This window comes from Copidosoma floridanum, unplaced genomic scaffold (assembly GCF_036245765.1).
Source record: "Copidosoma floridanum isolate Cflo_tuat_1 unplaced genomic scaffold, Cflo_Japanese_pri ptg000004l, whole genome shotgun sequence".
Classification (NCBI taxonomy): Eukaryota; Metazoa; Arthropoda; class Insecta; order Hymenoptera; family Encyrtidae; genus Copidosoma; species Copidosoma floridanum.
In genome coordinates this window covers 2,937,298-3,009,386 of record NW_028321881.1, presented here as the reverse complement: position 1 = coordinate 3,009,386, position 72,089 = coordinate 2,937,298, and the positions used below count along the sequence as shown (strand labels likewise).

Here is a 72,089-nt window from a genome sequence, read left to right as displayed (position 1 = left end):
CACATCCTACATTATTATGCAGCGCGCTCGCAGACACAAAAAAGATTTTGTATGCATATGCCTACCACGTGCACAAGCTGCACACGATTTTGCACATTCAAACAGCGCGTGCAAATCAGCGCTGCAGATGACTTATGCACATTGCATCGCACACAAACTCAAATGCGTTGCACGTCACCAGCTGACGCACGCAGCGCTACTGGCGCTGATGCACGTTGTGCATAATCTCAAACAGCGCGCGCCAATTCAAGCAGCACACGCGTAAGGAATGCAAGGAATCCACAGCTCCTGCTCACTCATTGGCTGCAGCAGGGACTAATACATCTGAAAATAGGGGTCACTCGCCACGGAAATAAATATGTATTTATAACAAATTATTAAATATGTACCACGTAGTAGCAAAAATTTACTTTTAGTGGGCAGTCAATTACAATAATAAATAATACTCTTAACCGTACAGGTGTCACCTAATATGTGTTATTGTTATTTTTTTTTTAGTTAAGAACTTGATTTTTTTGCTTACAATTCTTCTATCTAAGATTAAAATGACCCACAAATGAATTAGCGTATACAGAGTTATGATGTATAAGATTAACAAATATAAAGGAGCTGTTTCATGTACATACGTTTCATTGCTGCTTTAATGTCTCAAACAGGTGGATCACCGGTATTCTTATAAGATACGTGTAACATATTCTTAAAACCTTGGATTTCACAATGTAATGGACCAAGTCCACATTGTAATAATCCTTTGAGTGGTGAAAACTGTTCTTTACTATCATTGAATTTATGTGATGAGCAAAGACACATAGGACATCGAGTTGTTGCTCTATTTCCAACGATAAAATTGACACATTTACCATCAAATAAAGTTAAAAAAACCTTATCCCCGATAGTCACGGTTTTACCGGCAGATAAAATAAATGAATAGCGATTTAAAGCATATTTCTCTGACTTCATGTCTTTGTTCACTCTTCTTATTGTTTCTTCGTTTTCATTTGCAACAAGTACTCTTAGCGGTCGACAAAATCTTATCCTTTGTGGTGTAGTGTTTATCCAGGAATAAGTGTCTATGAACTACAAATAGTTATTCTTGATGATAATAAAATACTTAAGTAAAAAAAAAGGTGGGCCATGACTGCATGCATGCCAATTAACAGATGTGCTGAGCATTAGCAGGTGGAAAATACTATCACTCGTTCACTTTACTTAAATAAGTACACATTAGCATTGGTGTACCGAGAGACCCACGCTCACAATCTATGGCCATTAACATGCAATTAGTATAGGAGTACGTAACTAGTTCTATGAGTAAGTTCTACACTAACAATTAATAGCAGTATATATTATACACTAAGTGAACGGATAATACTCATAGACTACGAGCACAGTCTCTTCTGTGAATCAACGGTTCACTGGTACCTCGCCCCGTCTCCTAAGTCTATGTGGAATAAAACATCGAAATATTTTGAAGTATTTGTTACACTTGGTAAAGTACATGGTAGGATTATTATTATTTTTTTTTTTGTCAGAAGGCTTTGATTATTTTGCAAAAAATGGGGGTAGAAATAACAGACGATAAATAAAAAAAAAGGTTTAAAAAGTATTTTTTTTATTTCATTAACATTACCACTCACTACACTTTAAGTGACCAAGAGTAACAAATACTTTACCAAGTACTTTACCAAGTTTGACAAATATTAAAAAAAATTTTTTAGTTCCACTTCATGTGGACTTCATGGACGGGGAACACTTTATCTCAAAACTTGTCCACAATGTTATAGTGACTCAGTGGTTTAATACAGTAACCCCAAAATAAGTGTATGATTTCAAGAGGATTCTCCGCTCGTTACAAATGAAAAACTAATATTATTTATTCAAAAGAACTTATCGTATCACAAGATGACCCTCAGATAACTGATGAAATATAAAAATATAAGCCATACAATACAATGTTGTTTGTAAAATATGACAGCAACCGTCTTAAGCATAATTTTCAGTGATTGATTATACGTTTCACTTGATTTGTTTCATGTAAATTAAAAAAAAACAAATGCTTAGGCTGCTAAATAACAGAAAAAGACTTGTTTGTGGTACTCTACTAGTGATTATTAGAAAATATGTTAATGTATGTCTTGCTTAGCCACGGTAATTTATAGCAAGTTCAGGTAAAAATAATTTTTCCTATTTATCGACTACTCTTGACTTTATCACTCACTAAAACTACTGAATCAGCAAGTGTATTTTGTTTTTTCCAAAAGAAAAATTGACATCCATCGTTCACATTGATTAAGAAAAGGCATGATTGAAATAGAAAAATTAGGAATTTTCGGAGATACATGGGAGTTACGATAGCAGGGTTGTTATATATAGTAGGGAACTAGGTTATTGGGAACTGTTGTTAATTTTTGTTCCCTAATTAATAAAAGCTTATTTTCTACCTTGCCCACCATGCCATTTTTAATTTGGGACTGCATCAATCAATTTTTTGGAATGTACTATAATTGTTTCAAAATAAGATGATTGATGTTAATGCTATTATTGTATAAGAAAAAATCAAGTAGATATTTAGATACATTTTTGGAAAATTTTTTAACAACAATCAAGAACTCATACTTCGCAACTAGAACAGATGACTCCCCCCCCTTCAGTTAACACCTGCATTCCTAATTATTGTAACCAAATTTTAGCACAATTTTTTTTAAATTGAAAAAAACAAATTGATTTATCATCTTCCAAATAAATGCCCATTTTTTAAATAGCATTACAAAGATGCTAAATCAAATCAATGTAGTGGGTAAGTTAAGGTTATTTAAATATACTCGGACTGTTCTTATTGGCTTTGTGCCTTATTAAATAAATACAAGTGTTAATATACTTTATTATCCTGAATGAAAAGAAAAGCTTTTAATATAGCGAAGAAAACATAATTCGTAATGATAAAAAATTTGTCACCACTTAAAAAACACTTCAATTCAACAAAAAGTACGTTTACGGTCAACATTAAGAGCTTACTATTATTAGTCTCGTGTAAAGGATTATCCCATTTCTGATAAACATTATTATGCCCTAAAGAGCTGTCGAAACCCCCTGTTATGGTCAACTGAAGGTTATTCAAATCCACTTTATTTCATTCCACAGCTATTACTTCGCAACGTCTCTGATGTTTTATCAAGTAAAGTTTGCATCGACACTTTTGCTTCTATTTTAGATTAAGTGCAGATGATGGGCATGCATTCATTCATCGCTTCGTACATACATCGCTTGTATTGTTTTATATGATGGATAAATGTTGCAACCTTTTGATTTTCTGTCTTTCACTAAAGCCTTATATTTACGCTGGCTGTAATCCAACTCTAGGTAAAATTCTATCAGAGACTCTTTAGTGTGCTGTATTTTGTGCGTATCAGTATGTATTTTAGAGTTCTCTTTGAATTTTTTTATACTTATACTAAGTGCTTATTCTAAAAGACTAGAATTATTTTCAGATCATTTGATTAATTCATGAGCCCAGTTGTACAGACTTCTTTCACCCATACTTTGTACATTCGACTGCTTCCTTCCACTTTTTGTACTGATTGGTCTTTTCTGTTTTTGGACGACCTCTACTCGATTTCTAACAACCTTTTCTTATTTTTACCATATTGGGTTATTTTCTATCTAAGTATTACACAAAAGTGCATTTTTGAAGGTAATTTTATATTTATAGCAATTGTTTGATAAAAGTCAAGTTTAATGATCATACGTTTCTTTTGAAATGCAAACATATTAGGCCACGAAAATTGCCAGCCGAGCAGAATGGTGGAACCGAATTAGAGGAAATGTCGGTAATTCTTTGTAAAATTCAGACTAACTCAAAAAAAGAATGTTGTAAAAAATCAATCAATGCCAATAGATTGTAATAAAATTAAACAAAAAAAATTTTTCGCTAAGACTTAAAAAAAAATGGCAAAAATAGTAAAATATGGTTTTTAGCTTCGGAAAGAAACAATAAGCCTTTAAATGAAAAATAAAAAATATTGTGATATGCGTGGCATAAAGACAAACAAAATAAGCTTTCATCAATCCCAACTGGCCCAGTGGTTTCCTTGTAGAATGTAAAAAATCTCGTTTTTGGAGCCAATATTAAAAAAAAAACTTTCTTTCGCATGAACATAAAGAGTTAAAATTTGGCAGAGTTGTAGTTTTAGTAGTCTTCAACAACCACACCAAATTCTAACAAGATTGGATTGATAGTTTTTGCAAACCACAGCTAAATGCAAAAAAAAGAACTTTGGCAAAAGGGCCTATAAAAAGTTGTTTACAACATTAGATCATTTTTTTGCCGGATCATATTCTTAAATACCAACTCTACAATTTACCAAAGTATCAAATTTTTTTACAGTGTAGAAGTTTATATCGTTCCCAAGATATCGTTGATTTTAAGAGGACTTGCAGTTTACCCGTACTCGGTGGATTACACCGGAGTCGAGCTTGAGAAAGTGTATGTGGTTTATGCATTGGCGGCTACGGTGGCTCATTGCACCTCACGCACCGTACCGCCGCCCAGTATAGAAAAATGGACAAAAGTCCAGCCACAGCTTAATTTTCGTCCAATTTTAATAAAACAAAATTTTAAATACTTGGAAGAATGCCTATTATCATATGCGACTGCGATATTATTAAATTTTTTCACTCCCACATACCCCTACTACCCTTATAAACCATTCCTATCAACCCCCAAGTGGGCCGATCCACCTAATCTTAGGTAAAAAAGTTCAATCGACTACTTCTCTTCCAAAAAATTTATATCTTAACCACGAACATGCTAATACACCTCAACCTTGATGTACCATATACCAATTTACCCTCACAACCCTTATAAATCACCCCTAACAACCCCAAGCAGGTTAACCCACCTAACTCTGGGTAAACCGAGTTTAATCGAATGCTTCTTTTCATAAAAATGGATACCATTTACCACAGACAGGCTGATAAACCTCCACCTTAATGTATTTTATTCTTATTTACTTTATTAACCCTTGTTAATTATCCCTAACGAATTACAAGCAGGCCAATTTACCTAACTCAAGGTGAAGTGGATTAAATTGACTGAATGAGTTCCCTCTATTTTTATTTAGTATAAAATTTTTTGTTAAATAAAATCAGTTAATGAAACTTTTTTTAATGAGTTATTAATAGTCTATCCTGTTAAGAGATTGATACCTTGCTGTGTTAAATAAAAGACAAAGTTCTAGACACAGCTTAGTTTTTTATCGATTTTAATTTAGGGAATTGCAAAACACTCAAGAGAATATCTGTTATGACTTGTAAATGCCACATTTTTTTTTACTTCCAAACTTTAGTTAAAATTTCAAAACCCCTTAACCTATCAACCACTACCATCAACCGTTAACCCCTTCATCAAAATTATAATTTTTGAAGATTTCACACTTATCAATCCACTAACCTACAACCATACTAACTTCTTAACTCTCTAACCCTTCAACCCTTAAATCCATAAATTTAACAACCGCCAAATTATCTAACTTGCAAATCCTATATTTAACAATTCTCTTACAAAAAAAAATAAATACTTCAACTCAAAATTAATGACAATTAAAGTCTTCAATATTTTTACCCTGAATCGTCAAACTCTCAAAGTAACTCAACCCAAATTCTTACAATCTCAAGCACACTGTATTTATTTTTGGAACACAAAAGTATTCCAGACTAACAGTTTTGCTATACTGTTAAATATTTAAAAAATTTTTCACGTAAATTATCAAAATGATAAGCACAAAATAAGATACCAGTGCGGTGTAATTAAAAGTGGATGAATAGATAGTGTTTTTTGTTTAATCATTATTTACAAACAATTGGATATTTGATAATTATTCAAAAAAATCTTTACTTCCATGTAGCTTTGGTTTTTAATAATTGATAAACATTTTTTCTTAGTTCTTATAAAACATTAGAAAATATTACTAAGTATTACCAAGCGTTAGTTTATTTTCAAAAATGTCCTTAAATTTGAAATATTCTGAATTATGTGATATATTATGGAGCAGGGTAGATTACCATGTACCTTAAATAAATTCGCTTGATAGTATTTTAAAAAGTAAATAGTCATCGTCTGCCAATCATGGAAATAACGTGAGAAAACAATTAAATTAATCATTTATATTGGAATCTAAACAAAAATAGAATGCTGTTTTTCGGAAAAAGGATATGTTTAAGACAAATTATACAAAAGTCAGATGATGAATCTTCTTCTAACTCATTGACATCACTTGGCAATACTTTGTCTACATCAGAATGTTTGACAACGACTGGAAGACCGCGTTTATTTTTTGAAGAGGCATCTTCAAAAACACAGTATAGACGTGCCCTTGAGATTGCAAGCAAATACACCAAAGAACTATCTCTGGCCTTAAAAATCAAAGTGCGATCATGTATCACCAAAAAAAAACGTACCTGACGAAGAAACTAGTTTACCAGGTATTGAACTGATTCATAACTCATTATGTGTGTTCTCTGACTTAGATATGTCATACTGCAGATATGAAAAATTAAGAGCTTATAACCGATCGATTTTTGATAATAAATTATATCCGCGATATGGGATGATCACTGAAACGAAAGACGCCTGTTACCTGGAACATTTAAAAGAAATTAATTCTGGAGCATTAATTTAATCACTGTGTTACGTGGGTAAACCGAAAGGTAAGGAGGTGCTTCGCGAGAACGATCAAAACCTTGGAAACTTAAAGACTTTTATTTAAGATACTTATTTGTAAGGCAAAGACGCGTGTGTGTTTCCGATTAATTGCCCGATCTCTCCGAGTGTTCTCTTCGTTCTCCCCGGTATGTGCGAGTCTTTCCTTCGTTCTGCCTGTCTGCCAGAGTATTTCCTTCGTTCTCTCGGTCTGTGCGAGTCTTCTCTTCGTTCTCCCTGTCTGTCCGAGTATTCCCTTCGTTCTCCCGATTTTGAAGCTTGCCGGGCCTTATATTACCTCTTTCCCCTCCCTTCGGTACCCTCTTGATAAGGTAGCTTCGTGGTCACCAGGGGGAGTTAGTATGATATGCCTAGCATATCGTACGTAACAACTGTTTTGACAGATGCTCGGATCAGCAAACAACAAGACAGCGTTTTGTGAATAATTCTTTTGATGCCAACTTGAGTGATGCTGATAATAATGATTATTACCCCAAAATTTTTTCTGATACGTCTGTATTTATTGCAAATCTAGTACCGATTGAAGTAAAAACTGCTGATAATAAAATAGTGTGAATTTGTCAAAGAAAGCGATATCATTATAACCGAAACTCATAAGACGATTTTAAAGCCATTGGAAAAAAAAATTTGTATTAAAATGTATGAATATGAAATTCAATGTAGAGTTTGATTTTAGATGCACAATGATAGATGGTAAAGTGGAAAATGTTTTAACAAATCAAAAATCTGCCAATTGCTGTAATATTTGTAAAATTAAATCAAAATACATTAATGAAATTGATTACGTTTTAACATGCAAATGTCTCGATAAAAATTACAAATTTGGATTTCCAATATTACATAGTTAAATTAAATTTATGGAGTATTTGTTACACATTTCATATAATTTAGATTTAAGGTAGTGGACAGCATCTGGTTGAAACAAAAAAATTAAACCTAATCACAAAAAGATTATTCAACAAACTTTGAAGAAAAAACTTGGGAAAACAATTAATGTTGTTAAACAAGGTTATCGTAGAACAAAAACGGGAAATGTAACTCGTACTTTTTTTTCTGAATATAAAGCTGTATCCAAAATAATTTTTACTGATCTGGATGTTTTATTAAAATTATATGTAGTGTTACAAATAATGTCTTGTAAAAATAATGAATGCTTAGATATATTTAAGGATTACTGTTAAGAAACAGCCAGAAAATGTGCTCAATTGTATGGTTGATACAAAATGCCACCGAATGTACATAAGGTTCTTATTTATAGTTGTGATATTATAAGGACATTTCCAAAAACTATAGGATATTATTCTGAAGAAGTGCACTAAGCAAATAACAAAGTACTTCGTAAAGCTCGTTTTGCACATAGTAGAACGATGAATCGACTTGTAACAAACGTAGACATAGCGCATCATTTATTAGTCGAGTCAGACCCTTTACTTAGTTCTTTGAGAGTTGTACAAACAAAATACAACAAAGATTTTATTCCTGAAGCGAAAGTTTTTTTTATTATCTGATTGAAACATATACAACAACACTGAGAAAAATACAAAAAAAAAAAACTATAAGAAATAACAGAAAAAGAGAAAAAAAAAAAATCCTTTCCTAAGACTGCTACCTTGCCATGGTAAAGAGGCTTACATCATATTAATACCAATTGATGACCGAAAGCAGTCAATTCACTACATTAAATTTTAAAGACCACAGAGCATACTAATATTATCATCAAACTAGTTTATTATATTAAGAAATATTGTAATTTCCACTACGATATATATTGTATCCAATACCATGATTATATTGATAACAAAATATTTATTCAATAACTTATTTAATATGTCTTAATCTTAGATAATGCAAATTACATATTTCTTCTATTTTCTTACTACAAGAGGTCACGAGAAGCCGTTAGGTTTTTGCCCAAAGCCAAAACTAAAACCATCACCTTAAAGTACTCACTGAAAAACCCTTGAAACATTAGTCCACTGACAGAAAGAAAGTTGTTTGTTCGATTAATACAATGACTACAAATGACAAAAAATGTTTTAAGGCTATGAGTTTGGAAATATAATGGTTTTACATAAGCAGCTTTAAAGCAAGAACATTTAAGATGGAGTAGTATAAGTTTCGTTTATTCAAAATATTGTGCTTTATTTGTCTGTATTAAGGCTTTCTAAATGAGACTAATTTTATTTTTCACTTGATTGAAGAATTACTACTTTTTGATTTACACCTTAAAATTAAAAGGTCTTATGTCAAAAGACATAAATAATTCAAGTACATTATTACGAATCGCGGGTGAATTAGGTAAGCCTGCTTGGCAGTTGTTAGGAATTGCTTATAAGGGTTGCGAGGTGAAAATTAAGATATAGTAAATCAAGTTTAAGTTAAGTCAACCTGTCTGTGGTAAAGGTATCCATTTTTATGAAGAGAAACATTCGATTAAGCTTGCTTTACCAAGGGTTAGGTGTGTTAACCTACTTGGGGGTTGTTAGGGTAGGTTTATAAGGGTTGTAAGGGTGAATTGGGATATGGTACATCAAGGTTGAGGTGTATTATGTATTAGCCTGTTCATGGTTGAGATATTAATTTTTTGGAAGAGAAGTAGTCGATTGAACTTTTTTACTTAGTATAAGGCGGATGAGCCCGCTTGGGGGTTGACAGGGGTGGTTTATAAGGGTAGTAGGGGTATGTGGGAGTGAAAATTTAAGAATATCGCAGTTGCGTATGATAATTAGCATTTTTCCGAGTATTTAAAATTTTGTTTTGCTGAAATTGGATAAAAATTAAGCTGTGGCTGGACTTTTGTCCATTTTTCTATACTGTGCGTCGTGTACAGAAAATATCCATCAGGTTTATCATTTTTTAAGCAACTTCAACATAGAAAAAAAGTCTTATACTTTTGTAAATTTTAGAGTTAGTATTTAAGAATATGATCTGGCAAAAAATGCATCTAACGTTGTAAACAACTTTTTTCAGGCCCTTTTGCCAAAGTACCTTTTTGTGCATTTAGCTGCAGTTTGCAAGAACTATCTATCCAATCTTACTAAAATTAGATGTGGTTGTTGAAGACTACTAAAGCACAATTCTACTAAATTTAATCTCTTAATGTTGATGCGAAAGAAAGTTATTAATTTTTTTATATTGGATCGAAAACGAGGTTTTTTGCATTTTTCGGGGAGACCACTGTACCATCTAGAATCAACTGGAGTTTATTTTGTTTGTCTTTTTGCCTTGCATACTCCTATATTTTTTGTTTTTTATTTTAAGATTTATTATTCATTTCCAAAGCTTAAAACCGTGTTTTACCTTTCTTACTATTTTTTTTGCCTTAGCAGAAAATATTTTTTGTTTAATTTTATTACAACCGATTGACATTTTTACTTTTCTACAGTATATTTTTTCGAGCTTTTCTGAATTTCCTTCGCCGAAAACTTAATTCAATTCCACTAGAAGGCAGGGCTGGTAGGACGTGGTCAGCGATAGAAAGATAGATTCTCAACTAGTCTAAACAGGTTGTTATTCGTAATTGATAATGGAGCAAATCAGCAGTCAATTTTGTATAATTCATCATTACTACTATCAGTGACACACTGTTATATTTATGATAATTAGTTTACAACACGCTTAACAAAGCAAGTAGTTACGTAAACTAACCTAAGGTAATATCATATGTTTATACAGTGTAATAGTTAAATTTAATTACTATCTCATAGCAGGGCTTAATAAGCTCACAAGTAAGACAAACTGTAAGTTATTTACACGAAGTAAGCTGCCAAGTAATGACAGACCGATTTTCGAGTACATTAGTCTTCTGGCTCATCATGTGACATGCAGAGATACATATTGTGATATGTAATTATTATGAGGCATATACAAAACTATCACGTAAAGTAGCACACTGCTAAGTAAGGGTGACAGCTTTTTACGTTGAGAAGTAAGGGCACACTACGTTAGCAAGCTAATATTAAATGGTGTAAAGAAGCGTGACTTGGCCTCCGAGTATCACGTACTACTTTCAAGTGTTATAGAATCTCATCGTAATAATAATTTTATAATGGTTTGAAGTTTGTCTCAAACCTTTAATATAATTGTCTTTTATATGTACTACATATTCAAATTCAATGGTTCGATTTTTTATTCAAAGCTGGTACGCTCGCTTCCATCGGACGCAATGCTCATGAAACGAACGGTAACCCTTATAGTACATACATATGTCAACATAAAAGTCTTGAGCACGAACAACAGAATAAGAAATAAGCCATGAGGAATAAGATATAAGCATCTATTTCGTATATCTATATACATCGAGCACTAAGGAATAAGCTGGAATAAGTACAGAGTACGGAGTTCACTAGGGTTTATTCCAAGTTCCACTCCAGAGTACTGCGTATGACGGAGTTACTCCTGAGTTCTACTTCGGAGTACAGAGTAGCTGTAGTTAATTCTCAATTCTGCTCGGAATGACAGAGTACTCAATGGTTAATCTTCCACTTTGCTCTAAAGTACGGAGTAAAATAGAGTTAATTTTAAATCCCGCTCTGGAGTACGGAGTACACTTGAATTAATGCCGCCTTTCACTCTATAATTTAAAGTACACGTGGTTAATTTAGATTTTCACTCAAAAGTAGAGAGGGTACGGAGTCCAGTCATCGGCTTGGCGTTACTATTAAATACTTACGTAACCAAGTTGCTTCGAGGATTAAAAAATCGTTAGGATAAGCTTATCATGTATAAATGTATTTTTTTAAAGAGGGTAGCTAAGATATCAATGAAGAAATAAATACAAAACAAAAATACAACACTTGCAAGACTGTTAAAATGCAGGTAGCATACATATTTATTATTACTTTTTTTCTACACTATCCAGGAATGTAAGAGAAGATTCTTCAAAGTACGAGTTCTAAATTGCAACGGTATGAAGTAGTGTGATTGTACTACACAGTTAAGTCTTAGAAGTCTGTTGCAACGACTACTATCACTTTTCACTTCTAAATAAGAATTTTCAATTTTAAGTCATTAGAAATTTATATTCAATATAAGTCTTTGTCAGGGTTATTTCCATGTGATAATAGATTGTACGCTTACTAGTGATTTTTAACAGCAAAATTAGTGATAAGAAACGTTTAGCCTTCTCTTTCATCCTATTCAGCATGAGTAACTAAACGTCTCCACCATAGTGACAATCGCTTGCAGCTTGCCATAAGTTCTATTGTTTTGTAAGTATGGATGAGAGCCCCAACCACATGCTCATATCTGTGAGGTATGACAAATAAGTGTTACTTTTCCGAAGTAATAGGTGTACACATATCCATGTTTATCTACATACATAGATGAATACTAACGTACGATGCGTGTATGTACATATTCTTATAAAGATTTTAAATTTTGAATGTATAATTGATGAGAGTGGGTAGGACAAGGAGTGGATTTTTATTTCTTAGGAAAATAATAGTAAATCTTAATACACTTATTCTTATTTCTTAAAAAATATATGTTGAACCACAATTGACAAAGTATTTATTACATTGTTCTTAATATTTATGTATACAGCTCTTTATTATTATCACTTTCCCCTTCCCATTCTATATATAAGTAGAACTTTTTCATGCATTTGACATTGTGAAGAGCACACATAGTTTTGTTAGCTCCATTATGATGAGGGTAACTGGTAATCTGTTTCAGGAGCTCAAACAAAGGATAATCTGTCATATCAGTGACTTTAAATCCAAATCTTTCAAGCCCCTTTTGTTTAAGTTCTACATTCATAAACATTTTGGTAGCATCTTTAAGATTCTCTCGTAGAATATTTCTAATCTCAGTGTACTTTATACTGCCTGAATTCCAGGCTAGTTCATCATAGTTACGTTTAAGATACGAATTTTGATCTTTACATTTATGTGATAATTTACGCCAAGCAAAGGGTACTTTGAAAATATACAATTGTATTTCAGCATCATTCGGATAAAGCGGTAGAATAGCTAATTCTTTGAGCACGTAATTATTGCCAGGCTTTTCAAAGCCTTGCATGTCTACAATGTATTCCATTTTATCCTTTTTTCTATATAAGAACCCTAAATTATCGTTTGAATCGTTCATAATTTTCACGTTTAGGGAATAATAATTTATTAGTTGAGAACAAACTTTCTGTTAAATTTTTCAGCCAAGCTTTTTATTTCTGTCATCATCATTATCCTTGGTTGAAAGTTTTTGATATTTCATCAGTAGTGAATTTGCGAATTGTTGGCTTATGAGACATGTTGATCAATAAATATCTTTTTTAGCAAGTTGATTTTTTTATTTTAAAGAATTTTACAACATTTAACATCTTTTGATTTTTGCCTAGCTTCTTTTTCTTTCCATTCCTCCGCATGTCTCTTCTCAAATTTTTTCCACTCTTCTTGCCTTCACCTATTCTCTTATTTTTCTCTAGTTCAACTGCTCTGACCTTTTTCCATGGCGCTTAACAGATTAATAAAGTTTGTAGTGTCATGCATCGGGTTTTATAGCCTCAATAAGTTTTTTGCCATCCTCACTTACGGGACTGTACTAAACGATACGATCAAGTAAAATTAAGCAGTGTGCTGATGTATTATTAGGAAAATTGTCGTGAGATTTGAATTCTGATCGAACATCTACGGGAGCATGCTTTAACGACTCATTTTGTTTAGAACAGTCAAGAACAATCAAAGGTACAGCATGTTAAAATTGATATTTGCTTAACAAAGGTGCACGATCTTTACCATAATATAAATTCTGAAAGTTTGCATACATGTCATACAACAATGCAAAATGATTGTTTGTTATATTGATATTGAGATCCCCATAAGGATAATATTGTGAATTTAAATACAGTCTTACATTTCTCATATTACAATGATAAAACTGGCTAGCATTAATACCTCTCTGATTTTTACGATTTGTCTGAAAGGCTAGTATAACATAATATAACATAGAGTGGCTTTTCCAACTAATTGGACGTCTTGACCGTTGATATATGCTTTGATGTAGTAGGTGAAAATGGATATTCATAAAGTTCCCAAGTTCGATAGCTCATAGATACAAATTTATCTTTTTGCAAATAATTAAGTAGACGAATTTTATGTGCATCTAGCATTACAATGTAAGGCATGAGCCATTCTAGTTTTAATATTTAATATCTTGAAGTCTTCCCAAGTTGTGACTCTATTAGGTTTTGCAGCAGGAGTTTTACTTTGTAAGACTGCATTTAAATCACTTCTAGATCTTGTAAGTATAAGTTCATGCATTACACTAACAACTTTTTTACAATAGTCTTCAGCAAAACCAAAAATCATACTAAGAGGAATCAAAAGATCAAATTAGCCATCATTTTTTTTTAGATTAAGTTCTTTTGAAGTACCAAGCCAACCAGCATTTTCAGTTAATACGTCTTGATCAGGATTGAGCGTTAGCCAGTTTTTAATGAGAGTTGTCGAACCTACATTTTTACACTTATGTATCTCTGTAGAGTTTATCTCATATCTTATTTCTTCAAATAGATAAAGGATAGCATTGCTTACTAATTTAGTATTTGAAGCTGTCGTCGTACCATCTGCTTTGACTACCCTTCTATGAATATGTAAAGAACTGCGGGTTGGTAGCAGGCATAGGTCTTGATGTTGAATTGATATACAAATTTCATTACTATTATTATACGTTGATATAATGCATATGGTTGATGAGCATGAATTTTATAGTGTGCGATAGACTCATCAAATGCAACGGGGGACTGAATGCTTAAAATGTCATCCATCTTTCAAATTAAAATTTGAGCGTTAGTTCACACCTTTTATTTTTAAGCCAAGACTTTTAAGAAACTGTATGTTTTGATTGGTCAATTTTGTATGCTTCTGTTGTCCTTTCTGACGTCTCGACGATTTAAAAGCTTGCCGTTTACTGAGCGCAGAAGTACATGTCAAGCTGTTTATATACTTTTTATGATTATAAATGATACCCATTACGATGAAGGTTTAATGTGTTATCTTATCGTGATGACTTCTCCACGAAAATTATTTAAATTACCATCTTGATCAACTACGCGTGGTTGTAAGTGATCTATGACTCGTCCAATGACAGGTAAGAAGATTATATGTAATGGAACTTCAATAATTTTATACCCTGGTGGCACCGCAGGAAAAAATTCATGAATTGTATAAACTTTTTTTCCGTTTATATAAGTTCCACTAGTGATGCTGCACTCAACTCAAAATGTGTTAATCTTGAGAATAGATACAGGTAAGTCAGAGTCATGAGTTAAGTTATCTTGTAGTAATCGTTCAGTAAGTAGTCACCCTATAGAATCTTTTGGTCTGAAATCAATAGTATGAATACACCTAACAACATTATGAAGCGTATTATTATTTGGCTTGACACTGATACTTATATCTTTTGGTTGTAACACATTGACTCAAAATGACTGAATATCTTCAATTTCATATTTGCCAGTTGGAATAACTACCACTTGATCACCCACATAAAAATTATTGTTATTTACGTCAATATTAGAAATTGAATAGAAAGTTAGGAGTTCTACTAAACTAAGAACATATTCATGTTTTGGTGATAATTCAATAAGTGAAAAATATTGTGCCTCTAGGGTACAAAAAGTACCAGACAAACTAAGTGTTGATGTTTCTTCCATGACCGTCGATGTAAGACTGAGATTTTTTTTACTGATTTAAGTGCTTATGTATGTTTTGACAAAAACTTTAAGCACAAATGACCGTAGTTGTAAGAGTTTAATTTTTGATATCGTTTGTAATTATATTGAACTGTATTGATGCCCCAATACACCATTAAATTAATAGGTGGCTGCAAATCTCCAAAACTGTGATAATAAACAACGTTCTGGCCATATTTTCGATATGCCACCCAGGGAGTTCCAGGTCCATTCGTGTCGTCAAGATTCACAATAGCAGTTTCACGATACAATGGCCCATCACTGGATAAGTCATTTTACATGAATACTCCACGAATAAAAAAAATTTTTAAACTCTTGGAAAATTTTATTAAATCTACATAAGTTAAAGCTCTTGAAGAAAACTTTACTTTTTGAGAATTTTTTTTTTTTTTTTTCCAGACCTTTACCAAATGGTTTTAAATATTTTCCCAATCCAGTTTTATGAGGCTTCAAATAAAGAGAGACCTTTTCTTAACGCAAAAGCTTCCATAGTTTTATTATGTCTTTCATTTTCTTCTCGTTGTTTTTTGCAGACTTTGCCGCGTTGACGCTCTTCATAATTCCTGCAATACCATTTGCCAAAGCGCCAGTTGCAATCAAGCCAGCAAATAGAGGAATCAGAGGTAAAGCTCTACCAATTAAAGCAGTAACGCATAAAATACCATGAGTTTTAATACTTTTTCTACCACCACACATTTCAACTGCATTGCGAGCACCTTTTAAAGCACTACTGATTACTTTACGAGCATTTTTGCTCTTAGTATTCATTTGATGCGGGGCAGCCTTAATAACTGTGTTCATAGTAGTTTTTAGTTTCTTTTTTATACAGCATTTCTTTTTTGAACCTCTTTTCTTTTTCTTTTTCTGTTCGAAACCCATACCTAATTTACTCTTAAGCTTTATTGCACCTGTTACCAGAAAAGCAGCTGTTTTTTCACCAATACTCGAATCTGGAGCCTTAACTCTTTGCCAAGCTCGCTCAGCTAAAATTTTATCTGCTTTGTATCTAGTCTCAAGATTGTATCGATTATTCAAATAAGCTATATCATGCTCTTTGCACGCCATATCAAGAAGATTTACTCCATGATCACCTCTAGCATGGCGTTCAATAAGTTAAGTACCTGGACCACAGTACTGATAACCTGGTAAATAAATTTCTACAGGTAAGGAATTTATGATTTTATTTACAAGAACATATCCTCATTTACAATAAATGATCAGTTCACTTTTAAGGTTGGGTTGTGACTCAGTATTGCAAAAAAAATATGTATACTTATACTCATCAGATCAGTTGCAATGTAGCCATAGTATAACATAAGAATGCAAGAGTATAAAGGGCAGTATCATTTGATCTCACAGTTCAGTTGTAACAATTACGTTATACAGCACATGAAATTTAAAGAACAGTCTGTAACATTGCAAGTTCCAAATTTTGATGCTATTGCAAAACAAGAGAAGCGTGTAAATCGACATGGTGAGCTCCTTCCAGATAGTATTCGTGCTGTATTTTGTGGTCCATCTAACTGTGGCAAAACCAATAGCTTATTAGCATTAATAGTACATAATGAAAATATATACGTATATTCAAAGTTATTGAATCAACCTAAATACAAATTTTTACAAGAGCTATTAGAACCTTTACATGGTGTGAAGTACTTACCTTTCAGTGAACGCAAAGCAGTAGTCTCACCAGATGATGCCTTACCAAATTTTATTATGATTTTCGATGATATAGCTTGTGAAAAACAAAATAATGTGAAAGCCTTTTTCTTCACACGAAGACATAAAAATGTAGACTGTTACTATTTTTGTCAGTCATATGCTCAAGTACCAAAACATCTTGTGAGAGACAACGTAAATTTTTCAGCTTCATTTCGTCAGGATGAAGTTAATTTGAGATATGTGTATAATGATTATGTAAATTCAGATATGCCATGTACTAAATTTAAAGAGTTATTCTGTAGCTGTTAGAACGATGATCGGTATGGATTTGTTGTTATAAACAAGGATGTACAGATAAAAAATGGTCGACATAGAAAAAGTTTTGACAATTTTGCTTTAAATATAACAGATACATAGCAAAAATTTGTAGTCCAACGAAAGCCATTAAAGCATCAACATGTATGAAGGAGAAAAAGACTTAATCAATTAGTAAAGGCAAGAGAGGTCGTGAAAAATAAGTACAGACAGTTAAAATTTGGAAAAGATGAAGTTGAAAAAGTTCCAAGCGAAATCTCTAAACCAATAACAGATCATTTACAGAAAATTGTTACTACAACCAAGAAAAATGAAAGAAATTCATCTGTAACCTATAACTACTTAAATAACGATAAAAATAAAGATGTTACGAAAGCAAAAACTGAAGAACCACCCAACGATGATAATAGCACGGTGTTCGAGTCTGCTGCCAGTGAAAGTGATGATAATATGAATGAAGATACTGATGAAATAAATAAAACTATTCAGTATATGTCTAATAATGTTGAAATCAATGAAAACTTATCAAGGAACTAATATTTGCAAATGCTAGATAATGATCAAAAAAAGTTATTGGGTTTGATGTATGAGGTACGAAAAGAAAATAGAACATATGAACTTGGGAATGTACCAATATAATTTGATAATAATAAAATTACAATGAACAAACTCGAATTTCCAATGACTGACAGAGTAATGGAGCTACTCATAAAAAAACACCCGAATACAAATCTTACAATGGAAGTGGATACATCGCGTAAGAGGATGCATATCGCAAAAATATTATATGCTTTTAAGAATTTCGAGTGTTCATAGAAGAGAGTTTGATGAAAATTAATTTATAAGGCAACATAATAGTCATAAATTTAATTTAATTATTGCTCCAATGTTCGATGGCGTTCCAAGTAAAACTAGAGGATCATTATTAAGGGACAATCCCATCGAACTTGTGGATCGTTTACGATTTCTCACAGCTAAAAGATCGGCAGGAAATCCAAGTCATGACAATGAAATAATATCAATTATTGAAGAGCCACGTGAGGCAGGGTATATATATTAAGGTGAGCAGTCATTTTGTTTCAGTATCACAATGAGTGTTGATGTACTTGGTCGTAAACAAGGTAGGAGTGAAGGCGGTACCCAAGGTCCTCCTGGGGTCGGATAAAAACTTACTGCAGATGAACAGTATGACTTAGATAATAAAAGATTGTGCGATTATGCAGCACCGAAACAAGCTCAAGATACTGTAAATCGTGCTTACTTAACTGAAAAAATTATAAGTATTAAATAAAAATAGATAGCATTCGAATTTTTATAAACAATTTACAAAAAAAAATCCCATTTATTCTAGCTAATTCAACAAAAAAAAATTTAGACATTTAACACATGGAACGAGTTATCGAGAAACTTCACAAGGCAGCAAGACGTAACTATCCCTGTCGAAAATTTGACTTGTGTGGCTTGAATGAGACTTGGCAAGTGGATCTTGTCAAGATGCAGCCTTACGCTAGTAAAAACAAAGTTTATAGGTATATACTCACTGTAATAGTTGTTTTTTTAAAGTATGCATGGGCTGTACCAATATAAAGGAAAAAAACAGGGGAAATTGTGTCAACAGCGATGCAGTCTATATGAAAGGACGGAAGGGTGCCAGTAGACTTGCAAACTGACCACGGCAAGGAATTCTACAATTTAAAGTTTTAAAATCTAATGCAAAAATACAAAATAAACTTATACTCAACCTACAGGTTGCTGAAGGTTGCTCAAAGCATCTATATGCAAACGTACTTTAACGTTCAATCGTACTTTTAAAGACTTTATGTGGAAACAACTAAGCTTACAAGGCAATTACAAATGGTTTTATGTTTTACAAACGTTGATTGAATTATATAATAAGAGAAAACATCGAACAATTTATATGAAACCAAAAGATGTGTTACGTACGATATGCTAGGCATATCATACTAACTCCCCCTGGTGACCACGAAGCTACCTTATCAAGAGGGTACCGACGGGAGGGGAACGAGGTAATATAAGGCCCGGCAAGCTTCAAAATCGGGAGAACGAAGGGAGTACTCGGGCAGACAGGGAGAACGAAGAGAACACTCAGAGAGATCGGGCAATTAATCGGGAACACACACACGCGTCTTTGCCTTATAATTAAGTATCTTGAATAAAGATCTTTAAGGTTCCAAGGTTTTGATCGTTCTCGCGAAGCACCTCCTTACCTTTCGGTTTATCTACGTAACAGTTTTGGTGCTAAGTGTGGGGTTTGGTAAGAGTCAAAATTTTTTTTTGCACGCCGAGAAGCACACATAGTGCAGTGCCGCGAGAATACAACGATTAAAAATCGAGGAGCCGAGAAGCCGATCAAAAAGGAGAGGAGCAGTCATATTCTGCAAGCGACGGTGACATCAACCCGCAGGAAAACAGGACTAAGACACCAATTGCCGTTAATCACAGGATCAAGGATCAAGGAGACAAGCGGCGAGCGCTGAAAAGAGATGATTTTCAAAATCTTATTTTTACTGGTGTGCATATCAACGAGAACGTAAGTCCATTTATAATAAAATTAATTTTATACCTTACTCCCCGGGAAAAAGAGGGGAGGCCCTTATTAGGCGAAAATAAGGTCGTAGAAAATTTTTGTTTCTGGATTTATACTTATTATCACGTCCGCTCCCTGTGTTTGGCGTTTTTTTTTCTCACTCTTAGAACCCGAAGAGAAATCGTGCGAGACAACAGACTTAAACAAACAGCAGATTAGAAAAATTTGGGCATATCAAACATAAAACAAAGGGAATTTATAAGTAGGCTTCCACAGATATAGGAAATATCCGAAAATAATAATATAATAATAATAACCGGCACCCATATACACCACTAATTTCATTATTATAATTCTTATTAACAAAACAGACCGCAGATATTCCCAAAATAATATTTCTTCCTAGTTATCACTAAACAAAAAAAGGGCCAAAATTAAAGAGAGCTAGTAAAAGACGAACGCTGCTCTTTTATTTTCTTATCTCGCCTGTCACTACTCTTTTAACCCGACTATTGTTAAGCTGTGAGACAGGTAATTAAATGCAGTCCCGTTGCTAGGAGAATAAATAAACCTTATCAGAACCAAAAAAGAGGATACAACACATAGAAATACATATATAAAAGAGAAAAAAAAAAAAAAAGAAAAATAAAATAAAAGGAAAAAAAAATGATTCATCTACGCGACACTATCCATGAGTCAGAGACTGATAGCGAAGGCCCAAGTAATAATATGACGGCAGACTTGTACAGGCCAGAGCCCAATAGTAAACAAAAAAAGTAAAATATGACGGAACGAATGTTGGAATTGGAGCTGGAACAACCGAGCGAGGGCCACTAGTAAACCTAGCAAGTAAAGAGGATAACACAACAGAAATCACTAACGGGGCACAAGGGACCGCAGCAAACGTAAAACGCTGTATATATTGCGACAGCCGAACCAGGCATTCAGTCGAGGAATGCCGAAAATTACTAGCAGTAACCAATGACAGAAAAACTTCGCGAGACAACGGAAGAGAGTTAAAAGGAAATTGCAGTTATTGTCAGAGACCAGGACACTACGCGAGAGACTGTCGTTTACGCATGCAAGACATAGAGGAAGAGGAGAGACGGCGTAACGAGGGAAATAACCAACCCGTGAATAATACCCATACCAACAGAAATGCCTATGATTATAGGGGTAAAAATGATACCTTTAATAACAATAATTACAATAATTACAACAGGGGCTATAATAATGGCCCAGCGAAACAATATAACAGGAATAATAATTACAATTATAGGAATAATAACTACAATAATAGAAATAACAACTTCTATGACAGGAATTATAACAATAACAGGTATAATAACTACAACCTTACAGGGAGCATTTATTACACCAACCGCGGCTACAGTGACCAGTATAATAACAACAACCGGGAATCATTCAACCGTTATGGGAACGACTATAAAAATCAAGACAGTAGGGACGGCTATAATAGGGACCTAATAAGGCAAGAGCCGCCATGGGATAGGGGCCCACAGCATCGAGAAAACAACGCATACGGCCATGACAATAGGAGGGACGTACCGGCAGCTTTAAACTCGCAAGATGTTCGGCGTGCTCCCCAAACGTCGGGCATCAACTAGAGAAAGAGATAGAGAAAAGTGTGTCCAGTGAGTAAGAATGTGTGAGAGAGAGGCCGCAAAAGACGGAGAAAGAGATAGTAGATAAGAAGATGCACAACAACAGTCCGAGTACTTACACAGTGCAAGAAAAAATAGAAAGTAATACGGCACAGCAGGATACCACTCCGATAAAACGGAGCGAAAAACACACAAGAAAAGGCAGGAGAGCCCGCAAGAAAAGTAATCGGATAAAGGCACCGGACACACATGTAGATAATGATGAACCCAAGCTTTCAGAGTGCGACGAAGAAATAGAGCAGCTTCCCAAGATAACTATAAAACTCGCGAGAACAGGGCATAGGCCACCATCGGTCCAGTTACAGGGACCACAGTTAAAGAATGGAAAGGCGACTTTTTATGTGGATACAGGCGCAGAGATTTCGATTGTAAAGGTTAATTTTCTAAGCACAGACATGCTAATAGACAGTAGGTATCGAGTAGCTATTATCGGCGTGACTCACGGAGCACGCAAAACGTTGGGCACAGTACAGGCCCAGTTGCACGGATTAGAGTGCACATTACATGTAGTCCCCCATGACTTCCCAATTGACGCGGAAGGAATCATAGGGCGGGATATTTTTAAGCGATACCGGGGCCAGATAAGCGCCGCCGAGAACACGATTAAATTGGATAGCGTAGAGATACTACTGGTAAGGCCAGAGTGTTTTAAAATACCTGCGAGATCGAGGCAAGTAATTTATGCGAGAATAAAAAAAAGCAAAAATAATTCAGAAAATGGCTGGATACCCCTCCAAGAAATGGAGGAAGGAATATTGTTTGGGAACTTTATAGCCAGGAATGTTAATGTCAAAATAGTCGCAGAGTGCATTAATACAAGTAACGAAATAAAATACGTGCCTGTTCCGGAAGTAGAGCTACTAGAATATGAGGAAATTTACCGGAAGCGCGCAGAAGACGTCGAAGAGGACGACGTCGAAAGCTTGGGGGAAGCAATGATAAGATTATTTAATAAAGAAAAAAGAGATGACGAGGAAAGAATTGAAATTTTAACAAAAAATGAAGGGGAGCTAGAGAAACAAAAACGGGTAGACAAAATAATGCAACTCGTAGACACAGCTGGTTGCAACAAGGAAGAAATAGAACATGTGAGAAAACTGATCGAGTCAAACCCTTATGTATTTAGCCTCGACGGTGAGCCTCTCAAGGCAACACGCCTGATAAAACACCAAATTATAACGACGTCGGATAAACCCATCGTAGCGAAAAGATTCAGATATCCACCAGCAATAAGGGATCAAATGAAGGTCGAAATTAAAAAAATGCTTGAACAAGGGATAATTGAACCCTATACCTCCCCGTATAACTCAAATACATGGATAGTGGCAAAACAACCAGGGCCAAATGATGAAAAAAGAGGAAGAGTAGTCACAGACTTTCGACTACTAAACGAAGTCACAGTAGGGTCATGTTACCGGCTACCGTTTCAGAGTGACATTTTAGAGAATCTAGCATCAGCACGTTACATCACGGTAGTGGACCTCAAATCAGGATTTTTTCACGTAAAAATACACGAAGATTATGCACATAAAACCGCATTTTCGGGCCCAAACGGGCACTACCAATACAAAAGGATGCCTACGGGGTGCAAGGACTCACCAAACACATTTCTACGGGCTATCGCACTAGCACTAGCAGGATTACAAGGCCATAAAATAGAAGTTTATCTCGACGACATAATGGTATTTGCCCCTGACCTTGAGGAACACGGGAAACGATTTACGAAATTTCTAAAACGGCTCGCAGCCGCCAACCTCACGATAGAGCCCAAGAAATGTCAATTCTCAAAAAGAGAGGCGAAAGTGCTCGGTCATATTGTAGGCAATGAACAGATAATTACTGACCCAAAGAAACTTGAGGCAGCTAGAAATTACCCTAAACCAACAAATGCAAGAAAGATAAAACAATTTCTAGGATTCGTAGGCTATTACAGACGATTCATCAAGAATTATGCACAAATTGCCCAACCCCTATCAAATCTCGTAAAAACGGGCACGAAACTCGAATGAGGCGATCAGCAGGAGCAGGCATTTAAAACTCTTGTGGATACATTGTGCAGCGGACCTGTACTCATCGCCCCGGATTTAGAAAAACCTTTTATCGTTACGACGGATGCATCGGATTACGCGATTGGAGCAATTTTGAGTCAACGAGAGATTGGAAAAGATAGACCGTGTGAGTACGCGTCTCGCTGTCTCAAAGGGAGCGAACTCCGCTACCCGACGTACGACAAAGAACTTTTGGCAATTGTATTCGCAAAAGAGCAATTTAGGCCGTACCTATATGGACGGAAATTTACGGTAGTTACAGACCACGAGCCGCTTAAACACTTTCATTCATCTAAAAAACCAGACATTCGTTTCAATAGGCTCAAAGCGGAATTAAGAGGGTATGAGTTCGAAGTCATATACCGCCCAGGCATAAACAACAGACCACCCGACGCATTATCACGAAACCCAATATTACAAGAAGGGGAAGTGAATCCCGAACGGCCACGCCAAGAGCTGTATCAGCTAGCAGACGAACAAGAGAATGAAGAACTGGCCGATAGCAGCGGACCACCGGCGCGCATATATAAAATACGGGCAACTCTTAAGAAAAGAATTCAAGGTAATCCGAAGAAAATAAAAATCCGCTGCACCGACTCAGAAAACTCGAACGTCGTAATACAGAAAAAGAAACAATATCAGGGTGAAAATATTGAAAAAAATTCAGATATGGGAACAGAAGGTCAAGAAAACGGCGATGCGGACTCCAAATCAGAGGAGCCTAGCAAAAGGTATTCGCCGCTGCTGCAAGCACTACGGAATCAAAACGAGTTGAAAATACGCGATGTTACAGAAAAAGGGGATTTTATTTTACAAGGGCCAGCAGACGGAAAATTGGGCTACATTAAGAAAGAACCGGGCTTTTGAAAAGGGATAACTGCTACAAGCACACCAGCAATCGAGAAAAACGAAATCGGACCAAAAGAACGGAAAACTCGTAAGCGTCAATTAGACACACTTACGAGGAAGCAAGCACCATTCTCTATCACAGAACACAACGAAAGTCCGTCAAGAGATATTATAATTGCAAACTGCGGGACACCAATAATAACAAATGATGATTCAGAAAACCATAGTCCAAAACTTGATGATTGGGGTCGGCAGCTAATACAAGCAAGCCTAGCAGCCGAAGCGGCGGAGAAAAAGAGAGACAAAGAAGAAGCAAGCGATATCCGAAAGCTGACGGAAATAGACGAAACAGCAGAAAAGACCGAGATCACGGAGAAAGGCGTTTTCAAAAGCAAGGCGGTCGAAGTGATGGAGAGAGCCGACCAAGCACGAAGCGAACCAAAGGAAAAAGAGAGCGAAGAGGAGCTAGCACGGGACGAGCATACGATGAATAGCCCGCTCACCAACGGCACCAACATATATAATAATACTGAACGTATAAACGGCGCAATCCGACACGACGCACACCTTTACGACCTAATAGACGGCCTTAGTGGCGGATTTCGGGCAAAAGTCCTAATTGACGTTAAAAAACGAGCGATTGAAGGTAAACAAGGATTAAGAATAGACCTATGGAAAGATGAAAATGACCAAGTAGAAAAATTAGAAAGTTCAATGGACAGTAAAAACCAAAAAGGAAATGAGAACACGAGAATTAGGAACGATTCGCCACCAACAAATGAGTTAATGGAAAATTATGCAACGTCGGTCGAAATGAGCAAAGGAGAAGATAGGGAGACTCGTGAATGTGGAGATTCTTGCGCAGAGCCGAATAAGAGGCTCACGTTAGTCGACGTACCCCGGGACGAAAGCTGTCTCTTTCATTGCCTCATACTTTTATATGGATTGGAAATGTCACAGGACAGACTGAGAAAAACGCTCCTTAGCTCGGAATAGATAAATAAATGTAAAGACCCAGAGGGCACAAAAAATATCTTAAAGGAGAGCCACGCGTTTGGGGACGGGAAATGCGCCTTTGTATTTTCTCAAATACATAAAGTAAACATATGCATCCACTTTCAATTATCAAGAGAAAAAACAATCTTTCAACATTTTATAGGGAAAAAAGGGGAAACATTTAAACACATACGCCTCAAGAATGATCATTATCAGGCTTTGATAGAATACGATGAAGGCAGCCATCCGACAACAGATCACGAAGAAAATAGTGAAATGGGCTCAGCTGGCGGGAAAGATTTAAACGATACTAGAGTCAGCACCAGTGAACAGGGCAATTGCGAAGAAGGACACGAAACAGGAGATAGTAATGTAAGACGTATGAGCAACGGGGAGAGCTCCAATGATGAGTCAAGAAAAGGAGAGAGACAGACGAGCAGTGAAAATTTCGCACAAAAAGAGGGAGAGAGCGCAACAGAGAAGGTGCACGAGGACAGGGATACACCACCACCCGACCCTCCACCACCACCTGATTCCGATAGCACATCTACAATTGCCTCGGAAAGCGAAGAAGAGAGCAGGGGACTCAACCAAGCTCTAGTCGAAGAAAGCGAAAGCGATCTAAAGGAGGGGAGTAATCTCAAGAACTTCAGCGCGCTAGATAAATATAGGGTATGCAGAACCCGACTACCGCGTGATAAGCCACCATAGGTCCCAGGCGATGGATCAGACCCCCCTCCATTTCAAAAAGTAAAGAAAGTAGAAGATCACCCCTTCAGATACCTAGACAACCTAACCTTCTGTACAGTAGTGGAAAACGTCCCGGATACAGAGACAATTGACGCGCTCTACGAGCGGGGATACATTGATCCAATAGTGATGAATCACGAAGTGAGGGGGGTCGGAAACGCCATGCTTTCGAGAAAAAGAAAAGTATCGGTCATACGCATATACGTGAAAAAACACTTCGATGACAGGGCATTACGGACAGACATCAAGATATGCTTAAAATCACTCCAGGGATTAGTGAAAAGCAATTGTTTAAAAAACATTGGAATAATAAGGGATCTCGCGATTCTAGACATAAACCAATGGATGTATTTGATCGAGCAGCTAGAAGAAATTTTTAAGGAAATGAATATTATAATTACTTTGTACACAAACACGCTTGTTGTGCCACCGGTAGATCAACGATTCAAAGTAATTAAAGAGTACCATGAGTCAACGGTGGGAGGACATAGAGGGATCAACAAAACTTATAATAGGATAGCAAAGGACTTTTACTGGAGAAACATGAGACCTGAAGTTAGGCAATTTGTGGCGGGATGCGAATCGTGCCAAACGAAAAAACTGGTAAGAGTTAAAACCAAACAGGCGATGCTTATTACTGACACACCGAGCAGACCATTTGAGAAAATTTCAATAGATTTTTATGGACCAATAAATAAGCCTTCAGACCATGGTAATACGCATATATTGTCAATCTAGGACTGGCTGACAAAATACATAGTATTAGCGCCGGTACAGCGAGCAACTGCGCAAGAAACGGTAAAAGCTCTCTTAAACTACTTTATGGCATATTTTGGAGCCCCAGAAAAATTATTATCAGACAGGGGGACACACTTTATGAATAGAACAATGGAAGAGTTCGCAAGATTGTTCAAAATCGATAAAATCGGCAGCACAGCATTCCACCCACAGAGTAATGGACCAACAGAAAGAATGCACCATGTGCTTGCAAGTATCTCAAGGCGTACGTCGACAAAAACGAAAAATGGGATGAATTAATACTTTTATACATGCTCGCATATAATACATCCGAGCATGAGAGCACGGGGTACACTCCGTACGAGTTACTCTTCGGACAGAGAGCATGTATCCCTTCGAGCTTTAAAAGGGTAGAAACAGATCAAACGTATAGCAAATACTTTGAGCAAATCACAGATACCCTCACACAAATGCGAACAATAGCAGCGCTGAAACAGGTACAAAGCAAGTATAGATCCAAATATTACTACGACAGAAAACTTAACACCAAATTTTTTATGGAAGGAGATATGGCGTACATATTAAAAGAGCCATCGAAAGGCAAATATGATTCGCTATACGAGGGCTCGTATGAAATTACAGGTATCAATTATATTAACAAAAACGTAAAATTACAGAGAGGTGACGAAATAAGAGTATCGCATGTAGATAAGATCAAAAAAGCATGCATGGTAAAGGCACTGCCAGAAAATGCAAACAGGGTGAAGAACACGGAAGTTCGGAATTAAATGTTGGACTGCACTTAAATTTTCGCGGCCCCCGGACGCGGCGCGAAAATATTTCAGGGAAAAAGGGATCAAGTAGGCTTACGATAAAGTTTTAGCGGCCTTCAAACGCGCGCGAAAATTTAATTGGGAAATAGGAAAGGTAGGGGTTAGATCAACAAATATACAGGCAATGATACAAGCATCCATTGAGGAATCAATAAACAGATAGTGTAGGGCATCAGTATGCCTAAATACGCAAGCTGAACAAAAGTAGGGCGTATGGCGCTACCTCATAAAAATAATTCGTTAATCACAAAAAAAGCGATGACTAATGTAATGTAATAAATACAAAATAAAAAAAAAAAAAAAAAAAAAAAAAGAAAACAAATTGTATCAAACTAAAGCAAGTATTTCAATAAAGTAAGGAATGGAATTTTTTAACCAATTATGCACGCTATTGCAAATCAAATGCAAAAGACACATATAGATGTGTGAATATAAAAAATTGTACATCATGAATAATGAAGCATGCCAGTAAAAGGAGAAGTAGAATTAATAAAAAAAATCCAGGAATAATAGTGGAAAACCTGGGTCCAGTCCAGTCGGCCACAGCAACGTGGAAAGTTATATGGTACGTAGATTGGAGCCAGCTGATCGAGGAAGCGGGACAATTTTTACGAGCGCAGAGGCAGGCCAGCTGGAAATTCACAGTAACATTAAGAAAGAAGGACGAATGTACGGAGCGAATAAAGCGGGCCACTGAAAAAGTTCTGCAAACAAGGGAAAAAGTGCAAGAAGCTTACAGAGCAGCAGTGGGCCAAGGAATATAGAGTCACACCACGAATGTGCAAATAATAACTCTATAAGCCCTTGCACATGTTTTTTCTCTTCTTCATTGCATCCCGATATATCAACTAACTTCATTCTTTTGTTGACTCGAGCTCTCCTATTACTAAAGCCGATTGATTTACTGTTTTCTTCAATTATATAAGTATTTTCGTTGCCATAGCCGTCTTTGTCACCGCTCCCGTATTAATTTTGATCAAAAATATTCTAAACTTTTGAAATGCGCCATTGGTTTTTGATTTAAAACTGATTTTAATAGGTTATGTTATTTTTCTCAGTGGAAAATCATGATTTTTGTGAGATACTATTTTATAAAATTAATATTGTAAATTCAAAATCACTGTCAAGATGGTAAAAAAGTTCATAAACAGTTTCCATGGGCAATTTGAAATAAGGTGTACATGATGGCATTCATTAATTCAAGATGGCAGTTTTCAAAATGGTGGCCCAAACCTGTAAAAATTACAGCTAAAGGATATTTGGGGAAAACAATAGTCATTTCATCATACAGTTCTATACAAAAATTTGTATACATACGTTTTTGTCATCGCTAATTACATATCTGGGTTCAGATTTAAAAAACACAAAATGGTGGATCCAATATGGTGGATAAAATTTTCAAGACTTGACAGATTCTGACCAAACTTTGTTCTATGCGGGTTTTTTGGTTGCTCAATATGAATATAAGTTAAAAGAATATATATGAATTATATAAGAATATATAAGAATATATATATATGAATATATGAGAATATATATGATTACAATATGAATACATGTCAAGTTTACAGAATTCTCCAAATAAAAATGGCTGTTACAAAATAGCTGACCATTTTTTAATAATCAGTTGATTCAGCCCAAATTTTGTTCTACGGGGGCTTTTTGGTCACTTAATATGAATTCAAGATCAGATTTACAAAATTCTTACAATAAAAATGTATGCTACAAAATGAAGAATAAAAAATGGTGGATAATTGACAAGAATCAATCAATTCATCCCAAACTTTATTTTTGGGATTTTGTTCGGTCACTGCCTAACTTTCTGCACAAATTTTGTTTAGTTAGTAAATACAAATCAGAGTTAATACGAAACTTAGCCAAAATTGGCTGCGTTTAACAAATTTGTGTCATTTTGTAGTCACTATCTCTTAATAGCCATGTTTGATGTAAAAATTTTGTATTCTGCACTCAAATTCCTATTTAGCACCCCAAAAAAACCCAAAAGAACAAAACTTAGGCTGAATCAGCTAATTATATTAGAAAATGGTCAGCCATTTTGTAGTGGCCATCTTCATTATAAGAATTCTGTAAGCCTGACTGTTGATTCATATTAAGCAACTAAAAAATCCCTGTAGAACGAAGTTTGGCCAGAATCTGTTGAGTCTTGAAAATTTTGTCCTCTATATGAGATCCAATATTTTTAATTTTTCAAATCTGAACTTATATTTGCAATCAGCGACCACAAAAACGTATGCATTCAGATTGTTATACAATGCTATGATGAAATGACTGTTATTTTTCCCAAATATCATTTAGCTAGAATTTTTACAGGTTTGAGCCACCATTTTACAAACTGTCATCTTGAATTAATGAATGGCACCATGTATACTTTATTTGAAATTGTTCATGGACACTTTTTATGAACTTTTCTACCATATTTGGCTGTGATTTTGGAGTTGAAAAATTGATTTTATGAAAAAATATCTTACTAAAGTCACAATTTCTTACTGCGAAAGCAAACATAACCTATTAATGTCAGTTTTAAATCAAAAATCAATAGCGTATTTTAAAAGTTCAGAGAATTTTTCATCAAAATTGATGTATCTAAAATTTTTTGCAGATCATTTTTCCACCACTCTTTTTTATAGCAATTGAAAAACACCAAAAAACATGTGTCCAGTTGGGCCTTAACGGGCTTAGAAGTACCTGTATTATTGTGTAATAAACTTTATAATTCATTATTCAAAATATGTATGATAAAGAGATTTGCATGTTTTCCGATGTATTATCACGACAAATATAATTAGATAAATGCCATAATTTAAGATTACTTATTTCCAAAAAAACAGTAAATAATTTGGATAGCTACTAATTTATTTAAGAACTAAAGTTAAAGTAGTTCCATGACTGCCCACTGGTTTTTTTTTTTTTAAGTCTCGTGTTAGCCAAATTTATCCCATAAAGAATTGAGATCTGATTCAGCAACAGACAATTAATCCAGCATTAAAATTTATTTTACTGTAATGAAGGTCTGATTCTTCAGCCTTCCATATTTTATCAATATACGTATCCTTGTGTTCATTTATAAGACACTTGATGGGAGAATCAGAGGCCTATATTTTTTCATGAAAAAACTCGTGGCTGTAATTTTCGAATAAACCACCTTCTTTTGTTTCATAATTCGATTGTGTCATTCTTTACTGACATATTTTATTAATATTTCTTACCACATAAACTACTTGAACAGTTGAACAGTCATCTTGACTTCGTCAGACATCTATGTGCCCTTCAAAATACGGTCATTCCCATCTTTGTACGCGGACAATCTTCCTGAATCATATTTTCGCAAAAGTTACGGCACAGTGTAAGAATTAATGTATTATGCATTTTTACTGGTAAGACAGGATGGCATAAATTTCGCGGTGGTAGCACATCACCAATAACTGAACCATTTAAAAAGATAATGTAATTGTTGTCTCCTATAATGCTTCGGCACTTTATTTGACCAACATATATCAATGGGTGACTAACTAAACAGTTACCACGTTTGCATGTATACGGGTACAACGAACAAACTTAGATGTACCTAATTTTTTCTGTTCCCTGGCATTTGTACTTTTTAACTGTTTTTCCACTACATCTTCCGAAAAATGCATCATGTGGGTTTAGAGATTCTTATCTCCAATAACCTTAATTTTTTTAAATCAAGTGTCATAAGTCCCTTATTTCATACATTTCGTCATCAAAAAAACATTCCCACTTTTTGATCAGCTGATGGTTGCACGCTACTATTTTTTTACTGATTGCACAGGCTCTTTCGTAACTTTCACCTTGCGACACAAAGACAAGGGTCTTTACGCCTGTAACCGGTTAATGTACGGAGTTGCGTCTGCTCCTGGTTTATTCCAGCGTGAAATTGAAACTCTTCTACACGATATCAAAGGAGTAGTATCTTATTTTGATGACATTTTTATCTCTGGTCCAACCAAAACTGAACATGATAAAAGCCTACGTGAGGTGTTGAAAAGATTGCAAAAATGTAATTTAACGTTAAAGAAAAATAAATGTTCTATTTCTAAAAACAAAATTACATTCTTGAGGCTTGAGTTGGACGCAGAAGGTATTAGAACTAGTAGTGTTAAAACCGATGCGATTACAAAAATGAAAAGGCCAGAGGAGGTGCCTGAATTAAAATCTTTTTCAGGTATGGTTAGCCATTACTCCAAATTTATTAAAAATTATGCTGACATTGCAGCTCCATTGTATGAACTTTTGCAAAAGGAAACTGATTGGGTTTGGACAGGTGAACGAGAAAAATCTTTCTTAGATGCAAAAAGAGCGATCACATAGCCTGAGGTTCTAACACATTATAATCTCAAACTGCCTGTGTAAATTACGTGTGATGCGTCTCCGAGGGGACTGGGAGCAGTCCTTTCGCATGTATTTAATGACGGAAGCGAAAAACCGATTGCGTTCGCGTCTAAGGTTTTGTCATGTGCGGAAAAAAATTACTCCCAACTGGATCGTGAGGCTCTGGCACTGGTATTTGGGGTCAAATCATTTCATTAATTTGTGTACAGGAGGAAATTTATTTTAGAAACTGATCATAAGCCATTGACTTTTATCTTTTGTTCAAAAAAAGGACTTCCCCAAATGGCAGCGTTAAGGGTTCAACGTTGGGCAGTGTTTTTATCTGGGTGTGATTTTGATATTGCTTATATTAAGGGTTCAAGCAATGGACCAGCAGACAGTCTCTCGCGAGTCATAGTTAATGAAATAAAGAATAAAAGCGATAATACCGATAATACCGTTGCCAGTGTGGGATCTGTTGATGTCCATATCATTCGCGCGGAGACGTCTAATGATCATATTCTGAGCCAAGTGCGTAATTTTTTACTAATGGGATGGCCAACAGAAATTGATGAAAAATTTTATGCATTTAAATGTAAACAATTAGAATTAAATGTCAAAGATGACTGTGTCATGTGGGGCCACCTAGTTGTCGTTCCTCTTAATCTAAGAAAAACAATGCTTGACGAACTTCATTCAAGCCACGGGGGAATTGTTAAAATGAAGGCTCTCGCTCGGTCTTGTATGTGGTGGCCTAACAACATAGACGCTGACATCGAAAATTTGATGAAGTCCTGTATGTTGTGCGCTCGTAATGCAAATAATCCTAGGCGTTCCGAATTACATGTTTACAAGTGGCCAAAAGCTCCGAATGAGCGGATTCACATAGACTTTTGCGGACCAATCGAAGGTCATATGTACTAAGTGATTACGGATGCTTTCTCTAAATTAATCGACATCCGTGAAATGTCTAATATTACGACCTCAAACACTATTCGAATCTTAAAAGACTATTTTGCCACTTTGGGTCTACCATTAATGATTGTGTCTGATAACGGACCTTCGTTCACTTCAGACGATTTTAAGTTGTTTTTAGAGCAAAATCATGTCGAACATTTGAAGACATCACCGTATCACCCTTCGTCGAACGGAGCAGCGGATAATTCAGTTAAAAATTTTAAAAATAAATTTAAATTATTGATCCAAGGAAAGAATTCGCGACAAGATGCGTTGGCTAAATATCTTATTTATTTTAGATCAACCCCGCATTGTACAACAGGCGTTAGCCCAGCTGAATTACAACTGGGTAGGAAAATAAGAACGCGCTTGGATGCAATTAAACCGTGAATACGAGAGAAAGTAGAACAGAGCCAAGCAAAGCAAAAATTTTATTTTCGGGGGGATAGAAAGGAAAGCTTCAACGAAAAAGATACTGTTATGACTAAAAACTTTAGTACAAACAAGTGGGAACAAGCGGCAGTTAATCGTAAACTTGACCCTGTGGCTTACTCTTTAAAGACAGAATCCAACAAAGAAGTTAAGTAACATCTGGATCAAATTCGTCCGGGTCTAAAAGATAGTCCCTATATCTATGTAGATGACTTTAGCTATCAGCTGTTAAATGATACTGCTAAAGCACTCGATGTCAATCTCGTACCGGAACCTAAAACTGTCGCGAGCGAAACGTCGTTGCCTGTGCTTTCTAAAAAAGACCCTGCGGCGAGCTCAAATAGGCCGTTGGTCTTACGTCGCTCATCGTGCATCAAAAAGGCACCGGAAAGACTTGATTTATAACGGCGTACATTCAGACTGTTATGGGAAGAAGGATTGTAATATATACGACTGCGTAGTATATACATCATTAAGTAGATGGCGTTGCGTGCGTCTGTACGAGTAGCCAGTAGCCTAACTACGAGGTGTTCTTGCGCAGCACCGTCAGGTTACCGTCAGCCACGCCACCGAGCAGTTGTAAGAGTCTCGTGTTGAATAAACGTATTAAAACTGTTAAGTATTGCTCTACATTTTTTGTAGCGTCCTTTCCCTCGTAATCGGTATCACTGAGATACTTAACAAGTGTATATTGTGTAATGAAATTTATGAGAGGAAAAACAACAAAGGTGAGTGGGTATGGAGATTCTAGCTAAACCTTAATGGTTAGTTGTTCCAAAACTGCTAATCCATTAAAAACTTTCATTAGGTTTATACTGCAGCACCAATCATCGTCATAAATGAAGAGAAGTATTAAATGTTTTTTTTTTCTTACAAATTCTTAACATACTCTGAATTTACGTTAAGTATAAAACATTTAAATAAGAGCCGTAATCAAAACAAATAGCGTAACAAAAAATTATTTGTACTTTCCCTTTTGCTCACAAAATTTTAGTACATTAATTTAATAATTTAAAAATAAAACACATTTATGTATACAAGTGGGTTCAGGTAATTTTAGCAATGCTGAAAAAAGGAAGGGAGTCCTTGTAGCCCCTTTTTTTTACATTCGTGTAACCTGATATTTAAGTGAAAAGCAGAAAAGAACTTATATATATACATGCACGTGATAGTAATAAAATCATGGATAAAGCTTCGTTATAAATATTAATTTCAAATTCGCAGACCACATAAAAGTTATTCTTGGTTACAAAGTAACAGCTCACAATGAGTATAAGAGTTTTTGACATTCAAATTTATTGCAAATAATGTCTACCATAGAAGGGAGTTTAACCGCAGACCAATTCCCAGCTCTGTAAGGCAGTGTATGCAGTTCTCACAAGGCTCTCCACCAGAAACTGGAAAAATAACCTGAAATGTAACAAAAATATTAAAAATAGTCATTTCAGGAAGTCAGCCACACCTTTATATTAACGAAAGATAAAAACGATAAGAATTAAGGCACACTACTTTATTTTACTTTGCAAATACCATTGATAAAATTTTTATACCAGTGTTAATAATTTTTTTTGTTAAGTATGGAATAAGAGCTCCAAAGAAAAAAGTTTTTTTTTTTCATAATTTTAAGTTGTCCTTTCAGTGTACAACATAAAAAAATATAAACAAATAAAATTAATACAAAAATACCAACCTTAAAACATATCAAAAAAGATGCTTTTTACAGAAAATTTCTAAAAATAAATTTGTAAAGTAAACTTAAAAAATTTATAACAATTAAACTTAACCACAACCTACGTATTAGTGGAATTACTTAATTATAGATACTTCTGAACAAGCAGTGGAAAAATTAGAATGTATTGATAAAAAAATGTAGTAATATCGTCATACATCAGGTTTAACATACTTCAAAATTAAAAATATCTTCCACATGCGTATATAAAATATGCACTACAGTCTGCAAAGTTATCAAGCTTGTGCGCCATCGGAACAATTTAATTGCATTAAACGTCATTTAATACGCCGATTGGTAAAATACTTTGCAATCCCTTTGCAATCTTACTAAAAAAATTGATACTTTTGATATGCTTTTTCTATTAGTAGTATACATTTGACTCATTATTGCTTGAGATCAACTCAAAATTCTTTTCCACATAATATTTCACATAATAAAGAAGACGTTTTTTCAGATTTTTCTTCTTTACCTATCTTATAACAAAAAAGTCTTCTACCATTCATTAGTCGCAGAGATACCTGAACTTAACTATAGTTTTGTCTCGTTTCGTTTCTCAAGTAAAACCACAAGTTTGTTTTTTTATGTTTCATTATTTCACAACAAAGTAAAAGGTCTAGTGTTTAAGGTGAATAACATAGAGTATGATTAATTATGATTCCTTATAACAAAACTAGATAAAAAAATAATTTGTTTTGTTTTATATAATGGAAACAAAATTACGCCTTCTAATTTTTTTATCAAAACAAACAATACATTGTAAAAATTGCTTGTAATTTAGCTAAAAATAAAGTAAAATGGTACAACTCCTATGTTTTCATGTTAATTAAAAATAAATACAACATATTGGCCATTTGGAAAACGTTCTGGCCCTCATAACGAACTAAAAGCTGAGTCTTACAAAAGACATAAAAAATCGTAATGCTAAAAATTCAGTTTTGTTTTGTTACTGAAAATAAAATCACAATTGCTTTATTCAACAACTCATTTTTTAAGAACGTAACAAAAATACCTTTTCTTATGCTTTGTTTCTTTAAACCAAAACCATAATGAATGTCAAGTATTATTGAATTTTATAGAAATAGCTTAATATAATTTAAAACTTTTACTTTTGCTTACTTTTTTGTCTATTTGTTTATCTGTTTGTCTACGTTACAAAACTAAACCTTGCATTTTATCTTCACCTTCCCCCTAGGGTGGTCCGCACCTACCCTACTACAGTCAGATTGCTCCCCAGACTAGCTTTGGGATGGGCCCCTGTTACCATCTATCTACACGTATGCATAAAAAATGTAAGCATGTGTACGCACGTGTATGTGCTCACGCGCATACTAATATTTTCCAAACCCCTCAGCAACCCCGCGAGCCACAGACCCATTAGCCTACTCTCATCGCCCAGTAAAATCACTGAAAGCGTCATTCTCACCCGCCTAAACAAGCACGCCACGGAAAATAACATCCTTCCAGACGTGCAGTACGGCTTTAGAGCCAGACACTCGGCAGTTCACCAGCTTCTGAGAGTCACCGAAGACCTCTCCGATAGCCTCATCCACAAAAACTTCTCCGCGATAGCTTTTCTAGATGTACAGCAGGCCTTCGACAGAGTTTGGCACGAGGGCCTCCTGTACAAGTTTATACAGTTAGGTTTTCCACACTACCGTATTGGCACTGTCAAATCTTACCTCTCGGACAGATTTGTCCGCGTTAAAGTAGGCGACTCCCTCTCCGACCCCCGCCCAATTACCTCCGGAGTCCCCCAAGGCTCCAAACTCTCACCCACCCTTTTCAACATTTTCTGCCACGACCTGCCCCAGCGCGAAAACATCAACACGTACGTCTACGCAGACGACGTCGCGGTCAGCTGTACGTCAAAACAACACTCTCGGTGCACCACCCTTCTAAACGAGCACATCATCACTCTACTCAACTGGTATAGTCTTTGGAAACTGGTCGTCAATGAGGCAAAGACTATAGCCATGCTCGTCTCCTGGAAAAATCCCAGGAAGAAATTGCAGAAGATAAGGATCAACGGAGTAGATATCGACTGGAGCTACTCCGCCAAGTACCTTGGCGTAACGCTAGACCGTCGACTCACGTACGTTCGGCACATCAACAGCACCCGCGGAAAGGCATATGGAGCCTTCGTGCAACTAAAGCCCTTCTTCAACAATAAAGCCGTCTCCCAGAAGACCAAGCTGCGCACCTTCAACGCCATCATCAAAAGCATTAGCACTTACGCGATACCAACGTGGGGCGCTGCAAAGGGAAACCGACTACAGGGCATCCAGGGCCCTTTCATGAAGATACTGAGGTCGGTCCTGGGTATTCCGTGGTACATCAGGAATACTCAGATTATCAAGGAGTTTAACATCGTCCCTCCAATACAAGCAGCCCCCGTCCTTGCGTCTAAAATCCACGCCCCCATTACGGACCACCCAAACCCCACCATCGCCGCACTCGCGAACCTCCAACCCGGTCGCTTCGACCGTATAAGACGTCCCTGCGCTCTAGCACAGAACCCCGAAGACCCTCAATACACTCTAGGTCTTCAATCCCCCCTGCTTCCATCGAACTCTATGAGAAGATGGATAAGAAAAATCAAGTTCTTATGTTAAAGATATTTAAAAATATAAAACCAAAAATTTCATTTAAGAAAAATCCTAATACAAAATTAGCAGAGCCAACGAATGAAACAGCAGAAATAGAGATGTTGGAAATTGCACCAGAAAAATCAGAATTAAAAGAGAATGTGATTAAGGAGAACATAGGGGTAGACAGGAAACGTGATCAATTAGGCGTGAAAGGGCTAGGCAAAACGAGTTGGCAGGAAAAGTATACCAAACGCTGAGAACAAGAAAATACAAACAGTGAACAACCTTTTATACCATTCTGTGATTGGCCACCTCTGCATTCAAATGACAAAAATTATAACTACTATACATCAAACAATAGGACAGATAGGCTGAGGTTTGGATACAAAGAAAATCATAATGACGTGTATACAAATACAGAATACCTTTTTCCTGCATGTGACCGACCAACCGAGCTGCCGATAAATAATCAGGCAGAATCTTTTCAAAGGACACAAAGTAACATACGCGATAGTCCTCAGCATCAAACTATGCGATTTTTTCCTAGTAATAGGCAACAAACAGGGGTACCGTTAGCCTTATGCTCGAATCTTAATATATTAGGCTACCTAAACAACGCAGTAAATGGTATACCACTGTAAAATGGAGACCCCGTGCAGTTCCCCTTATTTGAGCAAACGGTAAGGATGATAAAGGGAGCAATACCTGCCCAGTATGAAAAATATTTTATAGGACTTTTGGGAAATAAATGGCGAGGCATAGCGGACGATCATTTCTGCACGAGATTATCGTTATTTAATTCGATTGACAAGCTTCTGTCGGCGCTATCACAAAGATTCAATAAAATAGGAGGAATAGAGACACTTGCAGCGGAGCTTAAAACTGTCACGCAATGGAATAACGAATTAATTATGGAATATTGCGGGCGAGTCCAGCGACTACACAATGAAATCATGATGGCACATGAGGCGAACCCATACTTGACGCGGGCCGAGAAAGACGCGTCGAAAAAGAGATCAGACGGGGAAGCAGTGAGGCAGTTTCTGTACGAATTAAAGGCACCGTATAACTGGAATGTCGCAGGGTTCCAACCAAAAACGCCAGAAGAGGCTATTAAATTACTGTAGATAATAAATTAAGCCTCCGCCGCTTAATAATAGTGCAAAAGAGCAGATTGAGAGCAAATAACGCCGAGAGACGGTATGACGCCATGGTGGGCCTTATCGGTAGCGACGCACCCGTGGGGAAGTCAGATACGGACGAATGGGACGGTGTGGCTGATGTAAAGTACTGTTCGTATTGTCGAGAGCACGGCGCCCATTCTACTAGTGGATGTGAAAAATTGTGTCAAGATGCAAAAAAAAGTAATAATAGAAAATCCTAACGTTGATGAAGAACCAAAAAAAGAAACAATAGAAGAAGTAGGATGGTATGATAGGAAGGTGGCGTATAATGATTATCACCGTCGGTATGGAAACGATAGGATTTTCGATAAACAACAAGAGAATAATGGTAAAAAGCCTTACAACCAAGGGAATCGCTACCAGGAAAGAAAATATAACTACGATAGTAATAACTATTATAACAATAATAATAACAGTAACAATTATGATGGAAATAGTTACAATGACAAAAAAGTAGGTCATAATTATAATAGATATGACCACAGGAAGGCCGACTATCGGGACAGGTGAAATAACCAATACTCCAATCAGGATAATCGCAGGGATGATTATAGGAGAGATAATCTTAATAGTCAAAGTGCGAGGGTAAACAGCTCGAAAACCGGGCATTTAAACTCGCAGGATGTTCGACGCGATCTCCAATCGTCGGGCATGATAAGGCAATAAATAAAGGAATTTATGAGAGGAAGTTAGGAGTGTTAGAGGAGGGTATGGATAATGACAAGCATAAGGTATCGGAGACTTATGCCACGACGCGTGAAAATTCTAAAGCTGAAGGAAAAGATAAGCAGCAGCTATCTCGCACAGTAAAAATAAATTTTTTGAAAATAGGATACACACCACCCACAGTAATTTTAAAAAGCCCTTATATTAACGAAGGTGCGACATTTTCTGCCGATACGGGCGCAAAAATTTCAATAATTAAAGAGAATTGTCTCGATATTGGAGTAGCGGTAAATAGTAGGAAAAAATTAAAAATAAAAGGCGTAACGCACGGAGCTCGCCAAACTTTGGGATCTATAAGATTACCCCTAGAAAACTTTATGGGTACCCTACACTACGTAGTCCCCCATGACTTTCCCATAGAGGTGGAAGGAATCATAGGATGGGATATTTTTAAGTTGTATAACGGTCAGATAAATGCCGAAGACAACACACTTAAATTGAATGGAAGGAGAATTCTGCTACGAGAGTCAGAAAGTTTTGAAATTGTGCCAAAAACGAGGCAAGTTATATATGAGTATATAAAAGAGTCACACAGGAAAATTAAAGTGGGCTGGGTCCCACTACAAAAGCTTACAGAGGATATTTTGTTCGGTAATTTTATCGCAACGAACAATAATGGTAGGGTATATGCAGAATGTCTAAATATATCAAATGAAATAATAAATGTACCAGTCCCAGTGGTGGACCTTTTAGAGTGCGAGACGATGAAGAAAGCTGACTCATCGGACGTCAATGGGGATAACGTAGACGCATTAGGAAGAACCTTTGTACGTATGTTTAGAGAAACTGGAAGCCCTGAAGAGAATGAAAAACTAGGCGATGAGATAAGAAACGACGCCAGCTGCACATGTTCGAAGAAAAATATCGTATGAAACGTGGGTTGTGATAAGGACGGCCGTGATAACGAGAATACTCAAATACTTGAGGAAAACATTAAAACAGACGTCCTAAGTTGCAGAAAAGAGCGAGTCGACAAAATAATGGAGTTGGTCGACATATCGGGGTGCAACGAAGAAAAGAAAAAAAATGTGCGAGGGCTTATAGAGATTGACCCGTACGTTTTTGGACTCGATGGGAAAAAACTGTAAGCGACAAATCTTTTAAAACATAAAATAAACACGACTACGGATAAACCGATAGTAACGAAACGGTATAGATATCCGCCAGCTGTGAAAGAACAAATGAAAGTTGAAATTAAGAAATCACTCTAACAAGGCATAATAGAGCCATCAGAGTCACCAGCTCAAACATGTGGATCGTACCTAAAAACGCAGGACTGGATGGCGAAAAGCGCTGGTGGGTAGTAACGGATTTCAGGCAACTCAACGAGATAACAATGGGCAGTTGTCTTCCACTTCCCTTCCAGAGCGATATACTAGAACATCTGGCGACAGTACGCTATATTCCAGTTGTAGACTTGAAGCAGGAATTTTGTCAAGTCGAAATACATGAAGACGATGCTCATAAAACAGCGTTTTCGGGACCGGATGGGCATTACCAGTACAAAAGAATGCCAATGGGTTGCATGGATTCTCCGAACACGTTTCTAAGAGCAATAACGCTTGCACTGGCAGGGCTGCAGGGCCATGAGGTAGAGGTTTATTTAGACGATACAATGGCGTTCGCGTCAAATCTCAAAGAACATCGCAAACGCTTTACGAGATTGTTAGAGCGATTGTCAAGGGCAAATCTTACAATTGAGCCAAAGAAGTGCCAATTCTTAAAACGTGAAGCAAATGTGTTAGGCCATATTGTAGGGAATGGTGAAATAAAAACGGATCCAAAGAAAATAGAGGCTGCAAGAAAATATCCAAAGCCTACAAATGCAAAGAAAATCAAACAGTTTCTTGGATTTGTTAGATATTATAGGAGATTTATTAAAGGATACGCTAAAATTGCTCAACCACTGTCGGAGCTTCTAAAAAAAGGTACAGAGTTTAAATGGGAAGAGCATCATGAAGGAGCATTCAAAACTCTCGTAGATGCACTTTGCAGCGAGCCTGTACTTAAAGCACCCGATCTGGAAAAACCATTTGTGGTAACAACGGATGCATCTGACTATGCCATTGTGGCAATATTGAGTCAGGGAGAAATAGGAAAAGACAATCCGTGCGAGTATGCCTCTAGATGCCTAAAGGGCAGCGAAATTCGATACCCTACGTGCGATAAAGAATTGCTCGCAATAGTATACTAATTGCATTCTACAGTGGTATACCATTTACTGCGTTGTTTAGGTAGCCTAATATATTAAGATTCGAGCCTAAGGCTAACGGTACCCCTGTTTCTTGCCTATTACTAGGAAAAAATCGCATAGTTTGATGCTGAGGATTATCGCGTATGTTACTTTGTGTCCTTTGAAAAGATTCTGCCTGATTATTTATCGGCAGCTCGGTTGGTCGGTCACATGCAGGAAAAAGGTATTCTGTATTTGTATACACGTCATTATGATTTTCTTCGTATCCAAACCTCAGCCTATCTGTCCTATTGTTTGATGTATAGTAGTTATAATTTTTGTCATTTGAATGCAGAGGTGGCCAATCACAGAATGGTATAAAAGGTTGTTCACTGTTTGTATTTTCTTGTTCTCAGCGTTTGGTATACTTTTCCTGCCAACTCTTTCTTTTAATATTAAAGTGATGTAAGCTTAATTATATTAGTTGATTTTAGTCCACGCACGAAGAAATAATAGAGAAAAAAGGATTCCTAATTTATTTCCGATTCTGTATTTCTATTTTACTGGCTTCTAAAACGAGAGGAACTAGCCGTATTCGGGTCAAGTATTATTTTTTGTACGTCGTTTCCTTAGCTAAACAACCCCGAAGGACAACAAGTATATATATTTGGGAGGATAAAAAGAATTATTACTAACTTTGACAGAAGGCACAAGACGACACCAATATACTCCAAGTCATCCTCTTTACGATGGTTCCTTTTAAAACTAGATGTTGACTCTTGTTCTTTCTTACTCGATAGCAGCTGCAGGTTACTGCCTTGAATTTTCCGCGCCTGTTGTTGCACTGCACTATTTGTGCTTCCCGATTGTTGCCCGAAAATTCCGAAATATCACGTGTAAAAAAAAATTTTATTTCGCGACAAAACCTACCCCACATTTAGCACCGAAACTGTTACGTAGGATTCTAAAGGTTCGGGGTGCTTCATAACAACGTGGCAGTTAAACTCAATCAATCACTTTATTGCTATATTCCTTGAGGGAAGGCGCCTTGCGGTCCCGGGTGACTTATTGCGACTCTCCTCCTTCTAGTCCCGACGTTCAAGAACCCTGTGGCCACTGCTGCGAGCCTTTTTATGCTCTTTCTTCCCACACTTGTACTTCTTCCTAATACTAATAGCTGAGGCCCATCCCACGTAGTATGTTCCATACATACTGTACGTGACAACAGTGAAAGTTCAGGGTCATAAAGTCTATAATAATGATGTTAAAAATGATTACGATAACGATATTGATATTGATGATGATGTTGATAATATCTATCATAACAATACAGATCTTTATTATTTTCCTGCTGACAATAATTGTGATGCTGAGAATACCTTTATGATGACAATTGTGATGATAATGATCATAACGTTGATAATGATATGAATTCTATTCACTTTGATCAGAAGCATGATAATATTAATGACAATAATACCGTAAAAGATAATTACAATAAAGTCGATTATACTGATAGTGATGATGATTAGGATAAAAACGATAATAATAATGGTGACGATAACTATGCTGATGAAGATAAATATGATGTGAGTGACGATGATGATGATAATTATGATGATGATCAGAATGATATTACATGTGACGATATTGTTTATGATCGATAATGACGATGACGATAAAGGTTAGATTGATGGTATAAATGATGATGATTATAATAAATATTATAACGATGACAATAATAGTGATGACGATGTTGATTGCAATATTGCTGCTTACAGTGATAGTGATGGTGATGATAACGATGATGACGATGATGAGAAGGATGATGATGATAATGATGATGATAATGATGATGATGATAATGATGATGACGATGGCGCTGATAATAATAGTGTCTACAATGATGAAAATGATGATAATTAAAATTATGAGGATGATCATGTAAATGATGATAAGGTTGATAATGTGGTTGATGATGTAATGATAATGTGGGTAATAATGATGTCGTTGACGATTATGTCTACAACGATGATTCTTATAATGGCAATAACGATGATGATAATAATCATAATGATAATGACAATCATAATGATAATAATATTGATGATGATAACAAATATGATTATGATGATAATTATTATGCAAAAGGTATTGCTGATTATTTTAATAGTAATGATAACAATTATTGTAATAACGATGATAATGTTGTTAATGATGACAATAATCATGATAATAATGATAACGATAATAATGATGAAGATTGATATTACTGATAACGATGATATTATGACAACGATAACAATAAAAGTCATACTGATGGTGACAACAATAATGATTAAAATGATAATAATGATGATAATGATAATGATGGTGATGATGATGATGATAAAGATAAAAGATAGACATGTCAAGCGTTGGATTAACACGATGTTACGATGTTTTAAGGAGCAAATAAAAAAGACAACAGGTATAAAAATTTTAATAATAATACTAATGATTATGATAATGATAATGAAAAAGGTTATAATAAAAACAGGTTTTCCGGAAAAAACTAAAGGTGAGAATGTAAAAAATGTGATTTGAGACTCATTAAACAATCCAACTGTTTAAAATTGTCTAACAACTGTTTATCTATATTTTGTTCATTTTCACTCTCTCCATTTTTTAAAAAGTTCTGAAATGTGCTTTTGAAACTTTGTCATGCTGCTCTTTCTAAATAATTCATCTTTGTAATAAAACATCATGGTGATTCAAGAGGTGGTAGCAAAAATGAGGAGGGTTCAATTAATGGTTCACGTACAATGTTTCTCGATCCTGGATGAAATTCAGCTAATTTTGACCAGTCTTTTTGAATATAATGATTGTTTCTTTCTCTGTTATATCATAAACATAAGAAGCAGGAACTTTTCGTGAATCCGGATTGTTGACCTAGTATTAGAGTTGAAACTTTGAGATCACAGCAAACTTTCTATTGATGTTTCGCGTAGTCTATTTTTTCCAATACTATCTGTGACGTCTTATAGGCCTCTTTTAGTTAAGTGGAATGAGCTTTTGGAATAGGAGCGTACGAATTTCCGTTGTGATGCAGAACTGCTTTGAGACTTTGTTTTAATGAATCAATAAAGTCTCCACTCTTCGTCCTTGTAAATATTTGGTTTTAACTCATCAACTAATCCTTTTACATCAGAGCAGAATTTTAGTGAGATTTCCTTATCTTTCGTGAAGACTTTTCGAAACTCTTTATTGCTATCACGATAAACGTAAGCACTAGTTCCTCTTAATAGCAAATTCTTCTTCTTCAGTGCTGCTGCCAGGTATTCAGCTCCATCTTTGGGTAAACCAAGATCTCGCATCAAACCATTCCATTTTTCTTAGGTCAATGTTTGAGGAGCACTCCTCTTAGAGACTGGTGAGCAATTGTCTTCCTCGTCATCTTTCTCACTTTCTTCTTTGAAAAACTCATCAGTTTGCATTGCTTCCTCTTCGCGAAATTGGTCAATATTCAGGGCTTTTGGAGCTGTTATTTTGTTTGAGGCTACTATTTTTTCAGATCTCACAACTGGAGAAATATTACCCCATCGTGTCAACATCATTTAACACTAACCACAAACTGTATGTGGCATCCACAATGTTAATAATAAACCACGACAAATGTTTACAAAAATGTTTTCGAATATTTTAAGAGCAAGCAATAAGATTTCTTGAGATTTTAAGCTATTTTCCACAGTTTTTTGCGACTAACTCAAAATTTTAAGAGTGTACGGATCAAACAAACTTCGGATATAAATTCAACGCATTAAAATACATATAAAGCTGTGGCGGTGCGACCGTTGCTTACCATCGCTGGAGGTGACATCAGTCGGCGGAACGACGTACCAATCCGACCAACTGACCCTCGTGCTACCGATCAACCCAGACGACGAAAGCAGGAGATCGAGCCCCGGCAGAAATTCATGCTTGAGAGAAAGAAAGACAAACAATCAGAAAAGCCCAACCGGTCACGCTACAACGACGTGGCGAATCGGAGATCTCTCGGCTCTCGTCTCTCGACCGGTGAACACCTAAAGACAGTATTGACTGATTCATAACAGTGTTTCACCCAACTAGTGTATATGTGTGTGATAGGGGCTATAGTGCCAAGAGCCATTGTAAAAAGCTGTGAATAAATATCATAAATGTTCGTCAGTGGTCTTTACTGCCTCTAACCTTTACCCAAGTAACAATAAGTACCACAAAGCAACCTCGTCATATGTGTAGAAACTTTTTTTTAAAGTTTGAAGAGCTAAAAATGTAATTTTTTACAATTTTCGGCTATTTTTTACAGTTTTTCTCAATTAACTTAAAAAAGTCTGTATAGTATGGTATGTGCGTTGAGCTTCCTGTCGTCAACGCAGGGAAAAGGCATGCCATCTTTTTTAAGCTGCAGGTTATGTGGAGTAGCTTAGGGACTTGAGCTGGAGCAGATGCTCTGGCCAATGAATTTACTAAAAATAAGTTAAGCTGCTTTGATAAGATTAGGCGTAAAACGTTTGGTACACTAAACGACGTGGAAACCAGTGATATTCCAGCTTGCCTCTGACTGCGTTTTTTTCTGCTATTTTCCGTTTGTCCCTGCTGCGATAGAAAAATGGTAGGTGAATTTTTGCTACAGGCCAATGTTTAAAATTATAAGTAAAGATCTTAGTTTCGTTGGAGGTGTAGAATTTGGCAGCTTGCTATTAATCATGAGATCTATTAGTAGAGGTAGGTAGAAGAAAGGTGGTCATGTTGGTATCTAGCAGAAACCTTATGTTGTGCTCAGAACTGCTTAAAACAGATGATTTACTATCTTTTTTGACGGTAACAAGATTGCTTCTATCTTAAAGGGAGTTTTGAAAAAATGCTTAGATATCGTGACTCATGGCAAAGAGACAAGCAGGAGTATTTGAGGTATTACAAAATTGAAACTGATATCTAGCTTGTTATTGGAAGTCATCTTTAATAGTGATAACAGCAGTGCATGCGTAAGTTTTCTAATGAATTTACTATGCGTGAGTGGCATAACAAAGTAACGCAAAGAAGCTTAAGAAATATTGCAAGGTATTTCTGTTATTAGGATCATTAACATAGCATGTTTCTAAAAAATGCACAGTAAAAAGCCAGAAGACCATAAGATGTAGCACTCAGAAAAGTATATTAAAAGCAATTTTGTTCCAATTCAAACATTAAGCTTCTTTAATGGGAGCTGTACAGACTAACTAACTTAGCAGACTCTTTTCTCGATATCTCAGGCTGGAAATCCATAGACAGAGACAATGCACTCTTTGATGCAATATGTCCTCATACAATTACACTCTGTGATTTAAGACCAGCGTTATTTAGAAAGTGAATGAGTGATAACTAAGGAATATATCAATTGTTACTAGTAAACGTAGCATGAAAGATAATACTTTTAACAAAAAATAACAAAATAATTCATACGTTCTGGTAAAAAACTGTTATTTTAGCCAGATGAAGCAGAAAAGTACTTGGGAACTATTCTAGAAATGTAAGTAAGTTTATTACAAATTCTTTAATTTTCATGCCAAAAGATGTATTTCTAGAGTTTGTTTTCCATAACATTTTTAACATTTTAACGATAAAACATCTAAAAAAGACAACATTAATAATTGTTACATATTGTAAGCCCTTACATTTGTTCACTTATCAGGGTATATAATCCTCATGCGGACTCGACGAGAGAGAGAGAGAGAGAGAGAGATAATAACTACACGTATATATCATGCTCTGTTTCGTTGCGAGCGGTGCTGTGATTTGACTGGGAGCTTGAGCAGAAGCCTTCTAGCCTTGGACTAGAGCGGTCGCGTCTCTGAGCCCCTTAGCCTGCAGATCTGCCTCTTCGCTTAGCCTTGTCACCATTGTGCTCGTTTGTTGCGGCTCCTCACTGCAGTGCTGCATTTCTGTTGTCGTTAGTTGTGACTACCTTTAGGGCTTAGTTTGTGTTTGAATCTCTCTCTCTCCTTTTCGACTTCGCACGAAGTAGGCCAATATACTTATCTGTAATATTAGCCGCCAGTACATCAATTGCTGAAACGGCTTTTATTGGTCAATTTTAAAACAGTGCCAGAGTTACAGCTTGAATAAAGATACAAATCATCAATAACTTTATACTGTTCATGAATCATAACTTTGTTGCGCGACTTTCCTCGCAAGTTAAATTATTGTCAGTTTTATACAAAGTCTCATATATATTCATACTTCATTATATTGAATAAATCAGTATTTGAGTTGACAAAGAAGAATAAATCGAGTTTGCCGTCATCAATTCTAAAACCTCCACCTCCAGATTAGTAGCCAGCATGAATCTCACGACCCATACTAACTCCTGCTGTACGAGATCTCCTCTCGATGCAGCAATTTACATACTGTTAACAGCTTTCACTGCGTATACTAGGACTCGATAAAACAACATTTTAAAGTAAAAATATTACAACTCATTAAAACACTCAAGTTTAATTTAAAATAATTTAAGTTCCAAATTGTATCGTAGAATTTGAGCATTTTATTCTGTTATCCTTCAAAAATTACGTATTTTTCTAGAAATAATATTTGAACACAATAATATTCTATTAATTCTATTGCTAAAAAATGAGTAACCTTATGATGTATCACAATTTCTTATAAAACCATATGAGAAAATTTTTCTTATTACCTTAAAAAACTTATTGTTTTTGTCTTTAGACCATACGGTATGTTCAATACCCAGTTTCTTGAGTAAATTTTCTAGGACCTGAAACAAAAAGATAGTCTAAGTGTGTCATTTCCCTAAAAGATAGTTAAAATGCTTTCATGTATTACTGTTCGTTAAGATTATCATATTTGAATTCAAAGGTTACATTGTTACGTGCTGTTCTCAACAATAGTAGGCAAGAAGTGAAGGAAACGTGAAAGTTTTATGTTAAAGAATTTTAAAGATGCTTTATACGCTAAAGTAAATACTGTAATATTCAAAAAGTAAGGATAAAGCATCATGTCATGAATCAAAAACAGTGTTAAAACCAAGAAGAGTAATAATTTGTATTAATTTACTTTTCTGCCCTCGGTCGGTTTTGGGAGACTGGTACTTCTTCGGGCGAAAATAGGTATTTTCCGCATTGATATTAGTGTGAAAAGTCAATTTTCTTACATAGTGTGCGGAAAAAGTGTGCGGAAAATCGATTTTCCACACTAATGTCAGTACGGAAAACACCTTTTTTCTGCACAGTTATTGCAAAAAAACGTGTACGCAACTCGTGTGGGAGATTTCCCGCACTTGTTACGTAAATAACTATTTTTTGGATTGCTAAGTTTTAATCAAATGTGCATTGTGCCGCATCACCGCAAATTTAGAAAGTTATACTTTCGTAGGGGCGTTGCAGGCTAATAGTCAATTTTCATCTTGAATAAATTTGTACAGTAGGTTAATTTTTGAGCTTAGTTTTTCTGTCCTACATCTTGCCCCATAACATGCCTATGGAGGATGCTAAACAAAACTTTAGTTCGTTACATAATGTACTTAAAAAGAAAAAGAGGGACGCAAAACTTTTTCGATTGGGCACAAACCACCGCTGCTGCCTTTGTGGATAATATCTAAATAACATATCTCGTTTGCCATATGCTAAGGTTTGATAAGTAATAACCTCTTCCTTTTTTATTCTAACTTAAAACTTATTTTTTATGTAAAAGCTAACTAAAAAATTATTAACTAATTTTTTTATTTTTAAATTTACTATCCACATTTATAAATAAATTATTTACTTGATGGTTAATTAAAATAAAAAAAAAATATTTTTCAGAAGCAGCTTGTCTACGTACTAAGTGATATTATAAAATTTTAGTTTACTGGCTAATTCGATTGAGATTGGCACTGAGATATATAAGTAATTTGTCATTGAATTTTGAGCTGAAGTTAATGTTATTAAAACTTTTTCCCACGTTTGTTTATTGAAGCGAAGTTCTATGTATGTATTATGGAATTTCTATCGCATTTTATTCTTTTAAGTTCTTTTATTCGTGCACAAAGTGATTTTTTGATTAAAGTGACGTTCACTGTCATGTTCTTTAAAGATTTTTATCATAGAATCGTAGTTTTTTCTAATCATTGGAAAATTTGATAAAGGGCATTCTCTTTCTAGCCATTTTAGCAGCACGTCATGCCATGGCTTTACTTTGTACTTTTTTATATTATGTTTTTTTCAACTATCATTATCATACCTAAGCAGTAAATATCTGTATTCCAAGGACAATTGTATCATTCTGAGTTAATTTATAAGAATGGAACGTTAGTAAACTAGAATAACTAATAAATTTTTTCCCCACTCATTCTTTAGGAGTTTTCCATCTTGTTCTGAAAGTATTTTGAGCAACGACCAACGTGCATCTGAAAAAAGCTAAATCACCTACAAGTGACATGTCCCTCCAGCACAATGATGATTCATGTACATGCAAACTGGCCTATGCCAACCGGAAATGCAAAACAAACGAAATATTTTTTGATGCACAAATCAAATAACCGTAAATGCAAAAAATTAATTGCAAACAGTTAAACTTATGTGTTCTATTTAATGTGAATATAACCTTAGATAAGAATTAAATAACGTAATAATTCAAGTTAACAAACATAGATAAGCGAAAATAACAGTAAATGCCAGAATTGTCACATACAGTTAAAAACAACCCGTACACACTACACTGTTATCAATTGACAACATCACATATTTACTACGGCAAACTTTGTGAAGGAACCTTACTAACTTTTTAACTCATCTAATTTTTACCTTTCATGTTCGCAGACTCATGATTTAGCGAGTAACACTTTTGTATCATATCGACAACTTCATAAACATACTGCAATAGTTTAATACGTAATTTAGTTCAGTTCTATCACATCTTCAAATGTGACGGACTACGAGAAAGTCTACCCTTCCCCTTTTTCTGACTTAGAGATGTCGAGAGAGAGTCTGTACTCCTCCCTCCAACAAGGATAACAGAATTTCCAATTTCCCAGAGTAACACGAGCCAGTCGGCCCCTCTCTAATGACTAGCAGCGAAAAACATGTTGGCTAAAAGTCTATTAAAATTCTGTATTATTTTTCTAAGATTTTAAACGGTCAGAACTACCTATAAATCTAATTTTGTTAACTCGCGACAGGCCACGTACTATTATTTTTATTGGTATCCTTACTTTTCCAATTTCGTAATTATCGATGTTATTACTATCATAAAAACAATTGTTTTAATTATGTTCATTAGTTATAATATCATCATATAGTTATATTATCATTACTATTTTTATTTATATTATTATTGCAACTACTACCACTCATATTATAATTAGAAGTTACTACAGCAACCATTACTGCTGTTCAAGTATAAGTGTTCATTGATGGAACGTAACGTTTTGATTGTTTATTCACACAAGCATTATTTTAAAAGTTAAGTCATTTTTATCGCTTTTTTGTAACAAGCTTAGTTCAATAAAAGAACAGTGTTGAGCATTAGTAATTATGAATAACATTCTATCGTAGTATTAATATTAAATTGTATTAAAATCCTGTAAAATTTTGATGTAAAACGGAAAGGCAGAGCATGAGTACGTTAATCACGTTCCCTATTCTTGACACCAGGAGAAGAGAAGAGTGAGCTGGACGTGGGAAAGGCTTTTTTCTGAGTGGCCTTACAAGTGCAGCTCTAGCCAACTACATTTTTAGCTATTGTCATTTTTGCAAGACCTTACCCGACAAGTTTTCCAGCGTCGCTCTCAGACCAGTGTGTGACCAAGGTCCGCTACTCCTTATGAAAAGGCCCAGAGATGAAGACACGGATTATTTTCACCCTTGAACGGTCAAGTGAGTAGCTAGAGTCCACCTCTGCTACCATACGGCTGTTCACGAGCGTGGTTCAATTTCGGTTTTAGACATCTTGCACTAGTAAATTCACCACGAGCAAAAGCGTTTTCTTTTAAGATAAAAATAAGTGTTCAATATCTGTTTTATATTCCTAATTTTTTCTTTTTTTTACGGCACAGCCATAAACTAACGTGCACATCATTACTCGCTACATTAGTGGTACTCGAAGAAGTCCAGGAAACAATCGAACGAGCGTGCACACCATTACTTGCAAAAGAATTGGTACCCCAGGACCTACTTGAATTAATTAACCGATTAAATGTTGAGTAAAAACTAGAACAAATACCATTACTCGTGGCCGTATTGGTAGATTCTTGTCAGGTCGCAAATTAAAATACAATTGGCCCCTTTCACGTCACTTCTATAAACGATACCTTAACTCATGACAGAACTTGCAGTTTCTACATCGTGAACAACACGCAATTAAGTACGCCACTTCCAGTAACATCGACAAACCTTAGGCATGTTGCGAGTGAGTGCATCGGGATACTGCGCAGTAGTTGCTTCGAGTCGCTTTAAAACAGATGTTACCTCTTTACAAATACCGTATCGTTTGATGTAATTATCCTTTAGCCCCACGTCCCACCTACATGCCCAGGGTAAGGCCAAAAATATTAAACAAAAGCTTAGACTCAAATAAATCGTCATACTGACGTTACATGAAGTATGTCTGCATTCTAATAATAACTGCCAGAAATGTAAAACTTTTTTTTAGGTACCTAGCACTGAGTGAGGATGGGTTTGTAAATGCAACTTGAACTTTATGATTCTAGAACCTTTTATGGCCAAGAAGTGACGGACTTCTTTTCTTTAGAACCTCAAAATCAAACAAGCTCTCACGATTTGCACTTCTAACATTAAAAAAGCGGAATCAATGGTCTATTTTTTAAGTATCATGATACTATGTCCAAGTATCATATTTTGAAACTGGATAACCTCTCAACCTTATAAGCTTGCTGTCTATACGTTACAACACATTATTTAAGATATCCTATACACCCTCTAGCATAAGAGATACGCATCATTGATGCTTAAAAACCGTAACGTGTAAGCTGTTTGGTCTACGTGTGATAAAATTCGTCTTTTACATAAGATTTATTAACTTTTCTACTCCATACATTTTTTTTCTTTTTGCCATAGTTTTTTATAAGATTTATTTCAAAGTAACATCAATATGGGACTTGGTAAAGAGATCCTCACTTTTAGTGCTAGAAATTTATTGTAAACAACACATTTGTAAAACGATTGTGCACTTAATCATGACTTATTGAGAGCTAACTAAGTTAACGTTAACATAATTGTGTCGTACGAGTTAACTATCTTTTGTGTCATTCTTGCATCGACTCTCTTTTCATTGATGTATAACGTGTAGTAATTAAATCCTACACATTGTCACTTGGATTTTTAACTCCTCTGATAGATTACTGTATCTAAAGAAATACAACAATCACAGTGAATTTTTTTTGCACTGTCCTACGTTCTAAGTATGGTGTCAGAAAGAAAAACAAGTTATTTTAAATTTATAAAAAAAAACGCTGAGATTACTAAATGTGGAGTTTATCTTTACTTATACAGAGTATTATAAGTATAAATTTTTGGTTAACTAGATCATTCTTTTCTATAATTTGATGGCTTAGCAGAGGACATATTATCTAAAAGAACCGAGAGAGTTATTGTTTAAAAACTGAACGGTAAAAGAAGTAGTGTAGACAATATGTTAGATTCCAAACAAGAAGTATCAACGTCAAAAATATTTTGCATTCAAAGTTCTTTTAGACATTTTTTATTAATTAAAATTATTTTTTGCAACTTGCCTACTCTGAGTCTGTAAAACATGAATGTTCCTTTTATAATATCTCACATGTTAGGAGTTATGCTATAAATGAGGTGCACTGTTAAAAGACAAAAATAAAAACGGACTAAAATAACACGAAGCACGATATTAGGTAAAGGCAAAGTTAGTACGTGTATTATAAACATTCAACATAAGTCGTCACTCAATCGGTACTAACTACAAAAGTGTTTGTTTGAAAAAGTTATTAACATTAAATATCTTCAAGTCTACAGTACAACAGTTTTCCTTGCAACAGATAACCACCTTAGTTGATAACGCCTGGTCTAGCACGTAAGCAGTGGAATCTGAAAAAAAGCAGCTAGGCTGATTATAGTTATACGAGTACGTCAAAAACACCAACACTTTGTGTATTGATTTAACATGAGATAAAGTAACGTTGGGCCGAATGTTGTACACGTCAGACTGGTTGCCACTTTACGTGGGAATAATAAAAGTAACTTTAATTTAGCTCAGCGAAGATCCAGCTAACATACCTAACTATAAATTCCTTGCTACAGCTGTAAGGTACCAGAATAGTATAACGTAGTACTTCTAGTTTACCGTTTATCTTAGAATTCGTTATTGCGCTGGATTTGGGTAATCGAGACTGACTCAGTTTTTGTGTATTAGACTTGTACTACATAGCCCCTTACTGCAGTTAAATTTACCACCGTATTCCCTGCATCAGGTATACTTGTGGCGCCTTCGACCATCGTCAAGGCACACACAGGCGGTCAACGCAAGCAGCAGCTGAAGCCACGCGAGGTCTTCGCGCTGTCCACGCCGAGCGGCGCTGCCGCCGCCTTCTCTAGCCACCAAGCAGCTACCTAGTGTGGCGCGAGTCCAGTCCGAGCTCGACCCTCGCATGAGCCGCATTCGCGCACGCTCACGCTCGCAGCCTCCGCTGCCGTCACAGCTCCCGACACTTCGCCGTACCATTTCACCTGTTATTATTTGTATGCTAATAAAGCGCCATTTATACCATACACGTGAGTGAGCATCATTAAGCGCCTTCCCTCGCCTTCAACTTCCTCGAGCGCCGGGACACGCTCAGCTGATCCCAACAGTGGTGACCCCGCCTGATCCCAACAGTGGTGACCCCGCCTGAAAAAGTTTCGAGGTGAGCTAAACAATCGCGTTTTTTTTCTTCGCCATCTTTTCTTTTTTCGGCGAGCAAGGCGACTCATCTCGCTCACGCCTTGCAGTGCGCGTGCTTTGTCCGGCCCGCCGCCATTTTTAAGCAAAAGCCCGCGCGCTCGCTCGCGTTCGTGGAACACGGCCATCGTCAACTCGGGCGACGCTACGAGCCACGCGCTAACGTGCCCGCACTCTCTCTCTCGCTCTCGTGGACCGTTTTAAAAAAAAAAGACAAGGACAAAGACAGAGTGAGAGGTTGTGTGACAGTGCTGTGCAGTGCAGTTTTTTTTTTACACTCGTCTCGCCGTCGGCACTTGCCATGGTCAACAACGACAATGGTGTAATTCCCCCCGGCGACAATCCTGCTGGAGGTGCGAGCCCCACGGGTGACGACACTAACCCCGTGATGTCGGTCGCACCTCTTTGCCTCCCGCCTTCCTGGAAGGCCAACCCGACCGTGTGGTTTATCCGGATCGAGGCGGCCTTCAACAACCACAGGATCCGCGCGGACTCAAGCAAATTCGACTACGTCGTCGCTGCCTTGGATGACGCCACGGTGCAGGAAATCGCCGACTTCCTCATGGCACCCCCAGCTGAGGGCAAGTACGATTTCCTTAAGGCTGAAATTCTGAAGCGCATGACAGACACGGCCGATCGGCGTCTCCGCAAGCTGCTCACGCAGCTTGAGCTAGGCGACCAGAAGCCGTCACAGCTTCTGCGTCGCATGAAAGCTCTCGCGGGCACCGCGGTCACCGACGATGCCATCAGGATCCGGTGGTTCGACCTCCTACCGCCGTCCGTGGCACGCTCCCTCCGGGTCGTCAAATCAACCCCGATGGAGGACCTGGCGTCTATGGCCGACGAGCTGATCGAGGACTACCCGCACGTCGCCGCGGTTCACCCTCAAGCGACCAAGCTTCAGACGGCTGGTCAGTCTTCTGCGCCGACCGTGGAGTCCCTGGCCAAGGAGATGGCGTCGCTGCGTCAGTCCATCGCGCAGCTCCTCAACATCGCTAAGCGACAACCGGAAGGCCAGCAACGTGGCCGTTCAACCACGCAGTCGCAAGGCGGCCCCCGAAGCAGGTCAAACACGCCAAACCGAGACCCCAACGACCCGTGGTGCTGGTACCATCGCACCCTGGGGAACAACGCTCGCAAATGCAGGCCACCCTGCAACTTCACCCCGTCGAACCAGGGAAACGAGTAGTGCCGCCTTCGTATCAGGCGGCGGAAGTCGGCGCTACTCCCCCTGCAGAAAATCGCCTCCATGTGTCCGACAAAACTTCAACAATAAGGTCTCTCGTCGACTTCGGATCAGTCGTTTCTCTGCTCCCAGCTTCCCTGTTCAAGAAGCCACCAGCTCGCGACTCTCTTACGCTCACCGCTGCTAATGCCTCGGCGATCTCCACGTATGGCACACACCGTGCCGAGGTCAACCTAGGCCTGCGCCGAGCCTTCGTCTGGTCCTTCATCATCGCCGACGTCCAGACGGCCATTCTGGGAGCGGACTTCCTCACGCACTTCAGCCTGCTGATCGACCTCAAAGAAAAGCAGCTCCTCGACGCCACGACCGGGCTTTCCACCAAGGGTTTTGTGGCCCTCACAACCGGCCACAGCGTCTCGGTCGTCCAGCAGGTCGAGATTCCGACAGGACTCCTCTGTCAACGCTACCAAGACCTCGTGCGGGAGTTCAACGACCTAACGCTGGTTGACGGATCGGCAGCAGACCTGCCCGATCTCCCAGTGCTTCACCGCATTCACACGAACGGCCCCCCGGTCTTCGAGCGCCCTCGGAGACTCATCGGCCCTCGTCTCGACGCCGCCAAGGACGAGTTCAGCCGTCTTATGGCCCAGGGCATCATCCGGCCCTCTTCCAGCCAGTGGGAAAGCCCAATCTACCTGGTTCCGAAGCCCGACGGTTCCTGGCGCGTCACCGGCGATTACAGGTGACTGAACAGCTGCACGACGCCCGACCGCTACCCAATCCCGTTCGTCGAGGACCTTCTCCAGGAGCTGCAAAGATCGGTATTCTCGGTAATTGACTTAAAAAAAGCCTTTTACCAGATCCCTATCGCCGAAGAAGACATCCCGAAGACCGCAGTGACGACTCCCTTTGGACTCTTCGAGTTCACTCGATCTTCTCTTGGTCAACGCGACGCCGCCCAGTCTCTCCAGAGGACGATGGACCATCTTCTCCGGGACCTGCCCTTTGCTAGGGCCTACCTAGACGATATCATCGTTGCCTCCGAGGACAACGAGTCGCACCAGGTGCACCTCCGTCGCCTCTTCGAGTCCCTGCGCTCCGCTGGGCTCCGCATCAACCCAGACAAGTGTGTCTTGGGGCAGACCGAGGTCACCTATCTCGGCTGGACGGTATCCAGCCATGGCTTCAAACCTCCGCCACTCAAGGTCGAGGCCATCAAAGAGTTTCCGCGCCCGCGGACCTCCACCGAGCTGCGTCGGTACATGGGACTCTTCAACTATTACCGCCGCTGTGTCCCTGGGGCAGCCAACATCTTAGCGCCACTCAACGACCTTCTCCAGGGCCTGCCGCCCAGGAAAAAGAAGGTTGAGTTGACCTGGACGCTGAATGCAGAAGCTGCGTTTGCTCGCAGTAAGCAAGCCATCGCTGATGCAACGACAACGACGTTCCGTCTTATCTCCCACGGGCTCTTCGACGCACAGCATTCGAGCTTCTCCATGGTCTCGCTCACCCGAGCGTAAAGGCCACGACCCGTCTTGTCGCTTCCAAGTATGTCTGGCCAGGCATGCGTAAGGAAGTTAGCCGTTGGGCGCGCACATGCGAGCCCTGCCAGCGGTCCAAGATCCACCGGCACAACAGGTCCGCCCTAGGCTCCTTTGAGGTCCCCGAGGAGCGCTTCCAGCATCTCTTCATCGACAACATCAAGCTGCCTCCGTGTCAGGGTTATACCTACTGCCTGACCATCATCGACCGGTTCACCCGATGGCCAGAAGCCATCCCCCTGCCCGACCAACAGGCATCAACCATCGCCAAGGCTCTCGTAGACAGGTGGGTTAGCCTCTACGGCACGCCACTCACGATAACAACGGACCAGGGCGCCCAGTTCGAGTCCGCCCTGTTCTCGGAGCTCACAAAGCTCCTCGGCGCCAAAAGGGTGCACACCACGCCATACCACCCGCAGTCCAACGGCATGGTGGAACGGACCCACCGCACCATCAAGGCCGCCCTGATATGCGACCCCGGGACCCCATGGCCTGACCGACTACCGTTGGTCCTTCTAGGGCTCCGAACCGCCTACAAGGAGGACCTGCAAGCCTCTCCGGCTGAGATGCTCTACGGCACTACGCTCAGAGTGCCCGGGGACTTCTTCGCTACGGAGAGCCAGCCCGTCGCAAGCCCTGCCACCTTCGTAGAAGGTCTCCGCCGACTCGCCCAGTCCATCAAGGCTGCGCCGGCTTCGAGACACGCAGCTGAGAACACCCCGTTCTTCTTCAAGGACTTGCGGACGTGCTCCCACGTTTTTAAGAGGGTTGACGCCATCCGCAATCCCCTCCAGCCTCCGTACACGGGCCCTCACCGGGTCATTCGCCGGGTCGATGACAAGACCTACGTCATCAATGTCAACGGCTCTCATCGCACGGTCTCCACGGACGCCCTAAAGCCGGCCTACGTCGAGGCCACTGACTCTTCCTCCTTAGGGAGCCAGCCGACCAACCCTCCCAACGCGCCTCCTGCGGACTCCTCGCCGGCACCAAAGCCCCCCGCGGCGACTCCTGGGACAGCCCCCAAAGACGCCCCCTCTAAGAAGCAGGTATCCTTTAGCCCGTTACCCACGGACCTCTCTGGGGAGGAAGTGGTTGTGGCGCCTTCGACCATCGTCAAGGCACACACAGGCGGTCGACGCAAGCAGCAGCTGAAGCCACGCGAGGTCTTCGCGCTGTCCACGCCGAGCGGCGCTGCCGCCACCTTCTCTAGACACCAAGCAGCTACCTCGTGTGGCGCGAGTCTAGTCCGAGCTCGACCCTCGCATGAGCCGCATTCGCGCACGCTCACGCTCGCAGCCTCCGCTGCCGTCACAGCTCTCGACACTTCGCCGTACCATTTCACCTGTTATTATTTGTATGCTAATAAAGCGCCATTTATACCATACACGTGAGTGAGCATCATTAAGCGCCTTCCCTCGCCTTCAACTTCCTCGAGCGCCGGGACACGCTCAGCTGATCCCAACATACCTCAGTATCTTGCGATAAAAGCTTATGATATGTAATATGGTACGCACTTGTGTTTTTAAGCTCAAAATCCTTTACCCAACATGCCATACGTATATCACAGTTGCAGCACCAAGTTACAACTTTTGTATTAAAATCTATAGACAATTTGTCACTTATTTGTTGCTTATTTGTTATGCAAATACAAAATGTATTGCTATTTGCTGAGCTAAAATACACCAAGTTTCGATAGCTTGATAACAAGCAGCAGCACATATGACGTATGTTAACTAAAGACCGGGCTAGAGTTAACCTGCAAGCAAGAAAATTAATTCAATAACATAACTCAAGTCTACCTCTTTTGTCCCAGATCATTTCTGCCTTCTTTCAGAATAATAGCTTCCTATCATAGTGATCCCTATATTTAAAATGAAGGTAGAACTTTAAAATAGATAGACTCAGGGAAGTAACTCCATTACACATCAAACTACGATAAAGCTGAGACATTGAAAACCGTCTGCAGCAGAATCTTGGCTTTTCGTGACATTAGCAGATTATGAAACGGGACAATGCAATAGTCTCGTCCTATTTATCTAAATACGAATATATTTTGCACTCGAGCAGTTTGACTTCGTCTGTCTCGGTTACCTAAATCCAGCGCAATAACGAATTCCAAGATAAACGGTAAACTAGAAGTACTACGTTATACTATTCTGGTACCTTACAGTCGTAGCAAGGAATTTTAAGTTAGGTATGTTGGCTGAATCTTCGCTAAGCTAAATTAAAGTTGGATTCCATGTTTCTGTGGGTCTGGAAATGTTTGTAAAAAATATTGCTATTTTTGGGATAATGTAAAAGATTTTATTTTTTAAGGACATTAATGATTTGCCTAAGGTATACATTTTCATTTTCTTTAATAAATCAGGTTCATTTATTTTGAGGATAACGTGGCACGCTTCTCTGCAGCCGTCTGAAAAGGTTGAGAGTGGACTGTTTGACCCGTTGTAGATAAGTGTCATTTCGATTGTATCTTTTAGAGATTTACTATTAAATTATACTATTTATGTTATACAACCTGTTTAAAGTTCTAAAACGGGTTCTGGATGTAGGTTTTTTATAAAAATTTCAGTGATCATAGTGTGTAAAATTGTTGGAGTTGTGATTCTTAAGGTGTTTCGATAATGTCTTTTATTCAGGGTTTTGTACAAGTAGTTAAGGTGTTACTGTTGGAATTTCAGATGATTTAGTTGCTGTATTGTCTTGTGGAAATCAAGACTCGTAATTTGTTCTATTAGCGTTCGTTAATTGTGATGCTCTCGTGTATCGGTTAAATGGGATGTTAAGACTTAATTTTGAAAAATCTTACGTTTCTTCTACCTCGTTACTTATTTCTTGGTTAACGTTGGCAATGGCTTAATTCTGATAAATAGCAGCTATTATTTTAAAAGAATTTCTGTTCTAAGTTAATTAGTTTTTTCAGATCTTAAGCATTAAATAGTCTTAAAAAACACTTGTAACGACTTTTGTATCTATTAGTTCCGATAAGGATGCAGCTAGTTTTTAGATTTTTGAAGTGTTCATGAGGCTTATGGTGTCGGGCGAGTTTTTTGGCTTATTTGTAAAAAAGTCAAACATTCTAATAAAGTTGTTTATTTTTTGCTGTCAAAGAAGGTTCAATTCTGCTAATGTGAGTCAGTACCATTGTCAGTTAGTCATTAATGCGGTTGTTCATTGTTAAAATGGGCACAAGCCTATGAAAACCCTCAATCGTCGTAGGTAGGACTGAAAGTCACTTAGAGAGTGGAGGTAAATTTGATTATCATATTCCTGGAAAAAAGGTGTAGCTGCAGGCCTAGGACAGATATTGAATTTGGTAAAAAGGGAGTTAAGGAGTGGGAATTGTTGATGAGCAGGTAACCGATTGATTGGCCACTAGCATTAATCCGTAGGTGCAGCCATCAAACAAGGAATGCTATATGGTATTTGTTACTGACAGTGGATAGACGTCCCTAGACGTGATAATCTTGTAAGTTCTATCATTAGTTTGAAATTTTGGAATTCATCTTACAAAGTTGGCCTTTTTATTAGTTAAATAGCTTGGTCTGTATAAAAAATTCCATACTAGCCATGCTATGCTGCAGTAATATTAAAAAGTATTTTGTTAACTCTAAGTTTTGTTATTATATTATTTTATATCTATGATATGGCCCACTCTTTATACAATGTTCAAAGTATTTTCTCTCATTCGTATTTAAGAATACAACTTTTTCACAACCCTTCAGTATATTTAAAGTCACCTTATAATGTATAACAACGTAGGACCAGTTGCTTCTTATTTTTTATTCATTAATTCTTAAGATTTTTAATTTTGTAAACAATGGAAACATTTAAATTTAGTATTTTTAATTTTCATTTATATATTTATTTAATATATATAAATATTATTACTTCGTCGCATACAAAGAAATATTCCTATAAGCATGAGAGTGTAAAAGAACCATAAAATCTGCAAATTTATAGATTAAACCCATGGTATGGAAGAAATCTCGAATGTTATTAAGAAAGTTAGTAGTAATATTATCCTATAAAAACTATCTTTAATAAAAGTTAGAAGGCAAATAAGTGTAATGTTATGGTCAAATATAAATTAACTTATTTTTTTTAAATACAGAGAAATGAGAAAGTCACTTATTCGATTTCTTTTTTATTTTAACGTTAACATCTTTTACAACGAATGTACATAAGACCTATTCATTTTATAATTTAAATTAATTTTTGATACCAATCACCAACATTAAAGAGTAGTAAAATCCGTAGGTACTATATAACTTCAAAGTATTCTACAACTTTTGAATAATAATAGAAAATCAAGCTTTACTATAAATACAAATAAAAAAAAAAAAAATTACTGACTTTTCTATTTTCCACAGTTTTTTATCTTATCATTGGTTGATCTGCGATTAATAAGTTATGTGAATAAAAAACCTTGCCTTACGTAAATGTCTGTGGTATCCTTATTTTAAGGTAATTTGTGTTAATGTTGAAATTGAAATATTCGTTTTTTTTTTTAAATGTGCTTATATATCTAATTTACATGATACCTACAAATGTTGCCTTTCAATGCTAGTACTTGGTATCAAAAATTATTAAAAAAAAACACTTTATATTTCCCGGTGATCCACGGGTACCAATACTATGGCGAGAATGGCATTCGCACAAAAAGAAACACTTGATAGAAAGGAAATATCTTTAAAAATTTGATAACTTGCCACTTACTTTTATTTAAAAGGGAAAACTTGCTACAGGCGTTGCACCAGCGTAGACAGAAACCACGCTCGAAGGTGATCAAGTGGCAGTAGAGGCGGACTCTGGTTACCAGTTGATCGTTCGAGAGTGACAACGAAATTCGACTGTCTCCTCGCTTCGTAGTAGACTTGGTTGTAGCAGAGGTGGACTCTCACTACTCAGTCTACTTCGAAGGGTATCGTCGAATGTCGCGTGCCGAACTGAACTGATTGTTCTCTGGGCCTACGGGCCTTTTTGATGCGAGAAGCGGACCTTGGTCACGCGCTGGCTCGAAAAACGTAGGAAAACTTTCTGGGGAAAATTTTAAAAAAAAGACAATAGCCAAAAATCTAATTGGCTTGAACTGCTCTAGTTGAGCCACTCAGAAATTGGCACATCCCTCATCCGGCTTGTTCTCCTCTGTGCGTCAAAAGACGGGAAGGTGATTCACTTACTTGTGCCCTTCCTTTCCCTTTTACATCAAAAGTAACAAGATTTTATCATAACTTAATATTCATGTTAAGATGTGGTATTAATAAGTATTTACAGATAGTAACCATTGTTCACCCATTCAATTGAGCCCAATGCAAAAAGAGCGGTGAAAATCGCTTAATATTCAGGTTTGACTGAACAAATGTATTTCGTGGTATTAATAATAGTCTTAGTAGTAGTTAATTTCAGATAATAATAACTATAATAATTGCTAGATTTTCTACTGTATACATTAGCATTGATTGGACTAATAAATAATCATGAATGATTAATTAAAATCAGTGGCTTCTTTGGTTAAAACACGTTCATCTATAGAAACAGTAGTGGGGGCTCGTCGCGAACTATTATATTGTAAACTCACTTAGATTTACCAATAGTTTTCATTCATTGTTAGTTGTGAATAAGATTCGAAATGTTAGTAGCAGTTAGTCAACTATGATTTTTTCTGCTTGTCGTAGGAGAGAAAGTCGGCTCGGGATGCCCTGGGGAATCAGAAATTGCATTGGAGCAAGAGTGCGGACTCTCTCTCGACATCTCTGTGTCAGGAAAAGGGGGAAGTGCCCTTATTTTCCCGTTTTCCTTTACATTTGAAACAGTGACAATTTCTAATAAGATTACAATTTGGGCTATTGCAGTATGTTTATGAAATTGTTAACGTGATACAAAAGGGTTGTACAGTAAACTATAAGCCTGCGAACATGAATGGTAAAAATTGGATAATTCTTTGAAAGTCAATAAGATCGCTTTCGTAAGTTTACGTAATATTGTTGGTGGCTAATAGTGTACAGGTATAATGGTGTGGCGTATGCAGGTTGTATTAGCCATATGTAATAATTCTAGCATTTGATAATATTCCCGCTTAGTCTATGGGTCTTAACTCTAAGTCATTCTAGTTTTTAACATTAAACTTGATCTACATATACTAATATCTAATATTAAACCTCAGCGCAACTGTTCTCCGTTAACCTTTTGCATCTGTCAGTTCTTTAAAGTTATTTTAATATTTTACGCTTTGAAAAGTATTTCATTTGATTTCTTTTTCAGTCAGCATGGGCCAGCGCGTATGTATGTGAGTCATGCATAGTCGTAGTACCTTAGCTACGAGCAATCTTGTAGGTTATTCACCTCTTCGCAGATGCACGTTGGCCCCTGCGTTTAGTGTTATAAAATCGGCACGGAAAGTTTTGAAGAAAGGGGAAAAAAAATTAATGTGGATATACCGATGTTACGCGAAAATGAAAAATAAGCTACGAACCACACAATAAGCACAAGAAACTTAAAACCCATAGTCGGCAGCGCTCGTAGCAGAGTGGGTAAGGTGCTCGACTCGTATTCAGCAGGTCGAGAGTTCAAATCTCTTTATAAGAAAGTGTTTTTTTTTTTTTTTTTTTTTTTTTTAAGAACTGTAAAAGAAAAAATCTAAAGTTAAATAGAAAATATTGCGGGAAAATATAATTCAAATTCGTTTAAAAATTAATTGCTTGGGAGTGTGAAAGGGAATGGTGGGTAAAGGTGTGCAAGAGAGTAGCGCGGCACGGTTGGAAGATATATGGCAGGATGAGGGGAAGTTTGTAGGAAACTGATGGTGAGGGCGACGGGGTAAGGCGGGAAAACTTAGGAGGAAGAGACTTCCGGTAAGCCACTTCCATTTCATCAAATCTGTCGTTTTTAAAATTCCAGCCCTCTAAGTATGCGACTTAAAAAACTTCGTTCTACAAAAAATTTTTAGCTGAGAACTAATCAGAGTTCTCAGCTGCGACTTGATTAAATGGTAAATCTTACTCAGAAAAATATTAAGGAAAAGATGTTTTTGTTGCATTATGTATAGCGTATCTGGCTGTTATTTTCAACTGATTTTAATCCCAGAAAAAAATACTATTAAATAATAGTTAAAAGTTTTGCTAGTTCCAGGTTATGGTAATATATAAGTATTTTAACATATTTTCTTGATTTCAAAAAGTTATAAAGTCACTAATTTTTGTTTTTTGTTTTCGTATTGTTGAATCAATAACTCTTACAACAAATTTACGTACAAAGTTATTGTTTTGTGACTGATAATAATTTTTAATACCAAGTACTAGCATTGAAAGGCAACATTTGTAGGTATCATGTAAATTAGAAATATAAGCACATTTAAAAAAAAAACGAATATTTCAATTTCAACATTAACACAAATTACCTTAAAATAAGGATACCACAGACATTTACGTAAGGCAAGGTTTTTTATTCACATAACTTATTAATCGCAGATCAACCAATGATAAGATAAAAAACTGTGGAAAATAGAAAAGTCAGTAATTTTTTTTTTTTTTATTTGTATTTATAGTAAAGCTTGATATTCTATTATTATTCAAAAGTTGTAGAATACTTTGAAGTTATATAGTACCTACGGATTTTACTACTCTTTAATGTTGGTGATTGGTATCAAAAATTAATTTAAATTATAAAATAAATAGGTCTTATGTACATCCGTTGTAAAAGATGTTAACGTCAAAATAAAAAAGAAATCGAATAAGTGACTTTCTCATTTCTCTGTATTTAAAAAAAATAAGTTAATTTATATTTGACCATAACATTACACTTATTTGCCTTCTAACTTTTATTAAAGATAGTTTTTATAGGATAATATTACTACTAACTTTCTTAATAACATTCGAGATTTCTTCCATACCATGGGTTTAATCTATAAATTTGCAGATTTTATGGTTCTTTTACACTCTCATGCTTATAGGAATATTTCTTTGTATGCGACGAAGTAATAATATTTATACATATTAAATAAATATATAAATGAAAATTAAAAATACTAAATTTAAATGTTTCCATTGTTTACAAAATTAAAAATCTTAAGAATTAATGAATAAAAAATAAGAAGCAACTGGTCCTACGGTGTTATACATTATAAGGTGACTTTAAATATACTGAAGGGTTGTGAAAAAGTTGTATTCTTAAATACGAATGAGAGAAAATACTTTGAACATTGTATAAAGAGTGGGCCATATCATAGATATAAAATAATATAATAACAAAACTTAGAGTTAACAAAATACTTTTTAATATTACTGCAGCATAGCATGGCTAGTATGGAATTTTTTATACAGACCAAGCTATTTAACTAATAAAAAGGCCAACTTTGTAAGATGAATTCCAAAATTTCAAACTAATGATAGAACTTACAAGATTATCACGTCTAGGGACGTCTATCCACTGTCAGTAACAAATACCATATAGCATTCCTTGTTTGATGGCTGCACCTACGGATTAATGCTAGTGGCCAATCAATCGGTTACCTGCTCATCAACAATTCCCACTCCTTAACTCCCTTTTTACCAAATTCAATATCTGTCCTAGGCCTGCAGCTACACCTTTTTTCCAGGAATATGATAATCAAATTTACCTCCACTCTCTAAGTGACTTTCAGTCCTACCTACGACGATTGAGGGTTTTCATAGGCTTGTGCCCATTTTAACAATGAACAACCGCATTAATGACTAACTGACAATGGTACTGACTCACATTAGCAGAATTGAACCTTCTTTGACAGCAAAAAATAAACAACTTTATTAGAATGTTTGACTTTTTTACAAATAAGCCAAAAAACTCGCCCGACACCATAAGCCTCATGAACACTTCAAAAATCTAAAAACTAGCTGCATCCTTATCGGAACTAATAGATACAAAAGTCGTTACAAGTGTTTTTTAAGACTATTTAATGCTTAAGATCTGAAAAAACTAATTAACTTAGAACAGAAATTCTTTTAAAATAATAGCTGCTATTTATCAGAATTAAGCCATTGCCAACGTTAACCAAGAAATAAGTAACGAGGTAGAAGAAACGTAAGATTTTTCAAAATTAAGTCTTAACATCCCATTTAACCGATACACGAGAGCATCACAATTAACGAACGCTAATAGAACAAATTACGAGTCTTGATTTCCACAAGACAATACAGCAACTAAATCATCTGAAATTCCAACAGTAACACCTTAACTACTTGTACAAAACCCTGAATAAAAGACATTATCGAAACACCTTAAGAATCACAACTCCAACAATTTTACACACTATGATCACTGAAATTTTTATAAAAAACCTACATCCAGAACCCGTTTTAGAACTTTAAACAGGTTGTATAACATAAATAGTATAATTTAATAGTAAATCTCTAAAAGATACAATCGAAATGACACTTATCTACAACGGGTCAAACAGTCCACTCTCAACCTTTTCAGACGGCTGCAGAGAAGCGTGCCACGTTATCCTCAAAATAAATGAACCTGATTTATTAAAGAAAATGAAAATGTATACCTTAGGCAAATCATTAATGTCCTTAAAAAATAAAATCTTTTACATTATCCCAAAAATAGCAATATTTTTTACAAACATTTCCAGACCCACAGAAACATGGAATCCAACTTTAATTTAGCTTAGCGAAGATTCAGCCAACATACCTAACTTAAAATTCCTTGCTACGACTGTAAGGTACCAGAATAGTATAACGTAGTACTTCTAGTTTACCGTTTATCTTGGAATTCGTTATTGCGCTGGATTTAGGTAACCGAGACAGACGAAGTCAAACTGCTCGAGTGCAAAATATATTCGTATTTAGATAAATAGGACGAGACTATTGCATTGTCCCGTTTCATAATCTGCTAATGTCACGAAAAGCCAAGATTCTGCTGCAGACGGTTTTCAATGTCTCAGCTTTATCGTAGTTTGATGTGTAATGGAGTTACTTCCCTGAGTCTATCTATTTTAAAGTTCTACCTTCATTTTAAATATAGGGATCACTATGATAGGAAGCTATTATTCTGAAAGAAGGCAGAAATGATCTGGGACAAAAGAGGTAGACTTGAGTTATGTTATTGAATTAATTTTCTTGCTTGCAGGTTAACTCTAGCCCGGTCTTTAGTTAACATACGTCATATGTGCTGCTGCTTGTTATCAAGCTATCGAAACTTGGTGTATTTTAGCTCAGCAAATAGCAATACATTTTGTATTTGCATAACAAATAAGCAACAAATAAGTGACAAATTGTCTATAGATTTTAATACAAAAGTTGTAACTTGGTGCTGCAACTGTGATATACGTATGGCATGTTGGGTAAAGGATTTTGAGCTTAAAAACACAAGTGCGTACCATATTACATATCATAAGCTTTTATCGCAAGATACTGAGGTATGTTGGGATCAGCTGAGCGTGTCCCGGCGCTCGAGGAAGTTGAAGGCGAGGGAAGGCGCTTAATGATGCTCACTCACGTGTATGGTATAAATGGCGCTTTATTAGCATACAAATAATAACAGGTGAAATGGTACGGCGAAGTGTCGAGAGCTGTGACGGCAGCGGAGGCTGCGAGCGTGAGCGTGCGCGAATGCGGCTCATGCGAGGGTCGAGCTCGGACTAGACTCGCGCCACACGAGGTAGCTGCTTGGTGTCTAGAGAAGGTGGCGGCAGCGCCGCTCGGCGTGGACAGCGCGAAGACCTCGCGTGGCTTCAGCTGCTGCTTGCGTCGACCGCCTGTGTGTGCCTTGACGATGGTCGAAGGCGCCACAACCACTTCCTCCCCAGAGAGGTCCGTGGGTAACGGGCTAAAGGATACCTGCTTCTTAGAGGGGGCGTCTTTGGGGGCTGTCCCAGGAGTCGCCGCGGGGGGCTTTGGTGCCGGCGAGGAGTCCGCAGGAGGCGCGTTGGGAGGGTTGGTCGGCTGGCTCCCTAAGGAGGAAGAGTCAGTGGCCTCGACGTAGGCCGGCTTTAGGGCGTCCGTGGAGACCGTGCGATGAGAGCCGTTGACATTGATGACGTAGGTCTTGTCATCGACCCGGCGAATGACCCGGTGAGGGCCCGTGTACGGAGGCTGGAGGGGATTGCGGATGGCGTCAACCCTCTTAAAAACGTGGGAGCACGTCCGCAAGTCCTTGAAGAAGAACGGGGTGTTCTCAGCTGCGTGTCTCGAAGCCGGCGCAGCCTTGATGGACTGGGCGAGTCGGCGGAGACCTTCTACGAAGGTGGCAGGGCTTGCGACGGGCTGGCTCTCCGTAGCGAAGAAGTCCCCGGGCACTCTGAGCGTAGTGCCGTAGAGCATCTCAGCCGGAGAGGCTTGCAGGTCCTCCTTGTAGGCGGTTCGGAGCCCTAGAAGGACCAACGGTAGTCGGTCAGGCCATGGGGTCCCGGGGTCGCATATCAGGGCGGCCTTGATGGTGCGGTGGGTCCGTTCCACCATGCCGTTGGACTGCGGGTGGTATGGCGTGGTGTGCACCCTTTTGGCGCCGAGGAGCTTTGTGAGCTCCGAGAACAGGGCGGACTCGAACTGGGCGCCCTGGTCCGTTGTTATCGTGAGTGGCGTGCCGTAGAGGCTAACCCACCTGTCGACGAGAGCCTTGGCGATGGTTGATGCCTGTTGGTCGGGCAGGGGGATGGCTTCTGGCCATCGGGTGAATCGGTCGATGATGGTCAGGCAGTAGGTATAACCCTGACACGGAGGCAGCTTGATGTTGTCGATGAAGAGATGCTGGAAGCGCTCCTCGGGGACCTCAAAGGAGCCTAGGGCGGACCTGTTGTGCCGGTGGATCTTGGACCGCTGGCAGGGCTCGCATGTGCGCGCCCAACGGCTAACTTCCTTACGCATGCCTGGCCAGACATACTTGGAAGCGACAAGACGGGTCGTGGCCTTTACGCTCGGGTGAGCGAGACCATGGAGAAGCTCGAATGCTGTGCGTCGAAGAGCCCGTGGGAGATAAGGCCGGACGACTCCCATGGACGTGTCGCAGAGGACGGAGCAGTCGTCGATCGAGAGGGTCTGCAGGTTGAGACTCGAGGGAGTAGAGACATGTTCGGCTTCCTGGTCCTCGGCCTGAGCTTCGGCGATGATCTTCGCGCTGAGTTGGGCAGGCATGGAGATGGTGGCGACGCGTGAGAGAGCGTCGGCCACCACGTTATCGTCGCCCTTCACGTGAACTAGACTCGTGTTGAACTGGAGTATGAAATCCAGCTGACGGGCTTGCCTGGGCGAGGCCTTGTCCGAGCGCTGCGCCGCTGCGAAGACCAAGGGCTTATGGTCGGTGAAGATCGTGAAGGACCTGCCTTAAAAGATTCGCTGCAGGTTTTTCAGGGCTGCGTAGATGGCTAGAAGCTCTCGAGCGTAGGTGCTGTAGCGTTTCTCGGTGTTGTCGAGCTTTCTAGAAAAGAAAGCAAGGGGAGCCCATGTGCCCTTGGAGTCTTGCTGCTCGAGGACTGCTCCGATTGCCGTGTCGGAAGCGTCCGTGCGAAGGGCCAGCGGAGCGTCGGGTCGCAGGAACGTCGTTGTCGTTGCATCAGCGATGGCTTGCTTACTGCAAGCAAACGCAGCTTCTGCATCCAGCGTCCAGGTCAACTCAACCTTCTTTTTCCTGGGCGGCACACTTGTCTGGGTTGATGCGGAGCCAAGCGGAGCGCAGGGACTCGAAGAGGCGACGGAGGTGCACCTGGTGCGACTCGTTGTCCTCGGAGGCAACGATGATATCGTCTAGGTAGGCCCTAGCAAAGGGCAGGTCCCGGAGAAGATGGTCCATCGTCCTCTGGAGAGACTGGGCGGCGTCGCGTTGACCAAGAGAAGATCGAGTGAACTCGAAGAGTCCAAAGGGAGTCGTCACTGCGGTCTTCGGGATGTCTTCTTCGGCGATAGGGATCTGGTAAAAGGCTTTTTGTATATTGTAATAATTGTATGCATTTTGCATATGTAGCAAACAAAATATGAAGTTAGGCTTCTCCCCATAGCACCTCACTTTTCTATGATTATATGGGTCACTACAGCATTTATTTACAGGCTGTAGTCGATGCTTATAAGTAATTTATTTTTGTTTTCATTGGGGCTGCTGACCGTTAAAGAACCTAATGGTAATATCTTTGGTGATAGTCAGTTTTGAGAATTACTAGCTTGAATAAAATTGAAGATCCAATGTCCAGAGCTACTGCTTTTAGGTGGTACCAAGTTACCTTTTATGTTCTTGGGTGATGAAGTTTTCCGCTTAAGTGAGAACCTCTTGACACCATTTACTAGTTTAACTTGGACTTAAAGAAAAAAATTTTTAAACATAGGCAAATTAGAGCAAGAAAAATAGTAGAGTGTGCTTTTGAAGAAATGACAAGTACCGTGCTGCATTTTAAAAAATGTACAGAAATCTCATTGCCTTTATTACAAGTATTAGCAGAAGCTTGTATTTGCTTGAAAAACTACTAAATCATGTCTAATCAAGGATATTATAAGGTGGTCATGCCAGCTTATGTTCAAAAGATTTTCAAATTTTAGAGATCAGTTACGCAACGGAGTAAAAGAGCAGCACGTAAAACAGCAATAAATACAATAGATGTTTGCTAACTATTTTATTAACACAGTAGCACTGGTATATCAATGGCAGAAAGCTATCAATTGTTATTTTTAATACATTAAGGACAAACAAAATCAAGATGCTACACCGAAATCTTGTCAATATAAAATAAAAAAGTATATTTCGCATGATCTTGCCAACTTGAAGCTTAAGTTGATTAACACCATCGAGCGTCTATTTTTTTAGATACGATAAAATTTCCTTATCAAAGTCACTGACCTTATTTGTTTTAGCATTTATAATAATCATATTCTGAAAGCAGGTAAATTTCAGTTGTAAGGTGAGATAGAGATATCAGAAGAAAAAATGCAAACTGTTTCTCGGCTTTTTAAAATAAAAAAAAGGTATTGGTGGTCTTTCGATGAAGGTTTTGTCTACTCTTTTAAATGACGGAACAGCATTAGCAGAACTTTTTGATATATAACCAACTGGTACTAAAATGAAATACACATCATATTCAGAATGCTTACATGTCAAGTTTTTTGCAAAGTAATATAATGCCTAATATACGGTAGAGAATCTTTGACTTCCTTCATAAACTGCGTATGCTCATAAAATTGACATGGCTATGATAGGTGTTTTCTCCTGAAGAAACTAATCTTAGTGTGTAGGCTGGGGCCTAATTTTAAACTTTCATACATTCATTCCTCAAACCCTCCCACTTAACCTTGACCTCTTCAACATTCTTTGATTGTAATTTCTCACAAACAAGTAACCAGTAAATGTTTTTTTAAAGAAACACGTTCTTTCCATCGGATTCCAGAGTGATGTTATTTTTTTAACAGCTTAAATTAAAGATATGTAATAGTTTTGGTCGTCACTTGATAAAGATTCAAATCCATTTTTAAATAAATGAAGAGTAAGTTTCTAAGTAAGTCTTT

At 37.5% G+C, this 72,089-nt stretch overlaps 1 protein-coding gene across 1 annotated transcript; it reads left to right on the top strand.

The window, feature by feature from the left end:
* Positions 1 to 55,195: 55,195 nt before the first annotated feature.
* LOC149375715 (uncharacterized) lies at positions 55,196 to 57,600 on the top strand. Its single transcript, XM_089598049.1, has 3 exons — positions 55,196 to 56,079; positions 56,172 to 56,756; positions 56,835 to 57,600. The coding sequence occupies exons 1-3, from the start codon at positions 55,196 to 55,198 to the stop codon at positions 57,598 to 57,600; spliced, it is 2,235 nt and encodes a 744-aa protein (XP_089454175.1).
* The last annotated feature ends 14,489 nt before the right edge of the window (positions 57,601 to 72,089 follow it).

Coding starts and splice junctions, on each gene's coding strand:
- LOC149375715 (XM_089598049.1), top strand. CDS start 55,196: ATGGTCAACAACGACAATGGTGTAATTCCCCCCGGCGACAATCCTGCT. Junction 56,080..56,171: donor CCGTCGAACCAGGGAAACGA/GTAGTGCCGCCT, acceptor TTCAACAATAAG/GTCTCTCGTCGACTTCGGAT. Junction 56,757..56,834: donor ATCCGGCCCTCTTCCAGCCA/GTGGGAAAGCCC, acceptor GTGACTGAACAG/CTGCACGACGCCCGACCGCT.